Source organism: Dermacentor silvarum, chromosome 1, assembly GCF_013339745.2.
Source record: "Dermacentor silvarum isolate Dsil-2018 chromosome 1, BIME_Dsil_1.4, whole genome shotgun sequence".
In the NCBI taxonomy this organism is placed as follows: Eukaryota; Metazoa; Arthropoda; class Arachnida; order Ixodida; family Ixodidae; genus Dermacentor; species Dermacentor silvarum.
The window spans coordinates 121,476,282-121,547,296 of record NC_051154.1 but is presented as its reverse complement, the minus strand read 5'-3'; the positions used below and the strand labels follow the sequence as shown (position 1 = coordinate 121,547,296).

Here is a 71,015-nt window from a genome sequence, read left to right as displayed (position 1 = left end):
GCGGTGGACGCGAGCCGCTCACTGAGCGCACAGCAATGCGACGGGCGGGAGCCAAAGCTGAGGACGGCATACGGTTCCGCTTCAAGCAGCAGTACACGCCAGGTGAGAGCGCGCACCCCGGGCGCCGACCGTGAACGTGCGAAGCAGTGCTCGCCAGCGCCGCTTCGCAACGTCGCAGGCTCGGGATTTCGCATTCCCATGCTGTTTTGGGCGTGCGCCAAATTGTCGCACTACCGGATCTGCTCTTCGGATACGCATACTGGTTGTCGATGGAACTAGAGGTTCATGTCATCCTTAGCTCTGCAACATGATACAACACTGGCGTGCTTTCTGTAGTACATAGCCTCAGCTCGGATTCTGCGTTGCCACGGTGTTTAGCCGCAGCTGCTTTCTTCCTCGAGCGAGAGAGCCGTGCTTTGCGTCGTTTTCATCCAGCTCGGAAAGTGCAACAGGTTACGTCTGTCCTTCCGGAATAGCACGCGCAATCTACCCTCTCGTATACTACATCGTGGCGTAGCCCTTCAGAGCGCCTATTTGATCACGCCTCCTACAACGTTACCAGAAGGGGCTAAATGAATTGTTTGTGTTGGAGCGGCGGGCCGTAAAGTGGTCTGTTGCAAGCACATATCTAATACCAGCTGTCTAATGCTACCGGCGGCTTTTAAAAAAAATGTGGCCTTTAGTCGCGTCATCCAGACGATTCCTGGATAAGTGGTGCGGCGCGAAGGCGCTGCCAAGCCCAGTAACCGCCCACGCCCCATAGTCACGTCCTGTCTAGAAAGCTTTGAACGGTCCACTGCGAAGCAACGAACGCGATATTCTGCTGCTTGGCACGAGGGAGAATGTTTGTAAGCAGCGGAAGTCTACATAGGAACCTCATAGTATTCATTTTCCGGTGCCTTGAACTGCGCATATGCTGTGTTATTACCCTTACTGTGCACGCAGCGCAGCGCTCGGGGGCTCTGACAGAAGCATACGAACTCGAGCATTAACGAATTTGTCGCCGGAGCGTAGCGGACGTGGTTACATTCGAACACACCGCTAGGGAACAGCTTCGCTCCAAAGATGAAAAATAATCTCGCGGGAGTACGTGCGAGACAAGGGACGAAGATATCTTTGTTTGCTTCTGTCCGTGTCGTTCTCGCTCCTTCACATAATCCGCTTGGTCATTTTCACAGTACTACACACGGCCTGTTTCAAACGAGCTCGTGGTCCCATATCGATTAGCGCTTTTCTTTCTCCAAGTGTTGCGCTCTACTCTGTCAAGAAACCAGACGTATATAAGCCGAAAGAGCAGTTCGTAAAAGAAAGCTATAATATGCCGATTGTCTCCGCAGAGAGTGCCAAAAATTTCAAACGTCACTGCTCTAGAGAAAATTTCTTCTGAGGTATGTTATTCCCGCCGGCAGGAATAAGTAAGTACCTTATCACTGATAGCATAACTAATTACGTGACATTCACTGACTTTTTACTTTCGGGTTCACGTTGCACCCTGTGGATCAGTGGTTATGGCGCTCTGCTGCTGCAGCACGCCTGTGCTGCTGCAGAAGATATCTGCCCAGCGGTCGATTTCGGCACCTCTGGCCTCCTTGAAGCCCTTGGGTTGAGCGAGGGGAAAGTAAACATGTTCGCAATAGAGATTAGCAAGAGGCGATTGGAATATTGGTGGAAGAAAAGTAGGGAAACAACGAAAGCGTACAAAACTAGTGCCCAATGGGGGTTCAAGTTTGGTGATGAGCATTCTTCGTGGCTTTTTTTTTATTATTATTATGACAGGTAGGACATTAGGCAATATAATAAGAGCTTGGTGGCGCAACCCACCACCCCGTTCCAAAGGGGACGCTCATAGCATCTATCCATCCATTCACGAGGTTGCAGGTTCAATATCCGGCCGTGGTGGCCACATATCGGTGCAGGTGGAATCCCTCATTACCCATTGTGCAGTTTCGGGGCGTTATAAACTGAGCAGTTTGAATTTTTTTACACATCTGCTCTCAAACTCTGCGGCAATATGCATTGGCGTTTCACGTTGCATTGTGACGAGCCACAGAACAGTGTTTTCGAGAAACTACTATAGGTTACCAATGCCTTGGCCGCGCGTTACGGGAACAGACATATAATGACAAGTGCCTATAGTTTATCGATACGTTTTCTCATGAATGTATCCAATTCAGCGGACGTGTCCTCCAAACATTTTCATTGGTGAACTAACGTAGTTCATCACTTGAGGAACAGCGAATTTCTTTTGTCCGCAGGCGTAAATGGCGTGTTGCAGAAGAGGTTATCTCTACTCCACACTCCTTAGGAAATTTTCGGCAGTCTTCGGGAAAACCTCCGGCGTTTGCTGAAAGGCGGGGAGGTCGGCCTCAGCTAGCGTGCTAGGTTTGTACAGGGCAAGGGAGAAGAGAATTCGTGGTCAGAGACGATGACGACATCATTGACAGTAAAATTTTGCAAGGCAAGTGATTCATCGGTAAGGGCTATATATATATATATATATATATAGCGACTACTCGATTTTCTTTTCGCGGACTGCTCGACGCGGCAGCCTCGAAATCAATGCCCATCGTGGTGGTTTAACAGTGACTGGCCGGCAGCACTCGCGCGCGGGAGAAAAATGTGGAAATGGCTTATGCGCGGTCACTTGAAGGGCACGCTACGTGCCCGTGCGCTTTAAGTGAAGTGCTTCGCTCTACTGTGCTCCTCGCAGCCCAGCCGTTGCTTTAGTTCGTGAAACTGCTCATTCAGATACTGCTAGCGCTGTCTTTCCCGAGGTGAGCAGCGGAAGGTTGCTGTCAAGGTTACTGACCGATTCGATTATTGCGCCGTGACCTACAAACCAAGATATTGGAGTTGTTCAACGGAGAACATTACAAAATACCACCAATCTGTTTTTTTTCAACCTTGCATATTTTATCCCGTGTCTCGACCGACGATTAATATGGCTGATATGTCATCACACGTTTGCAATGCATGTCATCGGCAGCTCAGAGTTCGTTGCACCGAGGTTGCCTGGAAGACTAAGCGCAGCTCAACCTCGTGCGCATTTGGCGAGTGTCTTGAAGGGTTTGCATATTGTCGGAACACGACACACATACACCAGCAGCTTGCCAGGAAAATTTGGCGCTTAAAAGAAAAGGTGGTGATACTGCAAAACTTCTTGCGCTATGACTAATGTTTTTCCTACGCGCTGTCTTCACGGCTGTACGTGGATGATCGAGGGGGAACTCTTTGAATTCCCAGTCTTTCAGGTCACTACATTTAAATGGCGCATTACGGTTACTGATACATCCTCTTAGCCTACAAAACCGTTAATTCGGGCTCAAGTAGTGGTTTATACTGACACCGAAAGTGTTTTAACGAAACATAACTGCCAAGGGTAATACTATCGCTGCAGCAGTTCGTGAACGGAGCTATTCTCGAAGTGAAAGTAGTGTGATAACACGTGCAGAAAACGTATACAGAGCAAGAGCATGCAGAGGACGAAAATTCAAGTGCAAATTTGCTTCATTCTTCCGTGCCTTCTGGCTGTGCACGGAACGGATTTTTTTTTTTTTCTTCTCCCTTGTGTAGCTCTTGCTCTGCGACATCACCAACGTCGCTGTGTAGCACGAATCAACCAAATTTAGAAACTGCTGCACAGTATGGCTACATGTCAGCGATGTCGCACCTCCGAATCCGTGTCTTCGTAGCGTTTTCTACAAAATGATGACGACGCTCACTGGGCTTTCTTTGACTCGTTTGGAGAGCTTTTGCACTCAAAGGCGTCACTTAGGCCTCGTTTGTGCAGCTCACGTATGTGTGTTGCGGAAACGGGTGATTTCTCATCGCACAAACCACACCGTAGACAAGTGTGAAACTTGAGTTTTTTTTTTTTTTTTTTTTTTTTTTCAACATAATCTACGTAAGTCGCTTAGCTCAGCGTCAAGTTGACGTATTTGAACGGAGGGAAAGAAAGAGAAAGAAAGGTTATAGTCCGTAAACACCGACTGGCTGAAACTGAAATAAGACGGTAAAGGAGAGGAAAATGTGATTCGGTTGAAAGCTTCTATGCCTTTGGGCCTTCTTTCGACCTTCGATCTATAGTCATTCGGAACAGCGGTATACACGCCGCTGCTACGAAAAAAGGCCGGCCGTCCATCTGGAAATTTCTTGTTATGCTTTTTGATAGCGCAGCAATCGGAATTCTTGCGCATTTCTTCACACGGAGTTTACAACGCAGCCATTTCAACTACGTACCGTGTGTACGCACATACGCGCGCACAGGAATATAAACCTGCAGTACGCCGCGTAATATGTAGTGCGCATGCCGAAACAGGTATCTCTATATTAAACGTGCCCATCGAGTGTGCTTCAATATAATCAGCTTTGCAAAACGTCGTGATCATATCGAGGCCTGTTAGGCTAAACTCTGGTATCTGCTACGGCGCCGTCGATAGTATACGTTCGCACATATTCGCGCCGATGTAGCTGAGCAACGTATGCAGCTGCTCAGAGCGTGGATACGCGTGCCGTCCTCTTGATATTGAGAATACCGATAAGGCCGATAAAGCGTACTATGCAGCGCGCTAGTAGTATATTGGAACGCGACGTCGAGCGTACGGTGGGAGCTTCTCGTCAGCTGGAAACGGACCACTTCTTCTTAGGTAATTATTTTCTCAGTGATCGTTGCGTGCCGTTCTTACCCCGGTGCGCTCGTTAGTTAAAGGAGTAGGCCGCACAACGTGAGCGGACGTTGAACGGCAACAGTTACGCATCCCGGCGATAGTTCGTGGCCTCGCCCTTGTGTCGACTCCTGCAGTCGTCACTGCTCCGATAGCGGGCGCGGCCCATTCGCATATGCGTGGAGGTCAAGAGCCCTTCAGGCAAGCATGCACAGCAACAACTATACGTGCCGCGCTGGCTTTGTTCCTCGCTGTTTCGTGCCTTCCTTTAAAGGCTATGATGTGTCTTACTTTTAAAGCTCCAACAAAATATGGGTAGCCAGGCAAGAGCCGCCATTTCGGTTAAAAGGGATGTCTAAAAAATAAGCCTCCGAAAAACGAGAGAGAGAATGAAAGCAAAGGGAGGTTAACTAGAGGCGAAAAACCAACTTTCGGCATACTAAGGGATGAAATCGGACTGCTTCTTCAACAATTTTATCCATTTTTAGTCAAAAGTGCGCTGCGTAACTGCTTCGTGTCGCTATCCACTAACCTTGCTCGTGGTTATCCCGTTCATGCATCTTGTAATAGTGATACTGACACAATCTCTGCTCTTATTTTTCACCTTTTTTAGAGCAGAGGAAGCAAGAGGCGGACGCTATCCTCCAGAAGTACCCGCAACGTATTCCTGTAAGTACCGCCTCAATTAAACATAGTTCCTTGCGGCTCTGAACACAGCGCATTTGAGAAAGCGCATGACCACTGCTGCTACTGAGCTGCGGCACGCAAGTGCCGTGTATTATAGGGTCAGTGTGGCACTGCTGGCGTTTCGCAATAGACATAGAGGGTGCGGAAGAGTAGTCTGCTTGTTCTTGGCATGTTCAACTGCTCGGATTCAGCTGTGGCCAGACCCAGAAACATCTGAAATGAACGGTTTACGCTTGTGCAACGTCTTGGGCAGCGAACTTCATTTAAGCAAATGTTCCCATTCCAGCTGTTCGGAATTCGTACGTATACCGTTGTTGGCGTGACTTAAAGTGCGACGTATTGCGACTTCTCTGTGTAGAGGCATGAAGACTACAACATCAACAACAGAAAGAGTACAACGGAAAATGTGTAAGCTGACCTTTAGTGACGTCCCGCGCTTTTAGGCCCGAACGTTATTATTGCCGGGGGGAAAATACGGACATGCCTCTCATCGTGCGGCATCTTCGTCGACTTGGTGGCTCTATCATCCGAACTTCTCTTCAGCTAATCGCGTGCTTGAAATCGCAATCATGCACGGGCTTGCCCAGAACTTCGTTTCGAAAGCGTTTCGGAAGGCTGATCGCGTCGTCTGCATATGTCTAAAGCGAGAAAACTCTACGTCCCCGTTTTTTTTTTTTTTTTTTTTTTTTTTTCTTGTCTCGGAACATCCCAATGATTTGGCAAGCTTTTTGTGAATACGTCGCACGGCGGCTGGTCATTTCTTTGTTTAAACTGCAGCGCTCAGCATGTTTCTAGCGTAAGGAAGTTCTGAAATTTCTGGACCTTTGGTGAGTGCCTGGTTATCCATCTGGGGCACAAAATTTGTCCCGTAAAGTATATAATTGTGATATGTATACTATAGTTTTCGCTAGTCTATATGTAGTCACCCAGTTACCACGTCCATTTATACTTGTATATCACTGCGAAACGGCCAGCTGAATGTCTTTAGCTGAGGGTAAGCTTCGTTTTGGCAGGAACCGAGCACGGTTAAGCAGTATCCTGCCAGCTGATTTTTTTTTTTTTTCAGGTTTAGATGGTGCTGTCGCTGTGTCGCGTTTCTCCGCCAGCTGGGTTGAAGCCCAAACCGCATTCACGCGATTTTGTGCGCGACGGCGACGAGCGACGGCTTCGAGCGACGAAACGGGCCGTCGCGCGAACAGATCGCTTGGTCTTTTCGCTCAATCGCTCGGTTCTAGAAATCTAGAATTCGTCGCTCGTCGCCCGGAAGTGCTATAAGCGACTAGCCAATAGCGTGAAGCCGGAACTGGATATACATCAGTCAAGTACTACCGATTGTCGCACGGAATGAGCAAACGACTAGATTTTGATACGTGCAAGGATAATAACGTAGTGCAAGACCTTTAGAAATATTTATGCTGCTCTTTACTCTAAAACACATCAACTTAAATTAATAAAGCAAGCGTCACGCCAGTTTCGGCGAGTATTTGCTGCCCTCATACCGGCAACACCGGGGAGACGTCGCTCAAAGTCGTCGCTCGCATGCGGTGCGACTTGTAGGCGACGAGCGACCGCGACAGCCATCTCCATCGCGCCGCTTGTCGCGGTCGCGCGCAAGATCGCGTGAATGCGGTTTATACTTGATGGTTGCGAGTCGCATTTTTCGCCGTAGTCAGCTGCGCGTCTCTTGTCCAGATGCGCCGTTTTGCCTACGATACGCTGCAAAGGGTACCGAAAAAAGACATCGTCTACAGCGAATGAGTGTGGTGAACGCCCATCTATGACAGACCTGGCTGTTTGCTTACTTAAATAATCGTATAATATTCGACGGTTTCTGCAGGAATTTTCTTCACGAAGCCAGGAGGATGCCAGACATAAGCTGCCTTCTAATTTCTTTTTTTTTTTTAATATAGCCTTATATGCAGGACACCAAGTTGCTACTTCGGGGCTTTTTTCTTTTGTGGTGCGCCAAAAGCGAAGCTAAACTTGGCCTTGTCTCATGGAGAAGGGGTACCATCAGCGCCCCGGCTTTCCAAACAGTTGTCAGCCCAAGGGCTTGTGGGTTTGGCAATATCATATGGTATCGCGAACTTGTGGTATTGCGCAAGTCTTTGGGGCAGATCTATTGTCTCGTGATTTGGTAATACTGTACAGTTTGGTAGATTTTGCGGCTGTAAACAACCCGCATATGGATCGCGAATCGGCCAAGTCCACGGCTACGACCTGTGCGCGAAAGCGGGCCGATCCTCCTCCTCTCTCGCTCAGGTGATCGTCGAGCGGGCGCCCAACTCGCACGTTCCTTCCATCGACAAGCAGAAGTTCCTGGTGCCCAATGACATCACGGTGGCGCAGTTTATGTGGATCGTGCGCAAGCGCATCCATCTCTCGCCGGAGAAGGCACTCTTCGTCTTCGTTGGCCGGCTTATGCCCCAATCCAGGTGAGCAGCTTATTCTTTCGTCTCAAGCTTCGGTTGCGGACGGTCCGCGGTGTTGCTTGGCAGCAGAGCGCGGTTTCACAGCGGCGTGACCGCAAGTGACAGCGATGAAGCTGTCGATAGGCCATAAGTATGTTATTTACATGGTCGCAGCGAACGAGTTGCTACACACGTGTTAAATGCAAGTTCATTCATCTGTGTGCTTCACTGTGAACAGCTATAAGTTGCATAATATCGACTCCGGGCGGATGCGGGGCCTCCATCAGATGTGATGTTCGGCTTCAAATAAAGCTTTTGTACATCATTCTCTGCGTGTGTGGTTATAAGTACTGGCAGTGAGGTTAGAAACATTTAGTACAGCGTTATCACTTATAGCTACAGCAACTGTAAGGACAAAACTGTACACGCGCCGGCTGATTTGCTGTGCAGGAGTGTAGCCACTGCACCTGGCCGGAATCGTAACAATAGGAGCTATTCTAAAACAATTCAAGGGTTGAAATTAATTCTGTAGATTAATTTTGCACACGCATTAATTCGTTCTAGTTCATCTCTTTAGACGGCCTTCGTCTAACGAGAAGCATAGCTCTCGCCAGTTCTTTACACATCGCAAATGGCTTCTCAAAAACACAAATGAGTACTGAGCAAGCTTATATGAAAATCTAACTTTCAGGTGAAGCAATTCTGAAGGTTATAAGATGAATTTAAAGCAACTTACATACTCAATCTGGAATCTGCGCTTAATCGGTGGCCGTCCTGAAACCGACATGAGCAACTATTATGAACTGAAGCGTAACTGCGAGTCGGCCTAGTTGGAACATATTCATTAAAAAATAAAAATAAAAACAGCAACAAATGAGGACAAGGACGAGCGCTCGTCCTTGTGTTGCTCCTTCGTTCTTGTTTGTTTTGCGCACAAAAAGTTTTTTAACTACTATGTATACAGTTCGTGACCACTTGTTCGAAGCGCACTGCTAGCCTGTGAGTATTATCCGGAGGATTACGTTCCGCATTCCCACGCAAGCTCGTAACTCGCAAGATTTCCTACGCGCGGATTACCGCTTGAACCCGCGAGGTTTGTACGCATATGGGCGTGCTTCAAACAGCATAAACGCGCGTGCTATATTGGCGCGCATGGCCACAGGAATAGGAGCAAAACCTGAGTCTACAAATGACATTTTGCAAGCTACTTCGAGAAAGAACATTGCACGAAATATAGGTCCTTTCTCTCCTATGTCAACGCACGATTTGCATTTGTAGCGTATACATCCACTATAGCCGGACAGTGCAACAATTCTGACTCACGCCGCACTGCCTCCACCCCCTACTTAGCGCATAGTCTGTAGGCCTAATCTGATTCTGCAGAGTCTGTCCGCAAGTGTTTCCGGCAAAGTGTGCTCGTCGTTGAGTGCAGTTCTCGTTGCTCGCAGCCTCAGCATGGGAGACCTATACGCCACGTACCACGACGAAGACGGCTTCCTCTACCTCGCCTACAGCGGCGAAAACACGTTCGGCGGCCTACGCTCCGGAGCAAGTGTGCCCCTACAGACTTGAACTGTCGTGCCTGCGTGCCTCGTAGCGCGCGCTGCTCGTCCCTATGGTTCGCGGTGCACACTCAGCGGCCGCCTCAATTTTAAAACAATACTCCCGCGTACTCTTCTGTGGCGGCGTTTTTCTCTTTTTTAACTCTTGTGTCGTCGGAACCCCTTGTGCATCCCCTATAAAACGACGTCAAAGTATAGCAGCTTCCCGCAAATAAAATCAGCTCTTAAAGAATGTATGTGCTCGCGGGTTTCGATCGCTGCGTGTCGCGCAAGCAAGAGGCAGTGACCATGAAGTGTTTAGAACCGCGCCTACCGGGCTCGTACCTCGGTGCTCTCAGTGCTGTATTTAAACTTTGACCAGCCATGTCAGTTTGCAAGCTTGAACATGCTGTCGGCTGGCTCCAGATTGCACCAGGCGAAACAACGTGTCGCGGTTCCAGGCTTTCGGTCACCATTCCTTTCAAAGCATCCGTGGCTTCGCAATTCTTTTTTTTTTTTCGCCCACATGGAAGAGTGCGCGCGCCATATTCAGTGTTATGTGCTCATTTGAAGCTTACGTCGCGTACGCAGCGTCTCAGATTTATTGACACCGTTTCCGTTCTGCCTTTGCGAACAATTGAAGTGCGCTATAGATTCAAGTGTGCTATACATACCATGTGTCCCGTCTGCCACTTTTTCCGCAACGCCACTAAAATCAGTATTAAAACACTCGCTAAACACTGGTGACAAGTGTTCAATGAATCTTGGCTAAAAATGTTCTCACAAATGACAGAAAAGATCTGGGCTAGATGTGTAGGTTTTTCAACTATACATGAACAGAAGTGCAGGGTTCGATTCCGTCTACTCATTTCCCTTATTTCGAACGCGTAGTCATTTATGCAATGGTTTTAATGTGAATACTCGACAAGGATTCAACTTTTGTTCATTTTTATTTGTTTCGGATGTGAATGGTGCTTGAGAAATAAAGAGTGCGACCCAGTGGCGTAGCCAGAAATTTTGTTCGGGGGGGCTCACGTTCCAGCAAGGCCTCCTCCTTATAGAATTTGTCGATGGATCAAATACATGAATAATAACTACATTGCCATTGCCAATGCCATTGTATATTAGATGCTGCAAACGCATTACTGTCAAGTAAAATGTGTATTTTTTCGTAAAATAATATATTCGTATGTCCAAAAAAGTCTGGCAGAAATAATTGGTATCAATGTTTCCGCGTTTCACACGAAGTTTAGAACTATATCAGTTCGAAACCAGCAAAGCCGTGCATGCAGCTGACATGAAAAACGTAAAGGCCATGAAATGAACAAGTTGAGGACAAATATTTTGATGAATCTTTGTCATTCAAGAACCTTGTTTACATTTTTGTACATATGCAACGGCTAGGCAAAAACCTCAATGACGCTGTCCTTCATTGCAATAGATTGCGCTGGAGCAGCTGTTACCGGTCGTGTATTGTAATTACACCGAGATTATAGTCGCAACTGTGAGTACATATAAGAAGCAGCTGTTCTGAAAAATATACATTAGAAATGCGAAGATAGAATAGAATATACAAATGCGAACATACAACTTGATAGAGGGCAAAAAATTGTCGCTGGAAACAAAGTTCACTGCTTGTATACAGAAAACCTCGCAATAAGATATTTAAATATACGTATAAGTCGCCAATAAATCAACGTATTTAAGCAGACGTCACTGTATATAATGCGTCAAACAAGACAAACATGTTGCGCAGTCACAGATAGTAAACTTTACGCATAGAAAGACAGACGATCCAGGCAAGAACAAAACTGATTGCAGAAATCGTGGTACTTACTTGGGACATGCAGCGGTCGCGACAGCACCATATGGGTAGAATAATAGAGGAATAATGCAGAAATCAGTACGAAAATGTGTAATTCAACTGCCTGCAGAGCAGCAACAAATATTCTGTACCCAAAATTAAAGAAGGGTATTGCTTCGGTTCAAAAAAGAAGTAAAAGCAGGTAGCTAAATAGGAAAGAAAAGGCCACACGAAAGCCACCGATGATGCGGCAAGTTAAACTACCCAATATCCGAGTGTGTTTGTTGGGAAACGCCGCGTGGGCCGGGCTTTCAATGAGCAAGGTCGGTGAAGATTGGTTATTGATGTCCTCGTAATTTTCGTATTCACATGATAATTTTGATCTTGATGCTAACTGTTAAAATAAACGGCGAAAATTTCTGTGGTTTTAAAAGCTAATGAATGCAGTCATACGTTTTCCTAATTACGAGTTTATGGACCTGAAGGAACAGAGCTGCATGCATTGATTTTTGCTGCTGCGCTATCTAAAGGACAAACTTCACTTGGCGGGGAAGTTGAGCGAAGTGGTTAATGACTTCAGACACGTTGATGCTGGCGTCTCTGTGGGCGTATAGAAGCGCCAGCCTAACCATGCGTTCCTCAGACATTGTAGAGCGCAAGTAGTTTTTTAGTAATCATGTTAAAAAATCTTCTCCCTGCGCTGGCAGTGGTCAGTGGAAGGGTGACTAGAATCTGCAGCAGTTTGTACACAATTACATAGAACCTGCAGTCGGAATGAGAGAGGGCATCTATTACGGTGCTAAAAACACTCCTTCGATGTCGTTGGCATCCTTGTTTAGGCACCTTGCACAAACAATAAGCTGTTCGATTACAGTAATATCCGTCGTTTCGTCAGCAATTATGGAGAAGCAGCCTGCAGCGTTTACTTTTGCATCTAGGCTTTCTTTGATAACTTCACCACAAATTTCTATAATTTGGTTTTGTACATCTGGCCTTAAATACGAGGCATTACTGGGGCAACTTTCCAAATGGTTCTTCAGATATTTATCTCCATAATCAGCTCGCATGCGAAGAAGCGCTCTGAAAATGCCAGTATCTTCAGCGGGGGCTTTGCTTGAATCCATAGGATCACTGTCCTTATGGGGAGAGCCAGACCTTGTCGCCTGCAAAAAAGAACTGCCTCAATAATAGGCCGTTAAGTTTCTTCTGTTTTCTCTTATTTTACTTTCCCTGCCCTGGTCCAGCTGATCGATAACATAGGGCGCGCTTCCTGAAAATGTTTGGAGAAAATTATCAGCTGACAGTCACGGTGATATTGAGTATTTTCGTCTGTGTGGAAGATTGCGAGCGCGTGCTTCCATTTCTGGAATGGCTTGGACACGAGGGCTCCAGTGCGCGCATGTTGGCCCAAGTTTATAAGAACTTTAAACCCATAAAGTTCCAGAATTGAAAATCTAAAGCACGCCTTTGGAAATGTCGGTGCACCATTCGCGTCAAAAGATGAGAACTTTACATCCATAAAGTTTCGGAATTGAAATCCATACGCCCCGTAGATCCGCGACCGCTGCGAGATGCCGCAACGCGCCCGGTCGCTATCGAAAAGCCCTTGAAAGTTTGTGCTCGGATGGGACTCCTTGCATTATGTGACTCCAGGTGCAAAGGCGTTGCCACGAAATCCAGCCCTAGTTCGCAATGTTCATGCCGAAATGTCTTTTCGAGCGTGAAAAAGACATTGTAGACAAAATCTAGAATGATTACCGGAGCCGGTGGTTGTTTTGGTCGGCGGTGCATGCCAGCACGAAAAAATTTCGGGGGGGGGGGGGGGGGGCTGAAGCTTCATCAGCCCCCCCGCCCTGGCTACGCCCCTGGTGCGACCAGGCCAAAAAGTTCACAGGAGAAACAAATCATTCACTGCGATTTTGTTGTCTTATTTACTTAACGCTGATCCTATTTCGCCTTTCAGGACTGCCAATGCGTGTACAGCGTAGGGCCAGTAACGTGCCATGGAAAGACTGAGTACTTGTCTTCGGCATGAAAGCTGAATTCCTAATTACTTGCGAAAAAGCGCGCGGAATCGCACTGTCCCAGACATTGGACTCGACTTCGTAAACCTTTAGTTTCTAGGAAACCTACAAAGCGTGCCGATTAGTATCCTAGGATCAGAAAGGTCGATACTCCCATCGAGAGCAATGCTTCGGAGAACGACGCTATAAGTCGCCACTGGGAGCGACAGATAAAAAAAATTGGCCGATTCAACTGTAGTTGGCGTCTATATATATACGTAATGCGAAGCATTCATGATTGGCATAGAACGGTTGTTCGATTAATGTAACTTCTGTAGGGAAAGCTTGTGAATAGATTGTATGCTGTAGTGTTTATATTTATAACAAGAAAGCATGTTTGTAATGACAACATTTTAGATTGAAAGCAAGCAAAAACCCTGTAGCACATTTTAGACTGCACTATCCCCGGGATCGGCCCACGGAAACCGCGAGAGGCTCGCCTGCCAAGGAGTAGCTGGACTGCTGGAAGAATGCTTCGCATTAAAATCGAAGGAAAACCCCTGTTACCCGCCCCGGTAGCTTAGTGGCTATGACGTTTTGCCTGTGAGCATCAGATTATAGGTTCGATTCCACGCAGCAGAGGCTTCAATCTTTTCCACTTTTAATGTTTCCAGTGAAGTGAAAATTTCGTTACGCGCATTTGAAAGACAAGATAGGCCGAAAATTAAACTTTCACTGAAGTTCTTGAGAATGAATCGAAGGTTTTTTTTTCTCGTGCTGCTCGAGGTGTTGTGAGCAGCATGTATACTTCAATCATAATGATGCAAAGTATGAACTCCAATTATTTGCAGACCATTTTTCTGCACCCAAATCAGGTGACATGCATTAGCCAATTAGTTCCAAAGAATCGGTAGAGAAGCCGAACCTCGGCGTGATGCGACACAAGAACGTTTCTAAAATTTCAGGGAGAGTCCATATTTATCTACATGCGGTACAAACTCGACAAACTGTATTAGCATTGCTATAATATTGGCCTTTGTTATTCTTGATGTCGGTTATTTCCTGCTAAACATGATCCCCACAGGAATCATTAGCACAGAAAGGACAAAACTTAATTTAAACTTCGTCACGCACTTCGTCACGTGGCGTTTTCGTATGTAGCAGCGGGGCTGCCTTTTCTGCGCTACTGGAGCACTCGGTTGTCGACATTGCCTGGGTTGAGCGTTGAAATATGATGAATATCTCGAATTAGGTGCGATAGTAACGATTAAAAAGGGGGGTCCATTAAAATCTGACTGCCTCCAAGTTTACCATTAAACTGCCTAAAAGGACCTACTAAAGTCAAGTTTTCGTTACTTTATGTTCTGAAACTCGCGTCGTTAGCGGCAAAGTATGCCCGCTTCGCCTACGAACTCCTGCAAAAACGCGACGTTGGCTACGCTCATAGTCTTTATTTTAAAAATACGTCCGCAAGATGAACACACAGATGTTTCTTTTTATAGGGGACACTTTTTAAAAAGCAGTCATGCCGTTTTCGAAGATAGGCTAGGTGGAGATTAGCAGCAAGAAAAATTTGTGCGACAATTTTGCTAACTAAAATATGCTGATTAACTTCTAATTATCAAGTTTAGGGCTCATGTTGTAATGGTGAAATTGAAGCAGATGAGTAGTGGTCTAGTAGTACTTGTCGGGCTAGTTGTTGCATGTCAAGTAGTGAAGTCATGTCTGCTTAGCAGAAATTCTAGACTAGCACCACTTTCGAGATATCCGTTCCTCAAATCTGTTAAAATAAAGTGTTTCGGCGTTCCAGTTAAGATCGTCCCGAACTACTGGAGACACAGGCCAGTGTATTTCGTAGCACATTTTAAGGTCGAATTCACGAAAGTTCTGCTATAGGTCTCGTTGTGAGGCACGATTTAGCAGCACAGTAGACGACCAAGGGAACTCCTGACCGGAGCGATAGTCAAAACGTCACTATGTCCTGCTCCCACATGACCACTTTCTGCGCCATGACGTCACGACAGTCAGCTCCTTCGAAACAAAAGCAAAGCTGGCTGTATAAAAGCTATTCTATTACATTATTTAGGGCGTTCTGAGGCTTGCCAGTATATATTTCTAGACTACAGAGGTCTAGGGCATTCATTTAACGCCAAATAATGAGTCTAAATTGTCATGTCAGTACTCAACTAAGTTGAGTCTACTCTTATGCATGGCGTGTACAGTCTTCTTGGGTTAGCAGCGCGACGATCTACATGGGAAGCGAGAGAAGTGACAGGAAAGAGCACTTTAACTTACAATTTTTATTCCGCACATAACCAAGGCTTATATACCACGCTATAGGGCACAATTAAGTACAGATGGGCAGCACGTGTTCGGGACCCTGCTTCCAACACACGATATGCAAATCATGTGATATTGCACTTCTTTATCGCACAGTGATAATGAAGGGGCACTTGCACAGAGCTCTCCAGACTTGTGAATTTCAAGCGCTTCAATAATTTCTCTAGTTTGTTTGCTTTTGTGGCGACTGATAATTTGTGTGCTATTGAATAAGGGTTTGCAATGATGGTCTCGGCAATGGATGCCGAGATGACCAGAAACGTAGTTAAAACATGATTATTGTGCTCCTTTAATCGTTCATTGAGACAGCGTCCCGTTTGACCAATGTATTCGCGGCCGCAGGAAAGAGGAATGTTGTAAACACCTACTGCGCACGCGACAAAGCTGTTATTATGGTTGGTTCTGCAGCTATTTTTTTTCTTTGGATTGCAGTTAACCTGCCTGCATAAGCGTGACAGCTTATCTGGTGCCGAGAACACATCGACGCCAGCACGCCGACCAACTTTCTTGAGATTATGGGAGAATGTGAATGTAAGGGATGGCGGTGACTCTCTTTCTGGGAGTGGCAGAATCAGGGTTGCTAGTTCTCTCTTGCTTTTGCAAGCTTCCCGCTACTGACGTCAGTAGACTGCCCAGGTACCCCGATTGCGCAATTAATTTTTCAGGGCAGCTGGGCCCTCGGACTGTGGCGCCGCTGCACGGGAGAACGTGAACCACGGCGGCGCGCCGACGCGAAGCGGCGGTCGTTGGGGTGTTGCGGAGCGCAGCGTAGCAACACCCCAAATAAATACTGCTCCAGTCAGGTAGACTGCTCCCTCCCTGATCGTGAGATTATATTTGGATCATCAAAACAGTGATGCGTTTATTTAGGAACAGCATCGATCCCTTAACAGCAGTCACAGTTGTGCCTACAAGTCTGGCCTTTTCCCGTCCTTCGGCTATTGGGGTGTCGGGGTGTTGCGGAGCGCAGCGTAGCAACACCCCAACGACCACCGCTTCGCGTCGGCGCCCGGCACCACGGCTTCCACCGCGGCACCGGGGCTCAAACAGATTCGAGGCGCCGCCGTGGTTCACGTTCTCCCGTGCAGCGGCGCCGCAGTGCGAGGGCCCAGCTGCCCTGGAAAATGAATTACGCACCCCGATTGCTCAAGCCTCCGGGCCTGTTTTCCGAAACTAGTTTCCATAAAGTGGTGACATGACTTTGAAAGGGAATTATTGAATCATAGGTTAAAGATTCCTCGCTTAATGAGCTTAGATTGGGTTGAGCTAAATGGTAAAATAGCTTTGCTAGCGCTGGGTTCATACATCCATACTTCTCTCGCTTCCCATGTAGATCGTCGCTCTGCTAACCAAAGATACAACTTTACCAACACGCCCGGTCAGCCACCCAATTATGTACAGTCTTCTTGCCGAGCGCATGCAGTGTCTGCGAAGTCGATGGAATGAAGCATTTGCGACAAACTTGGGCGCAGACGTCAACTGAACGCTTCATATTGTGGACGGGGAAAAGTGGTGTGAAGTCATTAAGAGCTCCACAGGATACCACGTTGATGTTCCGGAAAAGTGAAGCCGTACCGGGCGGCGAAGCATTGCTCGCGAGTCAATCTGGTACCGCGCTCAGACTGTGAAACCAAACATGAAGACAGAAGTGCGCGTTCGACGCGTTGGACCTTGCTGCCAAGCGAGTTCTCAGAATATCAGGCGTATGCTGTTGAAGAAATCGCGGAGCCCCTCCCCAGCGTTCTCGAGGATGCACTCCTTTCACGTACTGCGCAGGATCTGCATGGCCTTTCGTGTATCTATAGTGCGACCGTTGAACGGGCGTTCTCGATTTTTCGTTCTGTAAAACGGAAAGAGCTTCTGCTTTCCTCTAGGTCACGTGATCGATAATAAATAGCGGTAGTGTAAGCAGACTCTAGACATGTATATCAAAGACATGGGACCGCCCCTACCTCCCCCCCCCCCCCCTCGCGTGTGCGTGTGCTTGTGAAGATATTAAGTAAAAACTAAAGTAAGCTCATTAAATACAGTAAGTACGACAGGTACAGTGGGCGTTTGGAGCAACGGTCTCTCATCGCGCCACTGAATGGACCAGTCTTCGAAAACGCATCATTGACACCGTGCGATCGGAGAAGACATCATTAATTGTTAATGTCCGTTAAGCGTAGATGGCGTCGTCCTCGTCGGGGCGAAGTGCGTTTCACAAGTCAAGGACGGCTATACGCGTGAAAATGTACGTGTGACCAGGCTATACGTACTCCCATAGCAATAACTTGTTCGCTGCTGTCTTTGCGCTAGAAAACTTAAATACGCGCAAAAACGCGTAAGGCTTTATTTTTTTTTCGAAGCTTTCGTCGCCTCGCTCCCTCATACGAGAGGGTTGCATTTCCTGCGGCAAGTGCATGGGCCGCTGTGTCTTGCGCTGTGTGCGAGCGTGCAGCCGTCATTTGCCTTTACGTCAACAGATTCAGAATTGTACAGAATATTTCACCGCACAGCATAGATATGGCATGTGTACGCATTTAAGTAGTGCATGCAAGTCATTTCTGCTTCACTTACGCCGGTGCAAACAGGAAGCGGCCTTGTACCTCACAGAATCTCGACTGATTGGTGTACTATAGTGATGCAGGAATGAACTCCGGTATTATTCAGTGCATAGTGCACATAAACAATTTCTCAGGACGCGTGAACTCCGACGAGAACTGTCAGCGTTTTAAACAAGAGTTTACTTACGCTGCACTGCGCACAACAGTAATTCATGCTTGTCGGCTGTCTGTTTCGTGCGTTCTATTGCGAGTCGGTGGAATTTCACTGCTGTCATCAACCCCTTCGTGTGTACATTCCTGGTTTGGGATTCCACAACAAAACAGCAACTACTAGCCTTCCGTAATTGCTGGTTTGGGATTCAACAACACAACAGTAATTACCAGCCTTCCGTAGGGGCGCAATCGCAAACAAGAGACGTTTCTCGCACAGACTAAGCCTACGTTCACACTTGGAAAGCGGCAAGCGGGCGGAAAGGCCAAAGCGGCCGGAAAATTTTTTCCGCGCCTGTCCAAGTTGTTAACATTTGTTTTGCTACCGCCGCGGCCGCCGCTGCCGTTTTCGTCCAGATCCATCTAGTCTGCGTACGTTTGTCGGCGTAGTGGCGCTCATTATCGCATTATTTCGAGCGGTATGTTCATTCTTTGACCCACGTACCGTCATGAAAAGTGATCATTTTACGCAACTTCGCGTGTCATCTGCGACCTTCGGTAAATTCCTCGTTGGCGTTCCGTAATTCTCCGCACACGGGCGCGGTAGCGCTGAGTCACAGGTTGGTGCCTAGGCGTGATATTTCTTTAATAGCTTTTATTTACAAGTTGTAATAACATTTCATCATTTCGTATTGTCGGCGCCTCCAGGACACCAAAGGGGCAACGGGAACACCACAGCTAAAACCTGGGCTGGCCCTTGTGTTGGGGCTCGCCAAAGCCTGTGCGTCCTACGTGAGACCTACGCTCCCAATCTATCGTCGCGACGAGAAAAGCACCCCGCGACTTCTGCAACATACCGTACACGTGCGAGGAGAATTATGGAGCGCCAACGAGGAATCTGCCTAACTATTGTCTGCCATGGAAGTGGAAGAAGAAATGGCTTTTATACTTCTACCTACTTGTTTTCTAGAAATGGACAATAAATAAACGGAAGACGCGGACACCTCGGAAACGGCGGTGGTGGGTTCGCCTGGCTTTGCAAAAGCGCGAGAAGTTGGGTCACGCCAAGGCTTCGTTGCCGCACCTCCGGTCGCGCGACGTTGAATACTATCGCGAGTATTGCTGACAGTACGTTTTAGTGCTACTCTTGTCGTAGAGCAAGGGCTGGTTCTTGATCGCGTCAATCAGCATTACAGCCTACACTTTTGGTGCCATGGTTTTGGTGCCCGGTGCCATTTTACGACCGGGTCCGGTTGTTTACATGCTAGTGTAGCTTCCAGTGAAGCAGAACGACTTTCCGCCGCGTTTCCGTTTCGCCATGGCGAAAAAATCGGCCCGAGACCGATTTGGCTCGCAGCCTGTTTTTCTGCCTGTTTTGCCGCCTAGGCGAGATTTTGCCGCTTCCTACAGCTTCGAGACCAAGTGTGAACGTAGCCTAAAATCCTGCGCGAGCGCGGCCTAACCGGCACCTGAAGGGAAGCGGCGGAAATGTATACCGGAGATTTCGACCACCTGGGGTCTTTAACGTGCAGCCTAAATCTAAGTAAACGGGCGTCGAGCGTTTTCGCCATCATCTAAAATGCGGCTGCCGCATTTGTTGCTTCATTTGTTGCGCATTTGTTGCTTCAGAATGCGGCCGCCACATTCTCGCCCAAAACTTCACAGAGTGTGCAAGCCTTGACAAACACCGTGACAGTTTTTTCCATATGCAGACATGATTCGCTGTAAATTACCAACCCAAACGGAAGCGCCCAGGAATTAAATTGTGATAGTAGCACCGGTTTCATGAATTATGTCGGCGCGAAGCGACGAAAACAAAGGGTGGGTTAGTAGGGGGGGGGGGGGGGGGGTTGCTGAAAAAATTTCGGGGGGGTTTGAACCCCCCCAACCCCCCCCCCCCCTGGCTACGCCACTGCGGGGAAGTGCCCCGCACTGTGAGGAAAATTCCTCTGACATTTTCCACATGGTGTGGGCGTACGAAAACACCCCAAACCTACCCCCTCTACCCAACCCTTCCCGGGAGGACTTGGAGGCAGCCCTGATTGGCTGTTCTGACCTGACGGCCCAAAGGGCCTTGGTCGAGCGGGCCCGGGCCGCGGTCGACGCCAATGGGCTCCAGCAAGGGGGAGCCCACCTAGTGTTTTGTACGAGGCGGCCCCTTAAGGACCACTCCCCACCCTCGCTATAAAAAAAATCTGTAAATAAATGATTTTCAGTCAGTCTTACCCGACTGGGCACCGGGCACCGGCTAGAACGTAGGAGCATATGCGCTCCTCGAAATTGACGCTAATGGCTATGGACGCATCAGGTTAAAGCATATGTTGAAACAGGCGTGTATTTGTTATCGTTAAAAATGTCGTGCCATTTTCGTGGCCTTCCTTCCCGGACGACGTCAGCCTATTTTTGTAGCACGCTCAAGTTTCCGTAGCGCCTCCTGGCCAGCGCAGGTACCCGATTGCAAATGCTGAACTGTAAAATAATCGTTCCTGATTTTTCTTTTTGTAATCAATGCTACCTTTGAGGCATGACCTACGGGGAAGTTGAAAAGCGAATAACTCTAAAAGGCCGAAAAACCCCTAATTTCATTGCGCCGAAAAGAGAGAGAGAGAGAGCTCCGTTAAACTCTTTTTCTTTCTAAAAAACGGTAAACTCCGATTAACATCGTCCGATTTTTCAACAAAATAAACATGGAAAATGCAGAACCCTAAGCTATGTGATATTTGCCTGCTGTCGGTATAGAAAGCTTGAGCCATAAGTGAAGCAAGACTCAACTGCAGCGACGATAGTTTTCACGACCGCCACTCGGTGCCGGAGTTGCGAAGTGGATCCCGCCATTCCACGAACAAAACGAACACAACGGTATATTTTTGGTTATGCAGAAGAGGGGGGGGGGGGGGGGGGGGATGACACGAATAATGGCAAATGATCGCTTGGTATGGCCCTCAGATGCCTATCTGACAAAAGGAATAAAACGCGCCGCAGATTCAAAACCACGATTGTTCGGAGTATTTTTGCACGATGTCAGGATTTCTCGGTATTTATCATCACTACGACAGAGGACGTCGCCTCCAGGTAGATGTTGAAAGAGATGTATTAAGTAAAAATTGAGAAATGTTATAAATTCTCCGAGTATATAGTTTAGTCTAAAGGGCAAACTTACCCGTTTTGTAGTCTCGCTCAAAACCAACATTTAGCGCCCCAGGACTACGCGCTCATCGCCATTAGGAAAATTTAGAAATGGTGGCCCCAAGGCGGCTTTGCGAACCCAAAAACCCACCGTTCGCTTGCGTAGCCTTTGTGCTCCTTTTGTATTCCTTTGTATACCTCTGACCCGTCGTGGTGGCTACGGCGCTGCGCTGCTGAGCCCGACGGCGCGGGATCAAATTCCATCCACGGCCGCCGCATTTTGACGGGGGCGAAATGAAGAAAAAAAAAAACGCCCCTGTACCGTGCATCGGGTGCACGTTAAAGAACTCCAGGAGGTCAAAATTATTCCGGAGTCCCCCATTACGACGTGCCTCATAATCATATCGTGGTTTTGGCCCGTAAAACCCTTGAATTAATTTGCACATCTCTTGTATTCTTTTGTGGGCCCGGCCAATAGTGTCCCCTAACTTTGGGTCTCCTATTTCTAAAACGCCCTGTTTGCTCGAACACCGCCTTGCCACTGGGCACGACGGATGACAAGAATGGAAAGTGAAGTGGATCGCTACAAAATACGTCCCCTGGTTCTAGGGACGTTATTAGACGCAGTTGCGCTCGTGTGCATGCGCGCACACGGTTCAGAGTAAGCAGCAGAAAGTTCTTTTTAATAGGATTTTTCCTGCACCGCACATGATCAGCGTCGTCGCACGCCACTGCGGGTCACACATTTTCTGCGATTGTGAAGTTTTGCAAGTCTGGAGATTTGTCAGTCCATCCAGGCAGGCGGGCGTGAAAGTCTACCTTCCTGTTCTGATAGACTTTAGCAGCCTGCTTGAACTGGGCGTAAGTTCGCAGGTCGTCTTCCCTGTAAGAGAAAAGGCACCGGTAAGTTGCGTCACTATCACGACTTCCGCACACGGCTGCGAAAGCGCGTACAAGACGCAGCAGCACAGCCTTTTTGCCTAAGACTAGCGATTTGGGCGAGTTGGTGATGGTTGGTTCATGGGGTGATTTTCAGTTGGTTGGTTCATGGGGTGATTTTCAGCGCGAAGCACCAAAGTGCGGAAAGAGAATAACGAAGGGTTGGCGAAAGAGGGACAAGCACGAGCGCTGGGAGCCTTTTGCTAACCTCTCAGCGTTGCGCTTCGCATACGTCAAACGATGCAAGGAAATTGGTTCTCTCTAGCAGTGTTCGAATGACGAAATGTTAAATTCAAATTAGATACATATATATTCGAGAAAAACGACTTCCGAATATCGAATAGTTTATTTGGTAACAAGAGAGGTTTATTGACATTATTTACATGGCTTCTATGTACATGCATATTTACATGCACGTAATGCCATGCGCATACAGACGTCCGGGCAGGTGCCCCCCCCCCCCCCTCTAAATGTTTGGGTTACTATGCGGGCTCTCCAGGACCAGGCCAAGAGGTTGCCGACCCCCGACCCAACCCCCCACCCCACGAAAAAATTTTCTGGCTGCGCCACCGCCCTCATCGGTCATTACGCGAAGCACACGTGTTCCGAAACTCTCAGTTTACTTCATACCAATCATTCTCATTACGTTCTCCCCAACCCGACTAGGAAGGACCACGAAAACAGGATCTAGAACGAAACCTAGATACACTGATCTAAAACCGCGGACAGGGATTCAGCATTAATAAAGTTGCTGCCCTTCACTGTGCTTGCAGTTGAAAGAGGGGACGTAATACCATAATAAAACGACTCTCTGTATTACACTCAGCAGGCTTTATTTTGAATGAAATAAGTCATCACGACCAAGAACTGACGCAATTAAGGTTAAACGCCGCCGAGCGGGGTCGTAAGAATGAAAGTTTACAACCGAGCAAAATCGCGTTTCAAGTAGTTTTTGGCGTTATTTGGCACCGCAAGCGCAATAACACGTGAGCCCTGGAAACTGAAAGCGTAAGCTGACTGCATATCCCGAATGTCAAGAGAGAGAGAGATAATTTATTTGAAGGAAGGCAGAGAGGTCGGCCTGAGCTAGCATGCTCTAGCCTGCTACTCTGCATGCTGAAACGCCTGCTAGAATCAATGCGCGTGATTCTCTGTGGTCTCCAGACACCGGCCGCTAAAAGCGCCGTGCATGTCCTCGCCGTACTGGAGCAGCTGATCGCTGCTCTTTACATAATTTAATTACCTTGCTTGGCACCTGTGCTGCTCACGCAGGAGAAGCCCATACACAAGCTTCTTCGCGGCGAGTTTTTGTGAACTTTCAATTGTATTCGTGACTCCGTCCATGCTCTGGAAGGTTGATGACACTTTTGAAGGACCTTTTTGGACTTTGTTGATAGCCATGAGGATGCTGAAGTTGCCTTTACCGTTGTACATCCTTCTTCAATGTCATCATCACCCCTCATCCTGCCTTTATGTCCCCGTTCCCCTCTCCCCCCGAATGTCAAGTCTCTCATTTGTCCAAGGAGGACGCGATTCGCTGCGGATGCTGCGGCGTACAGTACGGTGCTTTCTCGCCAGAAAAACGGGAACGGCGGCGACCGGTAAACGGAGCAAGCCGATCACTCGCCGCGTCACGTACGACGGCACTTATCTCCGGATGGCAAGTCCGCCACCGTGTTGACGGGGTGGGGACTTGCCCGAGATAATTATTTATCCTGAGAAGCTGAGATAATTATTATATACAATGTCAACGCCCTCATGTAACCGATGCAAACATCTCGCCTTGACCCTCGACTGCAGTTTTTCTTACCTCGCTATGTCATATGTATTGCTATTTTTTCAAAATTTTCCAAAGTGTTTCCGGAAGAAAAACACATAATTTTTTGTGTGTGTGTTTTGTAAACGAAATCATATTTTCCGGAAGTTTTATGCATCTAGCCTCCCCATGGCCAAAGAAGAAGTATGAGGGCAGGCGCTCCCACAGAGCATGCACAGCTAATATAATGCCTGATAATCAGAGGAAATGCAGTTCAGACAAATACATGTTCCAGAGCGTAAGAAAAATGAGAAGAGGTGCAGAGACAAAAGGGCGACAGAAAAGGCAGAGCACTCCTTTTCAACTGTATTGACTTTGAAAGAAATGACGGCAAGCCACGTGGTTACAGAAAAGACCACACCTATAGGCGCATGCCTACAGAAGAGGGCCAACAACTTCCCACAACTTGACAAACGCCACTATCAATTCCGCAAAGCCCAAGCCGCGTGTCTCTGCACCACTTTTCAGCATGTCTTTGTTTAAATTCCAACTAGCTGAACTCGCTGCCTGAAATTTACCAAATAAGATATCTTGAAATCAGACATGTGTATTTTATTAAAATGTTGTTTAAACTATTTTCTGGATCAAAAAAGAAAAACAATACGTAGAAGACATGCAGAAAAAATGGAGCTCGAGAAACGGAATGTTTAGCCATTCGAAACCATGTATGTACACCCGGCGACAAAATAAGCCGGGACATGAAATCTAAGAAAAAGCTGAATATCTCCACAGCCTGTAGCAGTTAACCAGTAAAACTCTATACAACAATGTTGTTAGCATATTCTAGTCGAAGCCCGAAATGCAAATACGAGGCTGCGTTATGAGGCTGCGGAGATTTCAGCTTTTTCTCCCATTTCATGCCCCGGCTTATTTTTTCGCCGGGTGTACGTTTGGGAATACTGAGTACGGGAGTAATAAGGCATATGGGTTTATATAGCGTTAGGCGTTAAATTGCAAAAAAAAAACTGTACCCCTATATTATTTTTTTTCTTCTAAAAAGCAGGATTACTCGACAACAACAGTTACCAAGACTTCATATCATGGGAAGCCAACAAACAATGACACCAAGGTTGTCCTTGGTGTCATTGTTTGTTGGCTTCTTATGATTAATAAAAATCGGGCCCCTCGGTTCCCTTTCTTCTCGTTTATTACCAAGACTTCGGAATATGTGCAACTCCTTTCCGGAGCGGCCACTCTACCATCGTAGCTAAACAGGAGGCTAGCAGATTGCAGTGCGCCAGGGACAGTGACTCGTCCCTGCGCTTCGAGTCGGGTAGAGCGACCACCCCGGAAATCCGCTACATAGTCCCGGGTTCGATCCCCGCACCAGGGCATTTTTAAATGCGTAAGCATTGTTAAGTGCGCAAGCATTTCTATGCTTACCCAACGAGAAAACCGTCCGTCCGTCACGTAAAGGTACGTACAGCGGTGAGCACTGTTAGGGTGAACACGCGAGCGCGTGGCCGACGGCACTGTCAGCGCCCCGTTAGGGTCATCACTGGAAACATTGCGCATGCGCATCACGTCTTCCGCGAAATAATTGTTCCACCGCGCGCATGACGTCATGAATGCACTTGTTCGTCGTCTGCTAGCCGCATTTTTGTTTTCTAAGCCCATGCATCCTGCATTTTAAGATTTCTTTAAACATCTGTGCTTGAACAGAACAAGACAAAAAAATTGTATATCTATGGGGGCGTGTCTATTCGTTCCCTTCAAAGTTGTTGTGCATGCAACGCCGTATATAAAACAACCAAACATCTTTCGCAGCCGTTCATTCTGTCACCAGATCGTATTATGGCTAGGGTTCCCGATGATGAACGGCGCTCAATTGTCGATCTTTCCCTGAAAGGTTATTCCCAGCGGTATATTGGCGCTTTAGTTAATAGGCCCCTGAAGACTGTGAACAGGATAATTCAAGCCTACAAGTATGAAGGTCGCATTCAGGATGCACCCCGCGCGCCCCGCCCTAAAGCTACCACAGACGATGAAGACGCCCTCATAGTTGCAGCTGCTGTTCGTAACCCTTTCTTGCCAGCCCCAGCAATACGCGAGGACTTGGATTTGGACGTTTCGGACACCACTGTTCGACGTCACCTGCGTACTGTGGGCCTTCGCAGTCGCGTCGCAGCGCAGAAGCCACTACTAACGGCGGCAAACAAGGACGCACGACGGCAGTTCGCTGAGCTGCACGAAGCATGGACATCAGAAGAGTGGGGTCGCGTCATCTTTTCGGATGAGTCGACGTTTTCGACGCGACAAGATCAAAGATTGCGTGTTTGGAGACTACCAGGCACACGGTGAGGCAAACTTCCTGCTTTGAAAAGCAATTGTTTTAGTTAACGTCACAATGCCACGCAGGAACGACCCGGACAATGTGCAAGGTGTTTCTGCCAGTGGGAGATCGAGTGTGAACGTGTGGGGTGCTGTTTCAAGATATGGTTTAGGGCCCCTGCAACGTATACGTGGACACTTATCGTCGGAACAATACTGCAACATTTTGAACAATGTGCTGTTGCCATATGCGAGCAGTTTATTCCCAGACGGTGATTACCTGTTCCAACAGGACCGGTCACCGATACACACGGCGCGGGCTGTCAAGGAGTTCCAGGCGGAGCAGCACATGCAGCTACTGGAATGGCCTCCGAAAGGAGCGGACCTGAATGTGATAGAAAACGTGTGGGGCCGTCTGAAAGCTTCTTTGGCAAGGAAGCCCCTTTATTCCGCGACTTCGGACCAGTTGTGGGCGCAAGTCAGCAACGAGTGGGAAAGGCTGAAAGCCGATCGGGAATATGTTCGATCACTTTACGACTCGTTACCATCCAGAATAGCTGCAGTCGTTGCTGTAAGTGGTCACATGACTCGCTATTAGATTTGCTCATGTTTTTATATTTGTTCTCATGGTCTTGTTTAACTTGAATTGCAAAAGTGCAATTTTCTTGAATAAAAAGTTTAATAATTATCCCTCTTACACTCACTTTTTTCCTTCACGCGCCAATCTTCAATCCAGATGGACCTTGAAATGCAGAAGGTATCAGCTCAGCGAACAAAAAATGCGGCTAGCAGACGACGAACAAGCGTATCGATGACGTGATGCGCGCGGTGGAAAGAGTGTTTCGCAAAGCACATGCTGCGCATGTGCAATGTTTCCAACGATGGCTGTTACGCGGCGCTGATAGTGCCGTCGGCCACGCGCTCGCGTGTTCACCCTAACAGTGCTCACCGCTGTACATACTAGCGACAAAAACGCGTTGCGAAGGTCACACTGACCCGCGTTTTGTGAGACGCGGCAGTCACATAACACCACCTGACGTCCCGTTTCGCCTCGTTCCGTTCCGAGACTTCTCGTGAAAGCACGCGCTCCGTTCTCCGTTGCAGTTGCTTTGTTGTCGGCGTTTCACTGGGAGTCGCTCAAGCTCAGAGAGGTCAGATCTGAGCAGGGGCGTAGCCAGAAATTTTTTTCAGGGGGAGGGGGTCAAGCGTGAGCTTTCCTCTATGTGACGTGATCGATAATAAATATTGATAGTTTCAGCAGACTCTTTACATGTATATCAAAGATATGGGACCTCCCCCGCCCCCTCACGTGCGTGTGTGCTTGTGAAGAAATTAGGTAAAAAGTAATGTAAGCGCAGTAAAATACAGTAAGTACGACAGGTACAGTGGGCGTTTGGAGCAACGGCCTCTCATCGCGCCACTGAATGGACCAGTCTTCGAAAACGCATCATTGAGACGACCCGCCCGATCGGAGAAGACATCGTTAATCGCTAAACTCCCTTAAGCGTAGATGGCATCGCCCTCGTCGGGGCGAAGTGGTTTTTCACAAGTCAAGGACGGCTATACACGTGAAAATGCACGTGTGACCAGGCTATACCTACTCCCGTAGCAATAGCTTGTTCGCTGCGTCTTTGCGCTAGAAAACTTAAATATGTGCAAAAACGCGTAAGGCTTTTTTTTTTTTTTTTTTTTTTTCTCGAAGCTTTCGTCGCCCTGCTCCCTCATACGAGAGGGTTGCATTTCCTGCAGCAAGTGCATGGGCCGCTGTGTCTTCCGCTGTGTGCGAGCGTGCAGCCGTCATTTGCCTTTACGTCAACAGATTCAGAATTGTACAGAATATTTCACTGCACAGCATAGATATGGCATGTGTACGCAGTTTTAAGTAGTACGTGCAACTCATTTCTGCTTCACATATGCCGGCGCGAACAGGAAGCGGCCTCGACCTCACAGAATCTCAACCTGATCGGTGCACTAGTGATGCAGGAATGAACTCCGGTCTTGTTCAGTGCATAGTGCACATAATCAATTTCTCAGGACGCGTGAACTCCGACGAGAACTGTCAGCGCATGCAACAAGAATTTACTTACGCTGTACAGCGCACAGCAGTAATCCATGCTTGTCGGCTGTCTGTTTCGTGCATTCTGTGGCGAGTCGGTGGAATTTCACTGCTGGCATCAACCCCTTCGTGTGTACATTGCTGGTTTGGGATTCAACAACACAACAGCGACTACCAGCCTTCCGTAGGGACGCAATCGCTAACAAGAGACGTTTCACGCGCAGACTATTGCGCGAGCGCGACCCCTGAAGGGAAGTGGCGGAAATGTATACTCGCGAACCTTTCCGCCAGGGGAGAAACGAACGCTTGTGTTTAAGACGAAACTTTACCAGCGGACATGTGTAGTCGGTAAAGTTCTCTTTTCTCGCATCCAGTGTCACCGCCCGAACTCTGTCGAGTGCGTCGCTTCCTCGCAATGCGAAGTCGCCCCCTTGAAATATGCTGCCTGCACGTACTGCTGGGTAGTTCGTGCTCTGTGTTCATCAGCCCCCTTTTATAAGAAAAAGCAAGAAAGTTAAGTGAAATTATTCCGGGATTGAGATTTTTCGAACAGTCTTAGAAACACAGTTCTTAATTGTGTATTGTTGCTGTTTAACATCCCAAAACCACAATATGATTATGAGAGACGCCGTAGTGGAGGGCTCCGGAAATTTAGACCACCTAGGGTCTTTAACGTGCGCCTAAATCTAAGTAAACGGGCCTCGAGCATTTTCGCCCCCATCTAAAATGCGGCCGCCGCATTTGTTGCTTCATTTGTTGCGCATTCTCGCCCAAAACCTCACAGAGTGCCAAAGCCTTGACAAACACCGAGAGACACATGAAAGACACACAAGCGAGAGACACATGAAAAGCGCTCCTGATGTGTTCGTCCGAATGCACTGCACCAACAGCTGCGGCAGTAAAATAAAATGGCCCCACCCTGTTAAAGAGCGCGCAAAACATAACTTTGTTCTTTTACCCTCATCACTTACCAAAAAAAAAAAAATGTTATGTCGTTTATGTGCTGACAAGCTTGTTTCTGTTTATGCATATTGACGAAGCAGGCTGTTCACAAACTGTAGACAAAAGCAGCCGGGAAATGCTTCATTTAGTGAAACGCGCTTTTCCTCGACGCCGCCGCCTCGGGTGCTCGGTCACCTGCGTTTAGTCAAGTGTATTTCACAGCAAAGCAAGAGCGGCGCGCTCCCGCGCTGTAGAAGACGACGCGAAACACCTCCCCTAGGCCCCAGTGCGCCTGCGCCGCTTCGCTGGATGGATGGATGGATGAGGATGAACCCTTTAAACCGGGCGGTGGCATACGCCACCTAGCCATGACTATTAACATATTTTGTACTTTGTGGTGGGTGAAATTTCACCCCTGCCTTGATTTTATCCACCAATCAGATAACCTCTGTTCGGTTATTTCTACCCGCTTAAAGTCTATTTTGCCTTCACTGTCCCTAAACCCCAATGCTTTGAAAAAATCAGCCCGTTGCCTTGCACTGTAGGGTTAAGCCCTTTACAGAAAAGTATGAGGTGTTCAGCCGTTTCCTCTTCTTCTCCACACGCACAGCACAACGTGTCTATACCTTGGTACTTGACTCGGTACATCTTAGTCCGCAATACTCCCGTCCTGGCTTCAAACAACAAAGAGCTTCCCCTAGAATTATCGTAGATATTTTCTTTGGCAATTTCTTGCTTGAAAGTTCGGTATGTTCCCAGTGCTGATTTCGTCTGCATCCCCGTTTTCCACAGACCCCTCTCTGTTTCCTTAACCTTTTTCTTAACCGTTTTTTCCTGGTTTGCACCCCTCCTGCAGTCCAAATATTTGATTGACAGTTTTCTGGTCAGCTTCCTCCATTTTGTATCAACATTCCTCATGTACAAATAACTGAAAACTCTCCTTGCCCACCGCTTTTCTGCCATTTCTCTCAATCGCTCCTCAAATTCTATCTTGCTGCTGGCTTCTCTGCCCTCGAATGACGTCCATCCCATGTCACCCTGTACCCCCTGATTTGGTGTATTTCCGTGTGCTCCCAGAGCCAGTCTACCTACCCCTCGCTGCTTAACTTCCAACCTTGCTCGAACCTCTGATCTCATGCACAGGACCGCATTGCCGAAAGTCAAACTAGGGACCATCACCCCTTTCCAAATCCCTCTCACCACTTCGTACCTATTGTAATTACACAGTGCCCTATTTTTCATCACAGCTGCATTTCTGCTACCTTTAGCCGTCACATATTTTTCATGTTCCGTTAGGTACTCAGCCCCATTGTTTATCCACACTCGCTTCGATGCGCGGCCGCGCCGGACGGACTGGAGCCCCGCAGTGCGCGGCCACGCTGAGCCGCGTTCACCCTAGGAGTGGACGACCCTGTACCTTAAGACGATCGCTTTCAAGAGAGAGCCCACAGCAGCGAGCGACTTTACCTTCGTGCTGCCTGTCGCTTCAACGCGAACGAAGCGGCGAAAACACAGCGCTCAGGGAGACGCGCCGCACTCTGCCCGTTTCGCAGATCGCTTTCCAGATACGAACCCGCGAGTCTCTTCAACGCTAAAGTAAGCGGGGAGAACCCGGCGCCCTAAGCTGTCAGCATCGCAGATCGCTTTCAAGACACGGTCCGCGCAGCCGTGCCATATGCAGCCGCCGGCGGAGTACGTTTGGTCGCGGTTCATAATGATTCGACGCGGATGGATAATGCGCTAAAGAGCGATAACGGCTTATAGTGATCGGAACGTCATCAGCGCACCTGGCGCCACCACCTGCAGTACTTTGCGTTTTCAATGCACCTTGCGCCGCCGTGCGCATCAGTTCGTGTCGCCGCAGCGCTGTCGTTTGTACCGGCCGGATCAAGTTTCATATCACCGATGACGACACCGGGCTGCGTGGAGATCAGCAAGTGGCACAATGCTTACGCATACTTAGCCAACTCCCAGAAGAGTTTCTGTGTGATTTATTTTTCTGTAAAAAACCCACGCGGGTTTGAAGCTTCATGCTACTATCGGGTGGATGACCCCCTTTCATCAGACAATCGCAGCAGCCACGCGGTTTCCTTCTAGCCCTAACGCTCGCTCTGCCGTGGGGCGATGGAAATTGTGTCACGGCATTTGTTTGGAAATATCTAGTTCGAATGCATCCAACACTTGATTAAATTCTGGAGTTTTACGTACCAAAACCACAATTTGATTATGAGGCACGCTATAGTTAGGGGCTCCGGATTAATTTTGACCACCTGGAGTTCTTTAACGTGCCTCCAATGCACTACTACGGTACACGGGCGTCTTTGCATTTCGCCCCCATCGAAATGCGGCCGCCGCGGCCGCGACGTCATCACGCGATCTTGTGCTTGATTGAGTCGTCAGTTCCCCTTGCGCCCGGTCGCAAGATACGCATTTGGTGCCGCAGCTAAATGTCGCCTCCCCTCCCTCCAGTCCCCCCACGGCCTTTCGCGCGACGGAAGAAGTGGCGTTCGCTCCCCGTGAAATCGCGCGTCCCTCGCGCGCTTTCACTCGCACATACAGCATACGGCCAATGAGAGTTTTTTTTCTACACGCGGTCACGACCATCGGAGACTGGGCCCTTAACAGCTCCGCTGTAAAACTTAAATTCTGGGGTTTTACGTGCCAAAACCACGATTTTATTAATGAGGCACGCCGTAGTGTGGGACTCCGGGGTAATTTTGACCACCAGGGATTCTTTAACGTGCACGGGCGTTTCTGCATTTCACCCCCATCGGAATGCGGCCGCCGTGGCCGGTATTCGAACCCACGCCCTCGGGCTTAGTATAGCCATAGTCCCTTAATAGCTTCCCTTAATAGCTTTTTCTGGTCACGAAACTCCCGCCTCAGTTTGATATAGAGCCAGCGACTGCCGCTAAGGGGCGCCATAGTAAAAGAAAGGCCAAAGAGAAAGGAGGTTAAGGCGCCCATAGAGAAACGTCAGGAAGCATCCAGGGAACACAGATAGTCAAAGCAGAAGGGTGAACCAGAGGCTGATGTAGACAGAAAATGGGATAACTTCTTAAACTGTAGAAGGGAAGCATCCCATTTGATCAATGAGAAGATTAGAAGAAAGGGGACCCAATGGTTGTCAGAAGTAAACAAAAAGGATAGAAAAGCAGCGAAGAAATTTTGGAAACATTTGAACTAGAGCAGGAGGTTTATAGTTACAGCTCAAGGTGTTCGGTTAGAAGGATATGAGGCAATGGAACATATAAGAACAGTGATGACAGAAAAATTTAAAGAAAGAAACGTAGCATGTGCTCAATCTGGTGAGGATAGACTGGTTAGTGCAGTGGCTCCACTTGAACAAAGCGAGTGGGAAAGGGTAGAGAAGAGGGTTCCTAGTAGCACGTCGACAGGTCCTGATGGCATCCCAATTATGTTAATAAAGACATTGGGCCCAAAATCTAAGAAAACATTAAGAGAGGCAGTGAGCAAAACGATAATGGAAGGTAAAGCCCCCGACGGGTGGAGACTGAGCAGGATGAGCGTGATATACAAGGGAAGGGGAGACAAAGCCGACATAAACAACTACCGTCCCATAACAGTGACGTCAGTGGTTTACAGGGTGGTGATGCAGATTATAAAGGACAGACTGCAGGCATGGGTGGAGGGTGAGGAGGTGCTGGGGGAACTACAAAATGGGTTCCGGAAACAAAGAAGGTTAGAAGATAATCTGTTCTCATTGACGCAGTGTATTGAAATAGCAGAAAAGGAACACAGGCCCCTGGGATGGACTTCTTTTGAGGGCAGGGAAGCTAGTAGCAAGATAGAATTTGAGGAGTGATTGAGAAAAAGGGCAGAAAAGCGGTGGGCAAGGAGAGTTTTCAGTTATATGTACATGAGGAATGTTGACAGAAAATGGAGGAAGCGGACCAGAAAATTGTCAATAAAATATTTGGACTGCAGGAGGGTGCAAACCAGGAAACAGCGGTTAAGAAAAAGGTTAAAGAAACAGAGAGGGGTCTATAGAAAGCAGGGATGCAGACGAAATCAGCACTGGAAACATACAGAAGTTTCAAGCACGAAATTGCCAAAGAAAATATCGATGATAATTCTAGGGGAAGCTCTTTGTTGTTTGAAGCCAGGATGGGAGTATTGCGGACTAAGATGTACCAAGTCAAGTACCAAGGTATAGACACGTTGTGCGGTGCATGTGGAGAGGAAGAGGATACGGCTGAACACCTCATACTTTCCTGTAAAGGGCTTAACCCTACAGTGCAAAATAACAGGGCTGATTTTTTCAAAGCATTGGGGTTTAGGGACAGTAGATGCAAAATAGACTTTAAGCGGGTAGAAATAACCAAACGGAGGTTATCCGATTGGTGGCTAAAATCAAGGCAGGGGTGAAATTTCACCCACCACAAAGTACAAAATATGTTAATAGTCATGGCTAGGTGGCGTGTGCCACCGCCCGATTTAAAGGGTTCAGCCTCATCCATCCATCCATCCATCCATCCATCCATCCATCCATCCATCCATCCATCCATCCGTCCATCCATCCACCTAGCCGAGCAGCCGCCGCGGTGTTGTTTCTACTCTGGCCGCGTTGCGGCCGAAAGCCCAGCTTCTTTTCGATTTTATTTACATTCTATTTTGACGTAGCAGTTATAGTATCCAAACTTGAACATCGGAGAGCGTTTTCTAACCGAAATAAAGGCGCGTACAAAAAGTAAACAATCTCAAAGTCAGCTGGCAGCTCCGTGTGTCAGTAGACGACGCGCATAGAATTCTTCTTACTGAGAAATCTGTCATTAGTTGGCCCAACCGGCTTCGATTAAAAACTTTTAAGCGACTTTTATGCGCTGTACAAAGAATAAGACATTAGCGGCGTGACGTTGCCAGTAAACGACAACCTGAGCTCAAGGTCGTGTGCATTACTGAATTCCGATTGCACTCGAGCCATTCAGGCGATGGTGACAGATTATAATCGCACATAACATAAAATGGTCTATGACATCAGAATTAGTTTGGAACAGGTACATCGGCAGATCATAGCCGTGAATGAAACGCTTGCTTGAAGGGAAGTATTGTCATTTTCATGCATCGCAAGCTTTAATAGTTTTCGTGCGTAATATTCCAAATGTGCGACAAAGTTAACAAACACGATTTTCATTGTCAATATACCCTATGCAAACACAAACGGATTATTATGCCCGACTGACTCAGCACTGCGCTTATTAATCTCTAACTCGCACAAGCAGAGTGATGAGGATCGACGGCCCGTTGCACTCAGTACCATACCTCCTTGGCGAACTGCGACGTATAATAGTATTTGAATCGCGAGCTTTCTTTGAAGCAAATGTAGCCATTCTAACTCGCGAAAATTCTCATGAGAAATAACATTTAACTTTCGCTTTCACTCAGCACTGCTGTAGTGTAGAGCTCAAAAACGATCTCAAAGTTGTATTGACACAGAAAACTAACGTCTTGTTTTTTCCTGTTTCACTAAGTTCCACTTATCACGGCTGGAAGCCTACTTTGCTACAGGAAACAAAATTACTTCTGTGGCATGGCCCTTTTGTAAGCCACGCAGCGCTGAGGTAGCAACCTTAAGCAAATGTTAGAATTGTGAATAGCTGTTGATATCAGCCTGCGAAATCCATGGGCAAGAACTCAAACTAAGTGGTTATGCAAATAATTTGCCGTCTATAAATATCAACACACAGACAGTGCAATCATGGTTACAGGTCATATATATTTTATTGTTTAAACCAGAACAAAGTGTTTTTATATGTGCTTATGTTCTCATGGAGGTACTAATAGGCACCGATTTTATTTGCAATATATAAATGAAACAAATCTTGTAAACAGAACAGGCTACTGAGAATCGCACGCACATGCACACACGCGCACACACACACAAACAGGCCGTCGAAAACACGAGGAATGGCAGTAGGCCTGAGGCGCGGTTTGTCCCTCGGCAACAATACGGCGTCACCGTTTATCGTGAAATCGTCCGCACGGAGATGGATGATGGATCAAAGTGCTTCGCGCACACATGCACATGCTTGGACTCGAAGCGAAAATTGTCCGTTTCTTGCCGTGGTATGGCTCGCTTCCAATTCTCGAAGTGCTCACGAACTCTCAGCATGCAAAATAACAATAACTTTTCGGTAGTGCCTTTGTAGCCAGAATGGCCCCCCGGCACACATTTGGCACGTTCAGGAGAACGTGCCACTTCAATTATAGAATGCCAGAATTCGGATCTTGCCTAAAAATCAATCACAAATATAAAGTACACGACCAAACTTTCAGCCCACGCCAGCTGCATCTGCAGTTTCTCCGGGTTGAACACGAAGAAAGGTGGCCTCTCATAGAGTTACTGTATAGGCGCCCTTTAGGGAGCCAGAGTTGCCCCACTGTTTTCTGCGCGCCGCTCGCTCCGCCTCCAGTGATTCCAGTGCCGCTATTCGCCGAGCGCCATCACGTGGTCAAAAGTGGGAAGTTCCGCTGCACTGCGGAGGAGCCAACACTTCGCAGGCGACGCCAACACTTCGCAGGTTCCGGCAGGCCAAGCGCACTTGACATCAGCACTGTTATTATTCTTGCTGCTGTTTCTTCGATGCTGCTGGTCGCGAGACGTGTGATCGCAAGTGTATTCTCGGGTGAATTGTAGAATCAGTGTCATACAACACACCCACGGCTCTTTCAGTATGACAGGGTGTTGCGTGCCGAACTGTCGCAACCGCACTGAAAATAGTAAGGCATGTTTCGCAGTGCCACGAGCGAAATCTGCTATACGCCGCTGACTCCAGCTGCTGCTGCCTATAGGCACCGGGCGGCCGTTGTAAGGCGCCAGCGGCGCGCCGGCGATATGTTGGCGAACAGCGCCGCGAACGGCAGCTGTCAGAGCACTGGCATGTGAAGCAGACGACGGGACGAAGGCGCTCGGTGCTTCCAGTGATTTGGCACTGCGGGTTTTAAGGGCTGACGCACCGGAAAACGCACTTTCGTGTGTCTGATTTTGAGAAAGGTCGTCACTTGTACGAGGCAGATCACATTCGTGCCATGAAGTAGCATATAAAGCAGAAAACGAGCGCAAATTGCGATGCAAATGCACCACGCGAGCGGAGCTCACCGCGGCAAGCTAAGACGTAGAACTCCAGCAGTTATATTCCATATTCCAGATGTTACTTTGCTGTGCGCGTTAACATTCTCGCGTATTTAATCATGTAAATAGACGAAGAACACAGAAATTATGGACAGAAAGAAAAGGAGACATACGTCTTCCTTATTCTGTTTCTTGAGCTGCTTCGCCGATCGCACATGTGTCAGTCGTTCTCTGTCCGTTGTAGTTCTTTTATCTTTGCAATGCTTCCCCATTCTTAATTGCTTATAAACTAGCCCAATCTTCAGTCACGGCCCATTTTATATAGCTTAGCGCGAAGGGAGCCGTCGGTGGCGGCGAGTGTGAACACACCACTGCGTTGGCGTTCGCCGTCGATGGACAGCACAGTCATGTGCCGAACTCAACCAGAGTTGGGAATTGCTAGGAAGGAAAATGTACATTAAAAGGAAGACTGATACACTGATAAGACGGCAAAATGACTACAAATGTGAGTGTTCGCCTTCGGTGCCCAAGCTCCGGAGCCGTTACACTGCGGAGGCGAAAACAGGCAAGTGGGACACGAAGCTCTTGCGTATGAACGATTCTTTTATTAACGTTAGAACAACTAGACCATAGCAAATCAGCGTCGGAAACGTACAGTGCCCAGCGATTGAAGTGCTGGCAGCGCGCGGCTGCCGCCGTTTTTTTTTGTTTTTTTTTGCGCCACAGGTGAGCGCCGTCGGACCAAATACAGTCATAATGCGTTACGAAGGTTCTCGCTTTCACTCTACACCACAATGTATCAGTTTGGCGTCCGCAGCGCTTACAGTCAGTGCAAAAAGCGCTGGCGACCATGCAATTCGAGTATCGCGTTTCAATTGCTGAGCACTGTACGCGCTAGCTGTTGCCTACAGACCGCAGATATACAGACTTTCTGCCTGAAAAACGCGATGCCGCGATGAACAACGATTAAATTGAATGGCCTAACCAGCTTCAGTCATGTTTCAGTAACTGTTGGTGCACCCAAAAACGCAACATGTTTGATCAGACTTGGTTTCACGGCAGCACCTGCTGCGCGCGGCCCGGCCGCCACATGCCATTACATTCACGGCGCAGCCGCATGAAGGCGCCACCGGTCCAAATTCATCCCGCGCCCGGTGCCTATGGGCCACGACAGGCAGACTCCCAAAAGACATTATAGTACATGCGATGTAACTGTCATTCGCTCCATAAGAATGTCGTTCTTGTATTCATATGGATATTACCACCTGTATCAAGGCTCAATCTGTGCGCGTCTAGGACAAGTGTTTTTTTTTTTTCATGTTTGTACCATTTCCCCATTCGGGTGAAGTGCGAAAATTGCTTTGTTTTCTGCCACGGGACTGGAAGTTTATTAAAATAATTACAGGGTGACGGTAACAGTTAGCAACGTTGTATTATCAAGTGTTGCCGTTTGGCCGGTCTCGTTCACTTCTCATCGTGATAGGGATGGTTATCGCTTCATTGCTTGTCAACTGTTAGTTGGCTTTTGAACAATGCAATTCCTTAGTCTGCTTTTGTTTTTGTTCAATTGACGTCGCTGCATTGGGAACCAGAAATTGCAATAAAATGCACTTTATTGCCTGGCTCGTTGGCAATTTCCAATAGCGGCATAGCATTAAGAAAAATTGGTGGTCATTCTAATTCGCATTATCAGCTTGAATCTGAGCATTTGTATAAAATTCTTAGAAACCACCTGTACTGTGACATTTAACTTTGCATTGGAACATGGCTATGGCATCGTTTCAGCAAACCAGCTATTCGCATGCTCATGTCAAAACGATATAGAGATTGTAGTGTGTTCAACAAGCAAAAAATAAAAGCATGGTTTGTTTTTATCTAACCACGGCACTGCAGAAGTTGCAGAATTTACTGTACCCAGAAGAACTTTACGCGTACAATAAATATGTAATACATGCAGCCTTAGTCAGCGCGTGTGTCGGCTAGATGAGACCCATAACACATATAAATTTGTCCGTGACGTGCAAAACGCGACAAGGATGCTCTACTGGAATGATTAAAATCAGCATAGTGGTGCAGCGTAATGCAAAGAATTTCAGACTGCATTGATGCGAGCAATTTACGAATTGCTCACGTCATTCTCCTGAATTCAGCTTTTATACCTTGAACACAAGGAATGTTGGACGCGACAGCGCTGTTGAATCACGCATTCAAATTTTCAGCTGTCGCGGACCGTGATCGCATGCATGCACGCCTATTTGTAATACTGGTGTCACACGGCCACTTTCGATCGCTATCGAGCCCGATCTGGGTGAAAATACTCGACTGTGATTGGCTTCCATCCACATTCAGCACAAAGGAGCCAATCGTGACTGAGAAATTTTATCTCGATCTGGCTCGATTGCGATAGAAAGTGTGAAGATGGGAAGTGCGACTATAAGAATTATAGCACCGGTGTGCATGTTTCGTCACACGCTGTATTTTAAGCAATGATGACATACGAAGGCACGTAAGCATAAAATCCAGGCTCATAAAAGTGAGGTGAGCAATCGAGTTTTACTCGCAACATGATAAAGAATATAAAGAAAGCAAAAAAAAAGCTTTACTGGCAGTGCCGCGCGAGCGTGGCTCCTACGCGTACGGAGAGTGGCTTTCCCGCACAACTTTGGAACCCAAGATGGCGTACCTTGGCGCAACTCTGGCTCCCTAAAGGGAACCTATACAGTGACTCTAGCCTCTCAGCTGTGGTGGCGCCGCAGCGCGGCGGCTTCATGCGACATATCAAGCTCTCCCATAGAGAATGCTTAACAAAAATCAATAATTAAGTATTAAATTATCTACTTTACGGTACATGTATTATTATAATTTACGAATTGTGCATGGCTATGAGGATTACACCAGTTTCGAGATATGCGCCGAAGTTGCAGTAAAAATCGAGCTCGAAATCGAGAAACGAAATTGAACTGATGGGCGACGCCGGAATATGATTAGGGTGGCTAGGGTGGCTATTAGAGTGGCTAGCCACCCTAATATGATGCATCCAATGCCGCCAGAGCAAAACATGACGATCACTTCACGCCTCCAGCAGCAGGAAACGGCGGTGCTCTTGGGTTATCGCCTATTAGAAGCGTGCAGTACGCTTCCAACAGCACTATGCCACACGCGCTGTGAAATTACCAGATAGGTGAACATTCTTATCGCAAGAGGGTTGGCGGCGATAGTTGTGAATGCGACGTGCTACGACCCGCGAGGTGATTCGCTGGTACCGGAAGAGGAAACTGAAAGCGTGCCGTGCCAGCATTTTCGCGTGACACGAGCAGGCAAGTACTGTGGGGAAGCTGCCATGACGGGCGCCTACTGCTCTCGATTGCGCGCCTCTGGCGCCTTTTCTTGTTCACATGCAATCTAGCAGCCGGAAAACGTATCATGCGATCGCAGTATGGTGGTGATGTACAGAAGGTTGGTATTGAAAGTTCGTGTTTTCCGAGAACGTATTAACCTGTAAAAAATAAACGTAACTGTACTAGGCCATTTCTTGTGTTCTCGATCGCGAACGTTTGCGCAGGGAAATCGTACAAAACGGGATCGGGATCGTATGAACGAGGTTCTACAACCGAGTGTCTCAGCGACGACAATCTCTAATTATTAAAAATATGGAGAATTTGAAACTCAATAATAACTTTTACAAAACAGGATTCGCAACTACGGCGAACAAAAAAGAAAACTCCCTGTCGGATAATTAAGCAGCCTAAATAACTAATATTTGCTAATTAACTTTTAATTATCAATTAAGGCCAATTCCAGTTGGACATTTGCTGCTAATGGCGAGCTCATAACAAATTTTAAAATGGACCAAAAGCTTATTTAAAGCATGCTGGCCACGAAGAGTTCCTACTCATTTTCAGGGCCAAACCGAAACCAAACGCATAAAGAGCACGAATAACCACATCTCCAGGGTGCCGCATTACTACGCAGGCATATCAGTAATACACTCATGAGCGCTTATAATTGGTGAACGTCAAATAGTTCACTAGTGGCGGGAGACCTATATACTATAATTGCTGAAATGAAGCACTTTCTAGCTGGGCAGTCACTTTTGACCACTCTGGTATGTGAACTGAAGTAGGTGCAAAAGAAATCACGCATTGCACCCGACATATTGCTTCCGAGCTGTTTTATTTATTTAATAATAAATAAAACACCTCCCACAATGTGTTTCATGTATAAAACATTGATATACAATAAAACACTTTTCCACGATGCGATTTTTTTTTAAATTTTTTTGTACTACTTGCGGCCTGAACAGCATGTGCACCGTCCTGTATTTCTTTTTCATTATATTTTTCATGCAGCTCGGGAGCACAGAGTTTTTGTACAAAACAAATTGATGCTGTTTTCCTGTAATTATTCTTATGTTATGCAAATGAACACAAACTGTTTCAAATCGGTTTGAACCATTATTTTTTTGCTCCACAGTTGAACCAGAACTGAACCATTTTTGCTGAACTGAAACGAAAACCGGAATGAAAAAAGTTCCGATTCGACACTCTGATTCTAGACATATCATGTTTTCCTAATGCTTCTGAAACGTATATATACAACCAAGTTTTGTGTATTAGGCACCAAAATGTGAAATTCTGAAGACTATATATGTTATCTGAACTCCACACAGCTCCAAGAAGCTGTGAATGTCATCATGTTTAGTCACTTTAGTGCAACAACAGTACAGTACAGTTCACCCAATGTTTTTAGACTTCTTCATGCAGCACAAGTGCTATCACCTCTCTCCACCCCATCGCACACACTTCAGAACATGTGGCCACTCTCCTCCTCCCTCACTGTGTGTGCCTTGAACAGGTGGGCATTCTAAGCACTTGGTGGTGTGATCTATATAAACCAGGTCTTGCAATAGCATTACTCTCACTTTAGCAAGGTGGACAGCTGGACAAATAGGTAAAGATTTATTTTGCTTGCAGTGCAAAAAGGGTATGTCTGCCAACTGTATGTCAAATGGCTGCAAACCTATCTGTGAGTGCACATGTGTGATAATGAGACACAGGGATCAGAATACACGTGAGATTGTGGAGGTGTTCTATATCAGATAAAATATTTATGTATAACCTCTAATTCTTTTTTACGTATAACCTCTAATTATTTTTTGGCATGTGAGAGTGGTTTCTTTGTAAAGAGTTCTAAATTAGTGTATATATGTGCAGGTTGGCTTATTTGTATTTATTGTTTGTTCTCAATAAAATTTTCAGTAGTTAGCCTACTTTCAGTTTTCATTAGTTGTCTTGCGGGCTTCTCTACTTATGTTTACGTCCCCCCCCCCCCCCCCTTTCTGCACTGTACGCAAAATGAACCTCTCCCTGTGTACTAGTAAAATGGCAAATGCTTATAAGATCTTGCCTACCAAAGAGATTCAGGGCCCTCAACAGCACAGGGCTGCTGCTGCATGTCTGCTGCTGCAAGCTAACATGTCCCTTAAAGAATGTGAACATATAGCTACAGCTTGTTGGGCCTGGTATGCTGCCATATCACAACAGCAGAAGACAGAACATGTCACATCACCACTTTACAAGAGTGATATGCAGCCAGCACCACGACAAAATGGTGAGCCCATCACACCGCTGCTGAACGAGTGTGGCAGGCGGGAAACCAAGCCTGTACAAGAAAAGTATGCTGCATGGAAGTGTCAGGGGAGCTCTACACTGAGGGACCAGTGACATAGCATAGACAGGCACTTCTCAGTGTTCCTGGAGGACTTTTTCAGCTAACACTGTGATGTGTGTGATGACTGTCTGTGGTTCTCTGCTGCCACAGACAGTTTCATATGTGAGTCGCACAGGAACCGGGTGCATGCATAGGACTGCATATTTTCTACCTAATTGGATCTTGTGGCTGAACCAACAAAGCATGCATCGCACAAACTTTTAAATCTCAGATATATCTGCGAAATGGGCAACCGTGTCTAAACAAATGTACTTTTACTTCATTGTTATCTGAAGCAAGAAACTTACTGTTGCATATATGCAACATTAGGCAACAGTGTACCTGAGGAAAACTTCGAGCTGTAACAAAGGAAAAACATCTGGGGCTGCACACCTTGTGGTCTCATAACTAAATAGTTTTTCACAATAGTGCAGTCATTTCCTTCTGTGTGGTTCTTTAAGGTGCAGTTAGCACACTTCAAGGTTTACTTAGTATGCTTAAGCTGCAACAGTTTTCCTGTTCCAGCTTATGAGTGCCCCAAAGCACAGCAATCAGAACTTGCCTGAGAATCTTGGGCAGCCTGTCTGGTGAGATTTCATGCATCAGCTTGTGGAACAGCCCAAACAGTTCTCTTCTACAAACTGGCAGCCTGTATAATGAACATACAGGATGAATGCTTAGGAGTAAATGCGGATGTGGCTGAACTTTCAAAGTTTCACTTTGCAGCTTCTTTCATTCCCTCATAAATTGCACTCCCCATGATCACACACCATATTTTTTCTCCACGCACGCAAACAGCATGCATAGAAAGAGTGGAGAAAAAGTGGAGAAAATACTGTAATTTGAAACTGCATCTAGAGAAGGCACAGTTAATATACATACAAAAACCAAAGCAGCATCTAAAGGTATCAAACAATTATTGCTTAGGCTGCTTTTATTGCTCGGAATGCAGAATGATGAGTATCAGGTCCTGTACCTAGCCACTGGTTTGCAGAGGTTCTTGCGAGTAATTCCTTGCTTGTAGCCATTCACTCCTACATAAACCGCCTTGTCTGATCCCAGCCACCATATGATACCTGAAAAACACAACCACGTGACACCCAGTTACAGAAATACTACATATTGTGACAATAAAAGCAAATTTATAGTCACAAGTTATATTCTCTAACATTTACAGACTTTGTACAACATCATTTGAAATTACTGTAATCAACTATAATTTTTCATGCTTGTTCACAGAAGAGGGTCACAGGCACAATTTGTTTTTGCAATGATTAAGCATTATCAATTGTACAGGCCAAGCAAAGTGACCTTGAGATAATGAAATATGCAACAAAAAGGTGTTATAATAGGTATATTTTGAAAAAAAGCTGCTAAAAGGTGCAAACTCTACTAAATAAGCTGATGGCATGAATCACAAACATTTTGACGTAAAAGAGAAAATAGTGAGATCTCCCAATGAACAGAAACTCACTTGAAGCACATGGCACAGCAGAATCAGCGTTGTTTTCAACAGCTTTAAGGCGGGAATGGCCAAACATTTTCGTGCTGTAGTGAAACTCAATGGGTGGAACATCGTCTGAAACTGAGAGCCTCTCATGAAGTGCTCGCCTCATGGCATCTTCGCTGTATGGACACCTAAAGGAAAACATCCAAGTGCAGCCTATCACAAACAAAGAGAGCTGACACAATAACGCTGAAAAGCATGCTTCTGAATTTGGTAAAAACAACTACCACAGTTAACTAAAACTCCTCTCCGACCTAGTTGGCGCATACTAGACAGTAGGAATCGCTGCACAAAAGGCACAGCACAAGCGCATGACAATGTGTACTTTAATATTTGCAGTAGTAAATGGCAGTGATTAAATTTAGTTGACAGACTGTACTTGTCCTGTTTGTACAGGACAAGTATCTTTTGTCTTGTGTCTTTAAAACAATAACTCCTAAACTATAAAATAAAGTAAGATGATTGAAGTTTCAATGCTGAGGTCCAAAAGACCATGTTATGCTGAATTACGCACATGTAAAAATGTTAGTTGAAAAAATGAAGCTGCAGGTTTCTTTGAAAGGCTTGCTTTTCAAGTTTGAAAACATTGCACAGCCTAAAATTGTCACTAAACGAAACTAGAACTCTTTTCCAAATAAATATAGCAGAGCAAAGCGAAAAGAGCCTATTAAGAGCTTCCGCACCCTGCAACAATCACCGAGGACAAACGCAGTGGTTCTTTGCCTGCAAAAAAATGAGAGAGCAGTGCGCCCTCAAGGCCACAGCTGTGCCATTTGGCCATTTTATCACTACATGACATGGAGAGAGATGTAGCGCCCCTGCCGGGCTTGGTCCGGGCCACACCCAGTTGGTGGTAGTCTGCACCAGGCAGCTTCTTGTCCTGGGCTGTACCTGGCACACACTTCGCACCAGTCCTGCACAGACAAGCAACTCTTCTACCTAAGACATGCAAATGTGGGTACAAGTTATGCACCGGTACAGTTGCACATGCCACCCTTGCATCAGCTTACCAATCTCATGATGCAAACTTCCTAGTATTATCTGGGAACATTTTTCCCCTAAATCAACATGGCTTCTGGAAATTATGCCAAACGCAGTAGTTTCTCATGACAGTATTCATTTAAACATTGTCTGCAATATTCCAACTGATGCCCTATTTTTAGACTAGGAAATGGCATTTGACACAATACTATGCCCTTGTCTCGTGCTAAAATTGTCCATACCTAAACGTTTACCCTCATGCTTTCAGTTGAATTTAGTGTTTCCTAACTTATAGTAAGCAGTTTGTATGCACTAACTACTCATCCATACTTTCCTGCGTTCTGTCTGGTGTGCTCCAAAGCAGTGTCCTGTCCTCTAGCCCCTCCCATTTTTAATATATATTTAGCATTTGTGTGCCACACAGCTCATTTCCCTGAATTCTGGTAAAACTACATATTTCTTTTAAAGCATTATCCTGGCAGACTGACGTAACCGATGTCATCGATTCGGTAAACAATGTCCTTGGATATTTGCACTGTAACTTCTTAACAGCACTGTCATCTGTAAAATTACTTACCTATAAAGCTCCCATACAGCCAAAACTTGAATATGCATGCACTATATTTTGCCCATGTCATTTAGTCTAACCTCACTAAATGCCTCAAATCCATTGAGAAAAAGGCTGCTATATTTACTCTATTGGACTAGTACTTGTATCACACTAGAATCTCCTCTTTAAAATCCAAGCTCCAGCTCCCTCTTTTAACCTCTCATTGAATTTCACATTATTGTTGGTATCATCTGTTTTTTCATTCCTTACTGAATGAGAGCCAGCTTATTCAATAGGCACGTCATCCACAAAGCACAGGCCATCTGAACTATGAACACAGTGACCTTGCCACAATCCTGCACCCCAACAATCACAGAATTGTTTTTCCTGCTATCTGCATGACTGGAATGGACTTTCTCAGCCACACTGCACTAATCAATGATCCATAGAGCTTCATATTTCCCTTTGAAGATGCTGACTCATCCCTGCAACATCCACTTAACCATCGACCGTTAGTGCCCTGTGTGACACCAGAATAACAAATGGCTATATATGAATGTTTGTACTTAGGAATAGAAAATAGCTGGGCTATTAGGTGCAACATTTGGGTAAAGTTAAGTGCTAAGATCCAGGCGCAAGTTGGAATCAGCTAGCGCAAGACAAGGGGTAATTGGAGATCGCAGGGAGATGCCTTCGTCCAGCAGTGGACATAAATATAGGATGATGATGAAGACGATGATGAAGTGCTAAGATTATACAGAAAAGCAGAAAAGTTCACAAGAAATATGCTTCTTTCCTGTCAACTCTGATTTTACATATAATTTTATTGCTCGCCTTTAACCAAAAGAATGCAATGACATGCAAAAATGAGACAATGTATACCAGTAACATTGTGGTTTAGGTGAGTTAGTAGTTGTAATCCATTTCTTCATTTAGCACCAAGCAAAATATGAACAAGATTATAGAAGAAGAGGTGCACACTAACACTGTGCTGATCATCCCTTTATATCACGTCATTTCTCTTGCTTGGTGCTAAACAAATTTAGGAATGAAGACAATGTACAAACAAAACAATCAGTAACACAAGGTCACGTTGTAAGCCTGCCAGTGCTGTCATATATGATTAAACAACTGGACGCAAATATATCACTAACTCCAACAATGATAAATTAAGTACAGTAGCCGTCCATTAGATCTGTGTAGGGCTGTATTCACATTGCCTCCATTATCAGTGAAGAAAAAAAGATGGTTGTATTGTACAACATTCAGGAACAAATGGAATAAGTAAAAAAGAAGTTATCAGATGCCTTGCCTTTATAGAGTATGCTCACAAAGCTGGTGCCCTAAGCTGTCCAAGTGGAATGAAAATACAGAAGGTTACAATTCTGCAACATGGAAACAACTAGTCTGTCTAGTACTAGTCTGTCCAGTGCAGCTTTTATATCTCTGAATTCAAATAATATGATGTGTACTCCACATGAAGTTCAGTGCTTTCAAGCCACAACACACACACACAAAACAAACAAGTGGTCAAGGCCAATGCTTCAACAGCAGCACGTCCACGCTTTCATTCACGGCAGTTTAGCTTCATGCACCTTGCAAGTCCTTCAAATCATGCCATGCGAGAGGCCTCGGACGCACAACTTCGTTTGGGTGCTGCTACATTCTTCAGCCTTTGTAACATAGCATCATGCAAAAAAAGCTGCACCGCCTACAACATAAGCAGCTGGGTAACTTGCATAAAACATGCTGCCCACATTGCCATGTACAGCACAGTGTAGTGCTGTACAAATGACTGTCATGGCACCAACGCAACAAAAAACATGAAGCATGGAAAATAAGACACATGTTTTTTTTTTCCCAGGAAAATACAGGAAATTAGAAAGTGAGAGCAACTGTGAGACTTCGCTCAACCAATGCAAAGGTGTAGACTTCCCCTCCTGCCCTTGCTCACCTTACCAGGCAACAAAGTAACGAAATGGTGCTATCTTTAGCTTAGTCAGGGAGCTTAGTGTTGTCGCCAGGTCAACATTGAGCGGTGGCTCTTCTGCTTACCTATATATGTCCTCAGGGTCAAATCTGGGTCGTTTTGAAGCTGTTGCACCATTTTCCGTATCTTCAACTGCAGCTACAGATGACACATCCCCATTTTTTGGGAAGATGGAGGCATCACCACCTAAAAGAAGCCATAGTTTCATCAAAAGGCAAAGCATTGATAGCTATAGCAAAGTATTACAGAACTGCACAAAGTAAGGTTCGTAGTTTTATCTGCCCTATATCTGCATTAAACATTCACTTACAAATTAAATTAGCAAACATGGTGTCACACGTGCACAGGCAAATATGAACCATCTCACGCAATGACCACAAACACACGCTGCCGCAACACTGGTGTGATGAAGACAGCAATCCGACGAGAGCGAACATGTCTGCTGCCTCTCCAGCTTAAACGCATCTACGAAGCTTGAAATTATGCGACCACTAGCACTAGGCACATGTGAAGTCAATGCACATACAGTTACCAGCCATCTCAGTTCGCCTTTGCTCCAGCCGGAGATTACTTCCAAGATAGAGCGCAGTCGCGCACAGCTGGGCTAGAGGAGCAGACGCACGCCCACCTGCAGCTACCCCCCCCCCCCCCCTGTGCACACAAAAAAAACGGCAGCATCAAGCCACCATCTTTCTCGGCTCATCCCTGCACCCTTCCCCTCTCACCCACAGCATACAATGTGCAGGGCACGATAGGATCTTATCGCACTTGGACTTTGTACGGAACATCACGGCAACGATGATGGCGAAAATTTACCTGGAATATCCATATAAATCCTATCACAATAAAACAAGGAGGCCCAATTGGTAAGAACAAACAGATATTATCATTTCAATAAAAAAAAAGAAGATACAATGAAGCTACTCTGCCGCATGAATCACTTCATTATTTGCCATGCATGCGTTGCACAAAACGAAAGCACTGCTCACATGGGGTATGACTGGAGAAGAGGTGAATCCTCAGGCCTGGTTTCAGCTGACATTCAAATACAGAGGAGCTCGTGGTTTCAAAAACAGATGAATCTTCACCACGTGCCAACTTCAGAAGTTCAGAGTAAACAAACCTGTTAAATGACAAGGACACATCACCAAAGAAAGGTAAGAAGCTATCTGAACAAAAAAAAAAAGACAAACAACCACATATTTCTTGCATTCCTCTAGCCCACGGTTTCCCTAAATGGATCCCATGAATGGCCAGATCACATGTGCACATTGGTAAGGCTCCAAGGGGATAGATATAGCGGGTTTTTCAGAATAGTTTTGGGGATTAAAGAACACGCTACATCATAAACATTGGCAGACTTGTGCCACAGCAACACTGCTCTGGTTATCCTTGTCTCGCACACACAACATTTCCTCAGCACTTAATGAAGGTCAATAGGGTTCCCTAGAGCCAGGAAGTTTGGAGACAACTGTCTTAGCATCCTATTTTTGCAACAGCCAGTTAACACTTCAGTTTTCAATACAAGTATGTATATTTTTCTTCATAAATATATATATTCTGCCTTGCAGTCTTGAATGTTTGTGCCTCCTGTGTACAGCAGGAAGTTGAGCAGTCATGGTATGTATGTGTTCATCTTCCGGATGTTAGGCTAGGTGGACAAAAATATAAAATAAGGAATGCAGGACAACGACGACAGTGCAGTCCTGTATCCCTTTCTTCTTATCTGCCTTGATCACGTTTCCAAGCATTCCCAAAATTTTTTTCACCAGTTACAAAATCAAGTGGTGGCATATATCATAGCTACCAAGAAAACAACTCTCAACTTTGAAAAGGCTTCTTCTAATTGGTGCTGAATGAAATCAATAACACTTTTTAGCCAGCTAAAGCCAGTGGCACCGCCGTGGTGGCTCAGTCAGCTAAGGTGTTGCGCTGCTGAGCACGAGATCGCAGGATCGAATCCCGGCCGCAGCGGCCACATTTCAATGGAGGCGAAATGCAAAAACGCCCGTGTGCTTGCGTTGTAGTGCACGTTAAAGAACCCCAGGTGGTCAAAATTAATTTGGAGTCCTCCACTATGGTGTGCCTCATAATCGGAACTGGTTTTGGCACGTAAAACCCCAGAAAGAACCTTTGGATTAGACGTTCAAACGCCCAGACAGTACAATTGTGCTGCCTTCGAAATGAAGGCTGGTTGGAAATTCTGAATATGCATTAGCACTATGCTTCACATTATAACTCTTCATGTATCATATAAAGAAAAAGTGTATAATCATAAATTAACATGTAGCCATTAGTAACCATCAGTCCAAGCAGTGGCGCACCGACGGGGAGGGGGGGGTTCCGGGGTTCTAACCCCCCCCCCTGAGGCCGAGTTACCCACGCTATTACTGACATTCCTGGGTTCTCCCAATCGTTCAGTCATAAGTGACTTTCTCAGACACTGCCACCACTCACTGCTGCCATGACCGTTTAGGTAAGAGCTTCAACGGATGACCACGTGCACTGCTCTGCAGGCCGGCTTCTTGGCCCTATCAAGCTCTTTCAAGACTGAGTAAAACGCTGAAGAAATCGTCATCATCCTTAGTGTCATTATTATTATAATTATGAGGCATTTTATTTGCTGTTGGATTCCTCTGGCAAAAGCAAGGAAATTGCATATTATGCAAAGTGCTTTCTCCCCCCCACACACAAAAATTCAACCGCCCCCTTGGCAGAGATCCTGGGGGCACTACTGAGTCCAAGTGTAACTACTTGCACTGGCAAGTGCAAAACGATTAGTTGTATCCAACGTTGGTGGGGATGGGGGCACCAGAAAGTTGGGGAGGAGTCGCCCTACCCCATCAGCAGAATGATTTCCCTTGCAGGTGCTATCACTAAGCCGCTGCCCCTCCACTTGGCCGCTAGTATACTAAGCATTTCCAATAACCCTGAAAAAGTGCATGGCCAAGAAAAGTAAGGTACACAAAAGGGACCACATCATACAAAATGCCTGCATAACTAAAAATTTACACCTTCAGAGTTAGCGATTCACATTTTTCTCTTACAAATTTTACTTGTAGGATCTTGACACTTTGCACATGAGATCCATGGCTACACTGGCACAACAATAAAGCAATAAAGAAAAGATACTACTTGTGGCACTGTAATATGAAATGAATTGACCATGATAAAAGCATAAAAAAGGGGACATGCTCATAAGAAACACCTCACTTGAGGCTACTGCAAGTGTTCCAACGTGAAAAGTAGAGAAAGAAACTACAATGGGTGCTGTCACTCTACTACTGAACCCATGAATGATAGGAAAATGGCCCTCTTTACCTGTAGCTTTTAATGTGAAGCCATATGAGAAATGTAATACACATCCCACAAATTTTACAGCCAGGCTACACTTAAAGTTTATGAAAAAAGGGGGGGAAGGGGTGGGGGAGGCGGGGGTGTCAGCACAAAGATACGCCAGGCCCTTAAATATTTGTATGTAATCATGGAGGTAACTACTGATGCATATAGTATGAAGAAAAGAAATTGAGCAAATACACTGAAGAGGTGCGCCTGCAGTCAATGTTACTGCAGTCTGTTTTCGTTGGCATAAAATACCTGAGAAAGCACCTTCGGGCTAACACTTCTGCATGGTTGTCAATCACCTGGTTGCCTAGAATAAAATAAGAAAAACTATATATATTCTGTAAAATTACACCCTGCCATCGACCAAACTGCATTTTGGCTTAACTAAACATTTTTTACACCCCCGCCCCCCTCCCTTTAACCCCCAAAGTATTTCCGGAAAAACATATCAAATTTTCCAACTTTGTTTTATGTATCCATGAATTTTTCTACGTCATTCCGATTATGAAAATATATTGCTTGATTCTTGATACTTGATTGCATGTTTTTTCTGGACTTCTACCGCCCTCTAATGTTGAAAATTAAACCTTAAGCCAATTACCGACTGTAACTCGTCTTTGGCTGTGGGAGCAGCACAACATAGGGCTGAACAAGTGTGACTCGTCATTGGAGATATTGGTCCACCCTCCCAATGACAAGTACTGCTCAGGATTGGGGGTTAAAGGGTTAACAGTACAACTTTGATGAACTTATCCCTTGAGGAAATGGTGGGCTTTCCTTTTTACAGATATAAACAGTCTTGATTCTCCTGCCCTTCTTTTTTAGATGAACATCAAAGAAAAACATAAAGTTAAGCACTACTACCAGGTTACACTTCCTCAAGTTAAGCACTACTGGCAGGTTACACTTCTCAATAACAAATAGGTGACTCTTGCTAAGACAGGAGCCTTCACTTACTAGAAAATGACATAAAAGCAAAGGACAGAAGCAAAGAATAGGTGGCAGCACCACATTAAAATTGCTGCACCACTTTTATATCATGTCGGATTCTGGAAGCATCTCATTGAGACAAATTGATTGTTATGTTAAAAATAATTACACTGCATTATAAAATTAACAATAACTCAATCCTTGAAACCTTTGTAGACTTTCTTTTGAAGCCCAGCACATCATAATAAATTGAGCTTCAACATGAAAACAAGGACAGGACTCAACAACAACCAAAAAATCCGAGGACGCCTAAGCACTTCTTATAAGTTGTGAATGCGAAAACATTAATGTCCACTTGAACGCTGCTGAGCGGTCCTTTGACTTTTGCGCTGCGAGTAATGTTTTCGAGTTTTGCTGCAGGCTATGTTTTGAATTTTGCGATTAAATTGGTGATTAATTTTTTTTGTACAGTTTCTACGATAGCACGTTTGGCTGTAGACTGGAATCATATGGACGATACTGCTGAGGAATCAAGGACGCCGCATGCCACCGACGTCATGCGCAATGAGACACCGAGGAAGCAGCAGTGGCCACCAAGGCATGTAGGCGCGCACAGCAGCTAAGCCTAGTGGGGGTGAGAGAGAGAGATACAGACCGAGCACCAGCTTCAGAGAGCAAGACGGCAGCACCCGCGTGCACGTCAAGCAAATGCCTCGCCGATGACAACCTGTCTCGCCCCGTGGCGATGCCCTCTCCCCTCATGCAACTTCTGGCGCTCTATCGCAGCAGCAGGTGTTCCGTTTCGCTCGCTCTGCTTTGCCGAGGCGCGCACGTGACGTGGCGTCACAGCCAATGAGAATTTAGGTGCCGTTTCACTGCTACAGATGCCAGCTTTTTCACTCAATGAGCCATTTGATGCTTTCGCATCAAATTAAAGACACAGGACGCAGTAGAATCAAAGAGTGCCAACTACGTTCAATGGCAAAGAGTATGAATGACCAAGCAAAGCAATATCACATGGTTTTTCTTTTTGAGGTTAGGTGTGAGTGCTTGACCTTTCTTAAATAATCTCTTGCTCCATTTTCTTCATATGTTAAATTTATTTATCACACTGCAGCTGGCAATGACATACATGTCATGTGATTGCAATGCCATTTGAAAAAACAACAACTTTTCAATAGAGAGTTTTGGCGTGTCCGGTATTCGGGTGAATGCAAGAGGACTGGGCATTGTGGAGGCACAATCGTGAACAGCCTCCACAGAGCTCTGCTCCACCTGGTGGAGCTCAACTACACAAACGCAGCTAACATTGTAGTAACCAAGTATATTTTACATGGTTGCTAGTGTAAATTTTCAGCAGTAACACGATTATGCTTCTGTCGAAAATTAGGCAGTAACATAACTACGCTGCTGCCGAAAATTTACACCAGCAGCAAAGTAGAGTACACTTGGTTACTGCAATATTAGCTCTGTGCTTGTATGATTGAGCTCTGCATCACCAGGTGGTTGCACCGGGCAGGCCGTTCACGTTTTCGCCTCCACTCATTCGATAAAATGCCCAGTCCTCTTGCATTTACCCGAATACCGGACACGCTAAAACTAATTTCTTTGCTTGTCATGTTGCTCGTTCTGTTGTGCTTGCTAAGTCCTGTGTTTTTGTTTTTCAAGCTGTCTTTAGTCTCATGTCATAGCACAGTGTTTTAATGTGTCCTCAAACCAAGTGACCCACTACAACACCTTACTGGACCCAAATACACAAGAATACTGTATATGTCATCATACAATGATGGGCCCCTGCAATTCACAATGCAAACCTCACCTTTTATTATCTCCACTGAAATGCATTGTTCTTTACCAAGCAAATACCAAATGCAGAGTAATGAACAAATAACTGACCTGCTTCAGTGTTTACCTTTAATGTCTGTTTTGTAACATGTACAAAACAAAATTCTACTATATCGAATGTATGCTGAAATGTTAGACACAAGGTAAACAACTGTGACTTCTCATTCTAAATAGTAAGGCTTTAAGCAACATACCACAAAGCTGCCTTCTTTACAACGATGCCTGGTGCCCTAAAAATTGCATTTCAGTTGCTGATAAATGATATACGTAGAACCATAACTAAGTTTGGTATAGGTCATTCATGCTCCATCTTAAGTAATTCAACAAATAGTTGAAATTGCATATCAAATGCAAATTACTGAGTTCATAATCAATGGTGATGTTTTTTCATAAATGCTCACTATTAATATATCTGAAGTACTGCAGCACATCACTAAAGTTGCCACTGAAACATTTCTTACCCATACTCCATACCACTAACTCCATTCACTACAGTGAAAGCTGTGGGTCACCATCAAGCAATTAAGAACTTTGTGGAAAAGGCCTTTGCCATTGTGCACTACGAATCCTTCTATGATCCTTTAAGTCAACTGGTACCACAAACAGGAGGATTAGTGGTGGACAAGAAACAGGCTTTGCCAGTTCTCACTCCTGAATGGCTTATGTGTCTCATGGCTTTTTCTGTACTGCGTGCATCTGGTGAGATCCTATATAAATATTGAGGCTTGATACTATCCTAAATACTCCAATGTACCACTAAAATAACATGCCAAACAAAAGAAATTTTCAGAATATTCATAATCAGTATTCCCACTTTCTATCAACTCAAGGTAACATATAGTCGTCGTTAATATGTCTAGAACACCTGGACCACATGCCTCAAAACGTGATGGTGGTGCATACAGGTAGCTCAAGACTTATCAGCATGTGTTGCTGCATGAAGAATGACTCACTGCTCAAATTACCGAGGGCTATTTTGAGACAAGCAGATAAGTAGCAGTTAATGTTGCTAGCATATTCCATCTGGACACTCTAGACAAACATGACAAGCAATGTAGTCAATGACCATGATGCACTTTGGTCAACTGAAGTCCTTTTATAAAAGAGTGATTTGACATAGGTCCATACCCAGTCTGCAAGCAAGGCCTGTGGGTATGCTTTTTGTACCAGTTGCAAATGATACAATCTGTAATGTAGCTGCAAAACAACACAAACAGGCATATATATTTCATGACTCTTTCATCAGAATGAGTGAATGCTATGCCAAGGCACTGGAGACATTTTTGTAATCAATTTCTTTACGTAAAGGAGCTACTGCCCTGTTCAAGAAGCCAACATACTTAAAGTGAAATATTATACATAGAATGCCGTGAACCCAAGGAGCACGTTTATCTTGCTGCAGTTCATTTTATTTATTTCTCCTACATGGCTTATTCAAGTTGCAAGCACATTGCTCCAGAGGATACCAATAATAATTCTTCACTGTTGTGGTTTATTTTACAAAATAAACCGTGGAAGGGTAAGCATAAGGTGTTACTCAAACCTCACTAAGGCCCACACACCAATAAGAAGTAGAAAACAAACATTGGCATCTGATCAGATGTTTGCAGTTATACATTAGCGCAAAATGCAAACCACAGTAAATACAGAGTTTCAGTACATAGAGCAAAATACATAGGTGCATAAAATTTAACAATGCAAAAAGGAACAAATATATTGTATAGAAAAATCCAAGAAAGAGAAAGCAATGATGCAGCTAACATCTGTGATGTAGCTAGAAATTTTTTTCGGAGGGGGCCCACACTTGACTGAGGAAGGGGGGTGGGGGTCAGGCGGGTTTTCTCGCACATTGTTTTATGCCAGGTTTCCTGGTACACCAAAAAGAAAGGGGGGGGGGGTGCCTAGTGCCCCCCCCCCCCCGGCTACGCCCCTGGCAGATTGATGTTGTTGTTTAATTACGTGGTTAGCAGTGTGCAAATGGCATGCTTAAATGCTTAAACTGCACTTCCAACTCGTTTTTTAGAGTGAGGACAAGTAAGTTGGAGTGCAAGTTTAACAATTTAGGTATTTATAACCTAACCCCTGAAAGCCGTAGTTAGTGAGGGTTTTATAAACTTGATAGTGATAAAGAGGTGTGTGTGTGTGTGTGCATGTGTGAAAGCGTAGTTCGTCACATCTAAAAGGTTGCGGATGTGCATAGCCAACTTCTTTTCACATAGCTGTTCCACTTCAGTAAATCAAACTGGGGAAGAAGAGCAAGAGCACTGACCCATAAGCGTAAACTTTTACTCAGACAGCTTTCTTTTGCATAGCTAGCAACTTTGCCAGGATAGCATAGCTTGTAGTTCCCCAAATCAACAAGCCATAATGTATATAAGAATGCACAAGGGCTGCAAATTCAGCAAGCAGTTAGTTGAAGGGTGCACAAATAGAAAGAAATGTCAAATAAAGTTTTTCCATTGTATGCTACTCCCGAACTGTGCAAATAAATCGCTAAATTAAATGCCTAATGTTACCAGTATTTAGCTATTTGTTATTATTTTATTTGAGTTTACTAAAAAGCATAGGAGGTGGCATAGGAGGGAAATCGAGATGTGAGTGAAAAGATTAAAATGAAGCTTTGATTTATGAAGCTAGGGAACAGCAATGTTGTGGGGGATACATATACATCATTGAAAGTTTGATGAATGGTTAAGACCCATGCAGCATGCCCTGGAGTAAAGCGAAATATTATTCAGTATGAAAACACATATACAATAGACAGAGACAAAAACAGAAAACAATCATCAATCACCACTTAAAGCACTTATATGGATTTCACCAATGCAATGCCACTAAATCACATTTATGTTCATTGCAACTTTGGATAACCGAGTACTATATTTGTAAGGAACCAAACAAAGACAAATAAGTTGGCTGTGGTAGTGGAAGAAGATGGGTTACGGTCGGATAAAAATGGTGTCAGCTCCGTGAGTGTTACTGTATTTGTGTGAACATAACAATACTCACAGAATGAAACACAACAAGAAAACTTTCAATCAGAACGCTTCTTACGTGTAATTACTCGTTAGTGCAATGTCACATTGTTACGCATCTGGTTGCTAAAGGTGGTAAGGACTATGACTTAAGCATGAGAGCCAAAATTACGCCAATGTCACACGAATTGGAGACAGTGGAAACAAAAGTACTATGTGTATTAATCAGCCCTAAGTTGATGCACTTCAGTTCGTGGCTGCTCTACATCTCACGTCACACTTTACAGTTTTTTATATTTTAAGGACATTATAAAAACATGCAAGACGTCTCACATAGCGTAAAAATTAATTTATAACACTTTTCTCTTTCCCTTCTGACATGTATATGGATACTGTAACCGTATGCATGTGCATAATGCTGTTACACACACAGAACCTGCAGATGGACAAATCCAGACTTACACAGGCATGAACATCGTGCAGACAAAATGCAATAGGGACCATCTATAAACTAAAGCAATCACTACGTCATAATAAAAAGCCTTCATCTCCACTATGAATATTTAAGAGTGACTGACATGGTACAATGCAAACAGGAACCAATACAAGGAGCCCACAGACATTTCACACAAGTAGAGCTAAATTTAGGTGCTTGTGTAAAGAAAAAGTTTGGTGTTTTTAACTAAAAGTGGTTTATGTGTTTACACACGTAAGGGTTCTACAAAAAGGGAGGCAAACAACAAACTGGAAGGTTATATGACTCATTTTCTGCTGAAACCTGCAGAAGGAGAGCTCATACTAGTGGGGATCGAGTACAGATGAATTTGAATAGCGGACAAGGATGCATGATGTTTTTGTCTGCTTATTTTTGTTGTTGTTGTTGTAAACAGTATAATGAGCATAAGTGTTAAATAAATAAGGGCACAGATCAAAAGTACGAAGAGTGCCCGTGCACACTGCTCGAGATAACTGGCCTTCATCCTGACTAAAACTAAATTACTACGCAATTTTACGTCCCAAATTCTCAACCTGGATGAGACGCTTGACGTTATTTAACGTCCACCTGAAGCTCAGTACACGAGTATTTTTGCATGCTGCCCAGCACAGCAGAGAGGCGAAACCGCGAATCGGAACGCTAGGTGACCCGCGCTATCGGCCGGGAGTACGAAAGAACACAAAAAGTACAAAATAACGCAAAAGGAGTACAAATAGACGAATTACGTGCTTGTGTACGCTAATCTGCTTACGGACGCCAATTCTAACACGTGAACAAAATAACCACAACTGTCACCACTGACATTTCAAAATTTGTCGTTACATTACTAAATCCAGCATGTTTCTTCTGAAAAAAAAAAAAAAACGAAAAAAAGAAAAGGGAGAGAGAGAGAGAGAGAGAAAAGAAAACTCGCAGCATTTCCACAAACTGACACTTTGAAAATGGCGCTCAGCCGTGCTCCTTCAAGGCCTGCAGAAGACAGCGCCAACCTTTCCTTTTCTCATCACAAATCACTTAGTAGTTTGAAGAGACCGCTACGTGCCTTGGTTGACATCCTGCAATAATACCGCAGACAGTAACGTCCACTCGCAATCTCTGGAAGGCTTTCCTGTTTTTGGAAGGTCATCGTATCTTAGGTAACAAATTGAAGCGACTGTTTCTGCAAAGTCGTCTATGTGGGCCATGGCGTTTGCATCAACGTATTAAAATTGCTTTACATTGGATGATAACGAAGTTCATATGCGTTTCAGGCAGCACGCCATTCACATGACCATAGCCTCATGATGTGATGATGATGATAATGATAGGAAGGAAAAAAAAAACATTTTAAAGACGTTTTTCCGTCCTCCATCATACGCGAACAGCGCGGCATTGCAGTCATCGATGCGCGTTCAGCTGCGTAGTATTTTGGAAGAATGAGTTATGGCTAGTGACATTATCTATGGTGACACCAAGGTTGGTTGGTTGGTTGACACCACCGTGGGTGACACTGACCTTGGTGACACAGTGACAAAAACAGTAAAACCTAGGCCGTCGGCACAAATTCTGAACTTGATAAAAGCGCTAAAAAAGTTATTACAAATTATAACGAAAGTAACAAAACGTTGCGTGCATTTAACACCGACAGCGATTTTCTTTAGCAAAAAAAAGAAAAAACACTAAAAGTTTTGTCAGTTTTTGCAAAAAAAGTAATTGTTTGTGATGTTAGTAAAAAGAGTAGATAAATTGGCAACAGTGCCATGTACTTTACGTACGTACAGTACTGTCTGTACTACAAGTTAGATCTTTATTCTATGGTACTACTGTAATGCTACTGTGCATGACTGTGCCATTAGCAACCAACGCTGTTTGACCGTGGGTTAAACGCGCAATCACATTTTCCTGTGTTAGTGATTTTCAGCATGCTCGTTGCGACTCTAACATGTTACTAGAGAGCCTGTTACTGTGCTTTCGTAACTTCTGTGGCTTTAACTCGTCGGTGTAGTCATTTCATTTGTCCTGTGGTTATGCCGAGTCTCCGAGAATCTACCTGGTGCTCATAACTTTTGTGTTTATCCTAAAGTTCCGTAAATACGGTAACAAATATGGGCAAACGTTACCATTGTGACTACTGCGATAAGACATTCCCTGACAGTGCGAACAACCGCAAGAAACATCTGCAGGGCACTTTTCACACGCGGATGAAGAGACTTCACTACGACGCATTTCGTGACGCTGAAACTGTCTTCAAGGTTTGTGGTTATCTTCTCAAGTGTTATGGGTTAAAAGTGTCGCTACGACAGTGTAGCGTGCGGAAGAATGTGATCCCTCATGTTGTATAATTTTATTGACATCTATGTAGTACACCACTCACCCCAATGCCGCAGTGTATGTGGCGTAGAAAGTTAGAAACCCAGGCAGTTGAAATTGATCCGGAGCTTTCCCTCACAGCAGAGATGGATCTGGCGCGGGTTATCGTTGGGACGTAGACGTTATGTTCGTCACTTGCACTTTACAATATTAGAAGAGGTCGGGAAGCTGCTTAAAGTTGCGTCTCCCCCTCCCCCCTCTTTTTGTAGGCATGCGTTCGAGAATTCTGGGCCTTCTTTGTTATTTTTAGCATATTAGGAAGCGCTGATAATCTTCCAGGCATAGTGTGCCCGATTTTCACAAATGATTCGCGAAAGGTTTCTCCTTGGAAACTTTCCTATTGTACACTTTTCTCTTAGTCATTCAATATTGCTTGTGTGTTTGACTGTTTAGATTCACAGAATTTCTGTATGAGACTGCACCTGAAGAATTCTCTTATTTGGTAAAACTTGATCTGTGTTTCTTTTATGCAGGGTAGCGTGGTTATATGGGTCAAGTATTCTAGAGGCTACTGTCTGATACTTTACAGAGAAAGGTTGAAGTGAACTGTTTGGGGAGCACCATTTGAAGAAATGGTCGTGGAGATTTTTTGAAATAGGTGCCAGAAGACTGAATTTCTTCAGCAATTTTCTTCTCTTTGTTGCAGACATTCTAGTAGCCTCAAAATTAACTTTATGGGCTCGTGTTGTCTGCAGCATTCATCCAGTGCATTTCCTGAACACAGCTTTAGCGCAAAGATACAAGTGCTGGTTCGTGCATATCTTTGAGGCTGAAATAACAGTACAGCTCTGGCAAGCCACAGGGCGGCAGGTGCATGTGAGCCTCGGGAATGTTTCTTCTCCCCACCAAGATAACCCATTGCTTCACAACATATCTTTCTAAAGGAAGGCATCACAATTCATGTGAAAGCATTCCTTTCACGTCCCTTCGGCAGCCTTCGCCACTGCGCTGTTGTTAACCTTTTAATTCTTTTTCATGCCATCCCTTCCTCAATGTAGCCCACAGGTCTTCTAGAAATCCCAGATTTTTGAAATAATTCCTTTATTCCAGTCCTCTCCTCAAATATGCATACAAATGCACAAGTGTAGACAACAGCTGGCCGCAGAATGTCTTCCTTCTCAGGTCAACGTGCGCCACTGCTTTGAAGAAGTGTTGCATTTTTTTACAGGCAGGCAAATTACTATGTACCCATATACTATTAAAGAGATTAGTGCAATAGCATGCTTCTTAAAGTATTGCTGATGACATCACATGGGAAACTAATGAGATCACTTGCCCAAGCGACATCAGTTGTCCATTCTTCACAGAATGGATAAGGGTGAAAATAAGCACATGGAGAGGCATCACTTTGATCAGTAGAGACACTAGATCTTCAAAATATATTTATTAATAACAGGACTTACACAGAGCACTTGAAGGGCCTCCTCTACTAAGTTAATGTGTCCATGCAAAACTTTCAAGATCATTTCATGGTCCTTGTAAGCTGTGCAACAACAGGGTAGGTGGCATTTTGGAAGCACGAGGGGCTGGGCAGAGGGGGGGGGGGGGGGGGGGAGCAGTTGGGGGCAGACACAATAACAGTGTTGAAAAGGCTCAATAACATCTGCCACACAACAACCCAAGCCCGGATAAAGACATTGTTTGAACTGCATACTCGAAGGTAACTTATTTTGAAAACACTAAAAAATCAACCTTCAGAAGTGCTCCACAGTAGGTGTACGAATATACCATCAAACTAGTCCGGTAATGCTGGGTTATATAGAATCCACTTGTACCGCAAAAATTATGTATAGTGAAGTTTTACTTGAAAATGAAGGACTCTAATTATATGTTAACCGTATGACAGCACAGCTTAATTGTTGCATAGCTTAAGATACTCATGTTACAAGGCACTGCAAGATAGCATGCAGATTTTTTTTTTTCTGTGCTATCGTTCGGAAGGCCCTTGGGTTCTGATGTGCCTTTGGAGTTCTTGTCTTGAAATTAATTTTTTTTTTTGGTGCAGGTTGAGTCAGTCAAGAAGCCATGCCGGAGGTTTCAGCAAGTGGGAGAATGCGATTATGGCACCGCATGCAAGTTTTCACACCTGAGTCCTGGCGAATTAGCAGAGTTGGCAGCGCGTGCAGAGGCTGAAAAGCATGCTGCTAAACTACGTCTTTCAAAGCCCCTTCCTGCAGATGTAACTGTGATAGAGTGGACTCATACACACCTCAAAACTCAGGAGAAGCTTCCAGAGCCATTTGCATACCAAGATATGATTGCCAAACAATTTTCATCTTTGAACAACAGTTTAAGCAGATCTATGCAAGCACCTACCCTTGATGATTTCTTGGCATGTAGGCCAAACCATTGGGGCTGAACATGATTTTTGTAGACTTTTGGTGATGTTTTGGCTGCTTAAGTTCCCTGAACATTACTATGTTGTAAAGTTTAAGAAAGAGGCTAACTATTTAGGGGAACTTCCATGTACACTCTGTGTGTAGCAGTGGCATCTGAAGATTTGAACATTTCTTTCTACTGAATGTGTCTCCAAAGTTTGCACCTCTGCTTTGTACACAAACTGCCCCTGTCCACCATGTTCTCATTTGCTAAAGTTAACCACATATGTACATTGAACATTCATTGAAAATAAACATTCCCTTGGTAACAAATGGTGTGACCTTTGTCTCCTACTTTTTAATGAGATGTGTTCTGTCATGGCTTTATTTAGTCATTGCATATAGTTGCCAAAAATACTTTGTGTCATCGTCATTCTCATTGCTCATGATTGAATATAGCCAACTGCATGGCAGAATGAGCTTATTGTACTGAATAAATTAATGAAATTATGGGCCTCTTCATGCAGTGTTTCGAGGCTATCAGCAAACCGCTGATACTTGAGAGGTCCACTGATAGCATCGTTTTTCTGCATGCGACAATATCAGCTGTGGCTGTGGTGGTGTTGATGCGAAAGCTTTGCATTGTACCGCCAATGTGAAGATTTGTCGACACTGCATGAAACCATATTTTTGGTTACCAGCTCTCAAATTGAACGAAATGTTATATATATATATTTTTGTTTTTTTTTTTTTGTCATTAGTTATTTCCAATTGCCCCATAATTCGGAAAAAATTGCGGCCCCTTCCATGTGAGAAAAATTCGTCAGTAACTGTTCTTATAGTGCCAATTTTACAAACTTCATTATATCGAGGTTTAACTGTATGTGTTCTCTAGTGCAGCTAGCTTGTGTTAATTCATTGGATTTTTGTATATTCAGCAACGTGCTCCCAGCTGAGCAAGTCTACCTACCCCTCGAGGTTCGAGCAAGGTTGGAAGTTAAGCAGCGAGAGGTAGGTAGACTTGCTCAGCTGGGAGCACACGGAAATACACCAAATCAGGGGGTACAGGGTGACATGGGATGGATGCATTTGAGGGCAGGGAAGCCAGCAGCAAGATAGAATTTGAGGAGCGATTGAGAGAAATGGCAGAAAAGCGGTGGGCAAGGAGAGTTCAGTTATTTGTACATGAGGAATGTGGACACAAAATGGAGGAAGCTGACCAGAAAATTGTCAATCAAATATTTGGACTGCAGGAGGGGTGCAAACCAGGAAACAGCGGTTAAGAAAAAGGTTAAAAGAAACAGAGAGGGGTCTGTGGAAAACGGATGCAGACGAAATCAGCACTGGGAACATACAGAACTTTCAAGCAAGAAATTGCGAAAGAAAATATAATTCTAGGGGAAGCTCTTTGTTGTTTGAAGCCAGGACGGGAGTATTGCGGACGAAGATGTACCGAGTCAAGTACCAAGGTATGGGGCTCTTGCGTTGCCCAGGGGGCGCTGCAAAAATGTTGCTAAACAAAATGGAGTGTATTGAAATAGCAGAAAAGGAACACAGGCCCCTATGGCTTGCCTTTCTGGATATCAAGGGAGCCTATGACAGTGTAATCCAAAAGGATTTGTGGGACATACTGGGCACTCTAGAGGTGGAAGATGGAGTAAGAAATCTTTTAAAAGATATCTATAAAAGTAACAAGGTGCTTATAAAATGGGAAAACAAGGTATCTGGGCCTATAGAGATACAGCAGGGGCTTAGGCAGGGGTGCCCTCTGTCACCTCTGTTGTTCATGCTGTATTTGCAAGGATTAGAGAAAAAATTAGAGAGGAGCGGACTTGACTTCAACCTTTCCTATTTCAAGCAAGGAGAATGGATTAAACAGTCATTACCAGGACTGATGTATGCGGATGACATTGTACTTATGGCTGACAGCAAGGAAGACTTGCAGAGATTAATGGACATCTGTGGTAAAGAGGGAGATAGCTTAGGTTTGAAGTTTAGTAAAGAAAAATCGGCAGTCATGACTTTTAATGATAATCATGGGCAGCGAGCATAGGATACAGGAGGTTACGCTGGAGGTGGTGGATAAGTACAAATATCTTGGAGTGTGGATAAACAATGATGGGGCTGAGTACCTAACGGAACATGAAAAATATGTGACGGCTAAAGGTAGCAGAAATGCAGCTGTGATGAAAAATAGGGCACTGTGGAATTACAATAGGTACGAAGTGGTGAGAGGGATTTGGAAAGGGGTGATGGTCCCTAGTTTGACTTTCGGCAATGCGGTCCTGTGCATGAGATCAGAGGTTCGAGCAAGGTTGGAAGCTAAGCAGCGAGGGGTAGGTAGACTGGCTCTGGCAGCACACGGAAATACACCAAATCAGGGGGTACAGGGTGACATGGGATGGACGTCATTCGAGGGCAGGGAAGCCAGCAGCAAGATAGAATTTGAGGAGCGATTGAGAGAAATGGCAGAAAAGCGGTGGGCAAGGAGAGTTTTCAGTTATTTGTACATGAGGAATGTTGATACAAAATGGAGGAAGCTGACCAGAAAACTGTCAATCAAATATTTGGACTGCAGGAGGGGTGCAAACCAGGAAACAGCGGTTAAGAAAAAGGTTAAGGAAACAGAGAGGGGTCTGTGGAAAACGGGGATGCAGACGAAATCAGCACTGGGAACATACCGAACTTTCAAGCAAGAAATTGCCAAAGAAAATATCTATGATAATTCTAGGGGAAGCTCTTTGTTGTTTGAAGCCAGGACGGGAGTATTGCGGACTAAGATGTACCGAGTCAAGTACCAAGGTATAGACACGTTGTGCTGTGCGTGTGGAGAAGAAGAGGAAACGGCTGAACACATACTTTTCTGTAAAGGGCTTAACCCTACAGCGCAAAGCAACGGGGCTGATTTTTTCAAAGCATTGGGGTTTAGGGACAGTGAAGGCAAAATAGACTTTAAGCGGGTAGAAATAACCAAACGGAGGTTATCTGATTGGTGGCTAAAATCAAGGCAGCGGTGAAATTTCACCCACCACAAAGTGCAAAATATGTTAATAGTCATGGCTAGGTGGCGTATGCCACCGCCCGATTTAAAGGGTTCAGCCCACGGAGTAAGATAAACAGGAGCGCCGACTCCGCCGCCGCGCAACGCATTCGCACGGGACAAACCGTGCAACGCAAATTATACATCGCGTAGCGCCATCTGTCGAGGCGCGTGGAAAACACTCAACAGCTTGCTTCCATGTGCGCATGCGCTGAGTGGCGGAGACCGGCGGCGACGGCGGCGCAGAACGGGCAGCGCGGCACCCCGAGAGCGTGTCGTCTGCTACAAACGTGGACCCTCGGCCGTCTAAATTTGACAGCAATCAAACACAAAAAATATATGCGCACAAATAATAAAAGCGCAAATAAACACGCGGTAGCGCTTTTATGCACGCATACGAAACATTTTTAGATGTCTTTAGAGGAATCAGGCGATGAATGATGCTGTACAAAAAGACACAACAGAAGTACTTGTTTTTCACTCCTCTACGTCTGCACGGAAGCGAAGGTGCGAAATTTTCGTCTTCCTCGCTTTGTTTACCATGTCTGCAGTATGCTTATTCATGCCTCACGGAACAAGGTATCTTGATACTTGTGCGTGAGGAGACTGGGCAACAGGACAGTGTTTTGTTCCCGGCTGTAAATCTGGTTATGGCAAAGGACGCGAAACGTTCTCGCTCTTCGCTTCGCCATCTGATCTTCTACTGCACCAGTGGCGTCAAAAAATTCCTGAAAGTAAGCGAGCGCTTAAAGCAATGGACAAAATATGTGCGCGACACTTCGAGAAGCAGCTTATTTTTGATAGTTACTTCAGCAAAGACAAAGGCGATGTCCTACTAGATGTAAAGAAAGTGTCTCGACTTCGAAGCGGAGCCGTTCCTTCAATTTGTTTAGGGAAGCCTGGCGTACGTAGCTCAATGATGCTGAATGCCAGGAGGAACCAGAAGACGCCAGTGCGGAAGGACGGGAGGAGCTCAATTTAAATTTGTCTACAACTACGCACAGTGCAGGTGCCTTTCCTTGTCCAGAGACATGCCGTGATGTAGAGAGGGAGAAAGAAAGGGAACGAAAGACAAGGAGGTTAGCCAGTGTAAATACCGGCTGGATATCCTGTAAATTCTCAGCTTTGCCTTCGAGATGATTCCCCCAGTTATGCAGACACACAATCAGAGCTCCTCTTGTGAAATAATAAGCAGGAAACACTGGCATGAATTCCCAATTATTATGTTTATAGAGAATGTGGCGATTCTGCTCGCAAGAGAACCTGGCGACACAAAAACACCGCGAGAAACAAAGAAGCAAGCGAAGCATCTCAGCACTTGATGCGTGCTCAGATAAAAAAGAGTCATAAACGTCAGCTTTTGCGTAAAAACTTCTTTTCGCTGTCGTCTGTCATTGCTTGAGAGCACCCGAACTGCCGTTATATCGCCTTACCGTTTGCTATAGTTTTTCTTTTCATCTTTGTTTGTTTTCTGTTCCTGTGCCTTGTGAAGTTGTAGACCACCTGACAAGTGCCCTGCATTTGGTCTGTATAAATAAAAAATAAAATGATACATGACTTGTTTCTCCTGCTAATGTCACTCCGTGAACCGCAAGAGCTATGTGCGCTACAGGCGTCAGGGCGTGCGCAGAGCAGACGACAAAACGGATAGGCAAGAAGGCGCCGCGAGAGACCCCGCGCCTTTGCTCCTCTCCGCTGCAGAGTTTTTCTTCATTCATAGCGCCGTCTGGCGAACACGCTGTGAAGCAGGAGCCGGCGTTGCAGAATGTGTCCCTTCCAGTCGAGCGGAGTCGGCGCTCCTGTCTTATCTTACTCCGTGGTTCAGCCTCATCCATCCTTCCACCCATCCAGCGCAAGACGGTTGTCATGCCATATTATTCGACATCAGTGATTCCACTCCTGCGCCAACTGCGCCAAAGTGCGCCAAATGGGATTTACTGCGCCATCCTGATACAATCGACGAAAATTGCGCCTAACTGCGCCAAACAGTCTCGGATTTGGCGGCGTCTATCGCCGACAATTGCAGCAACGGGGAATTAAAACGTGCAACGCGATGATAGGGCTAGCCTTAGTTGCGAACAGGAGACTAAACAGCACTAGCGCGTGCGTCCCGATTAAGGGGGGCCGCGGCTTTCGCATCGCGAAAAATGGCTAAAAAATCGATTTTTTGAAAACACATTTTCAATTTCTGTAACTCTTATTTTATCGGATTCCGAAATATCATCGCTGAAAACCAAGTAGAAGTGCTCTAAAAAAATTGTTGTATCAGCCAAGGTGCCGAAAAATTTCGCGGAAATCGCGAAAAAACGGCGTTTTTCAAGCCACGATATCTCCGGAACGGCGCAGCCGAGCGCCACCATCTTGGACTCGTTGGAAAGCGCATTTCTCCGTCTTCAAATTTGCCCCTTCAGCTATCTCCTCCATACAGAAACAAGCACACAAAAAGCAAATGATTGAAGGTCGTGCCGGAGCCACCGATTGCCCGCGCCCGCCACGTGACTCCAGCGCGGTTCGCCATTGGCCCGGTGCTCGCTTCGCGATGGCGTCGTCTGCACCGCTTGTTGCGGTCTCTTCGCGAGCTCTGGGCGGTTTCCGTAATGTCGACTAGTATTAGAGCGGGCGCTACGTGCATGGACACCGCAGTAGCGTGGCCGATCCCGCTTTTTGTAGATGTCTCAGACCCGCGGCTAAGCATTCGGAGCATCGGTGACGCGGATTCGCGACCTCGCTTCGGGCACGGAATCCTCGGTCACGCGGAAGCCTTTCGCGCGTAGGCGTCTCCGACTCGGCGATCAAGCACATCGCGCGCGGGCTTCTCGGATCCTTGCCTAAGCATTTCGTGCATCGGCCCCTCCGTCTGCGCGACTAAGCACCTCGAGCATCGACTCCTCGAGCCCGCGGCTACGCATTTCGCGCGTCGGCACATCGCTCAACGAGTCTCGACTCCTCGGACCCGCGGCTAGGCACTTCGCGCGTCGGCACCTCGGAAGGCGCGACTAAGCTAATCGAGCGTCGCCTCCTCAAGCCCGTGGCTAGGCATTTCGCACGTCGGCACATCGCTCATCGAGTGTCGACTCGTCGGACCCGCGGCTAGGCACTTCGCGCGTCGGCACCTCGAGCGTCGACTCCTCGAGCCCGCGGCTAGGCATTTCGCGCGTCGGCACCTCGGAAGGCGCGACTAAGCTAATCGAGCGTCGCCTCCTCAAGCCCGTGGCTAGGCATTTCGCACGTCGGCACATCGCTCATCGAGTGTCGACTCGTCGGACCCGCGGCTAGGCACTTCGCGCGTCGGCACCTCGAGCGTCGACTCCTCGAGCCCGCGGCTAGGCATTTCGCGCGTCGGCACATCGCTCATCGAGTGTCGACACCTTGAGCGTTTATTCCTCGGACCCGCGGCTAGGCATTTCGCGCGTCGGCCCCTCGTACCCGCGACTTAGCACATCGTGTGCCGACTCTATTATCGTAATGCCACGATATCTCGTAACAATACCCATCTACCACCCCTTCATAAAGAGAACCTCATCATGAGCTCTGCTCACTAGACCACTTGGGCTGGCACGTACAGACACCTGGCTGCAGAAGTGAGGCATCATACAAAAGTGCAGGCTGGAAAGCACCTAGCAGCTGCATTGCTGCCTATCTATCAGTGACTCTCCTAACCTCCATGTCAATGGAAGATGATTCAGAAGGCTGCTGGGAGCCTTCATTCAGTAACATGGTCGATTCTACAAAAAAAAAAAAAAAAAAAAAAAAAAAATTCCTCACTGACTGCACTAGAGACTGCTATCAATGAGGCAGTCTGCAGGTACAACGCTAGAACTACTGTATATTTATGCCCACATAGTTCTGCACCTCACTTGGTTTGAAACCCAGGCACCATGCTCTTTGTAGAGCAGCAGTAAAGAATGCCATACAAACTTGAAAAACGCAGAACAAAGGCACAGCAGCCCAGAGGCCACATGATGCGGGAACGGTCTCACATTTGCGACGCAACAGTGGTGCTACCAATGCATTGGGTACTATGGGAGCTTAACAGCCGGGAAGACGCAGCGCCCGGGAACGTAACAGCGGGGTTCTACTGTCGCTTGTTTGAAGCGCAGCATGACATGCGATTATAATAACTGCATGCCGCCAATGTGTCCATCATTTCTGTTTATGGATATACGGAATGACATCTGGGAAAACTAGCAATATATGAAACGATATCAATTTGTGTGTCGTATGTACACTTTTTGAAATACTTCAGGATGTGAAAAATCAGCTGCTCCAAGCTGCTCCCAAATGCCAAATTGCCTGCTCCAAAGTGCTCCAAAATGAAATTTCTGATGCTCCAAAAATTGCTCCAAATCCGAATTCGCGACCAGGCATTTCGCGCGTCGGCACCTCGTACCCGCGACTTAGCACATCGTGTGCCGACTCTATTATCGTAATGCCACGATATCTCGTAACAATACCTACCGTATCTACCACCCCTTCATAAAGAGAACCTCATCATGAGCTCTGCTCACTAGACCACTTGGGCTGGCACTACTGCCAGCAGTAGCATCACTGCGACATACGTATCCTGATTAAATCCATTTAAAAAAACGATCACGACGGCGTAAGAGGCTATATAGATTAAAAGTGCATAAAGTAGGCAAAGAATGCTTCGCATAAAAATTCATATTATTGTTCCAGCAGCAATGCAATGGCAATGTTTTGTGTTAACAGAAACCATGGCCAAAAGCTACGCCATAAAGAACAAGCAGAACAAGCGCTTGCTACGGTGGCTAAAACGCTCGCACTGTACCACGGTGATTGAACCAACTTCGGTGATCGTGCACTGTAGCGTTGGCTCCGATGATGATGATGATGATGATGATGATGATAATAATAATTTAATGGCCTCTTCTTTGAAACGAGGCAGTAACAAATGGTAGTAGTGGTTCGTGGGAAAGGTTGGCGCTATCTTCTGCAGCCCTTGAGGGAGCACTGCTCAGCGCCAACAAATGGTCACCTAGCAGGCGTGCTACACAGAACACCCATGGTTTTTATCGAGCCGACTGGTCCGAGCAGCGCCTCCTCTCATGCTCTTCTGCTTCTCTGACAAACAACTCCCGCCACCTAGGACAAGTTGTTGCTCCAAGCGTCTTGGCGTATGGAGCCGTGAGGATTTGATGAGTGGTATACTTTAGAGGCTGTCCATGCGGCTTTTGATGGGAAAAGAAAATGTAATAAGTTTAGTGCATTTGACTTGCGCGTACGTTATTAAAGCTGGCTGGCGTATGACGACAGACGCTACCGTCTACATACCTGTGCGCGTGACCGTGCTCGTGATGTTTCTAACCACGATGGAAAACTTTCTGTGTTCAATCGGCTCAGGAGGCGCTGGTTCAGTCCCATGCTAGCATAACATCTCAGCATCTTGGCATGGTTGTGAAACCAGATAATACCTATAAGCAACTGATGAAACCATGAAAATCCTTATGTGATAGAACTATTTCCATAACGGCGAAAGCAAAGTGCACGCGCACGGCAGTTTAGCGCGTGGTGTGGGTGCATTTTAGTAGGTCTCGTGGTGGTGTGTTTTGCGTTGATGTTGACTTGCCTGCGCATTTTCTTGCGGCGCCGAAGTTCAATTCGCGCAAATCCTGCACTTCCCTGCGGCCATGGCTTTATTTTATCTCGAATAACCATTACTTCTAAAGTTGGTGATCCAAGGATGCGAGTCTTAAATGTGGCCGAAAAAAATGATGCTGCGAAGAATATTGCAGAACTCTTGTCGCAAGGGCGGCATCAGCGACGCGAAGGACTGTCGAAGTACAACAAGATATACGAGTTTGATTACAGGATTTTCAACAACACTTGTAGAATGGTCATGACGTCTGTGTCGGGACATTTGTTGAACCTGGATTTTGTGAGTGGCTACAGAAAATGGTGGGTTGCTGTCAATTGATCGCCTGTAACGTTGCATGTGACATCGCAGCAGAGTTGCGCTGAATATGCCGTTTCCATTCTCAGTTGCCGATGGCAGGTCGAGTTTAATAGAGGCAACTGCTTCTAACGATGTTTCGGTTTGACGTGATGGGAAATTTTCATGCTTGCAAGCTTTCCTGTGTTGCCCATCCAATCTATTTAGAGAATCTCAATTTTCCAGTGATTACCCCATTCTGCAATTCGGTGCAGTAAATATCAACCAGCGTGGGGTGATGCGTTTTGTACACCGTCAGTATTGGAATCTTCATGAATGCATCTCAGAAACCAACATTTCAAGCTCCCACGGACGATATGACTGTGTATATTTGCACTGCGCTACAGTGTTCTGTTCTACCTTACCTATGTACAGGAAGGCTGTACTTTGGCTGTATTCTGGAAGTCCACAGCAGTCAAGTTTATTATTGTTTTCAAAATCACTTGTTCAGAGTAAGAAAATTGAAGTCAGTAAGCATACAAAGACTGTGGAAAAAGGGACAAAACAATGTTGTTTGTTCCACCTGTGTGCTATGTAGTCATATTTCTGATATTGAGCCTTTCTGTTCCTATTCAGCTTTTTTTCTTGTTAGTGCTAAAGAAATGGTATAGCTTATGCATCTTGTTGTACATGGTTGGCAT

At 45.8% G+C, this 71,015-nt stretch overlaps 4 protein-coding genes across 13 annotated transcripts in view; 3 read left to right on the top strand and 1 right to left on the bottom strand.

The window, feature by feature from the left end:
* Positions 1 to 10,300, top strand: part of LOC119435951 (gamma-aminobutyric acid receptor-associated protein-like 2) — a 10,642-nt gene extending 342 nt beyond the window's left edge. The window contains exons 1-4 of one of the 2 annotated variants that reach the window (XM_037702658.2): positions 1 to 102; positions 5,278 to 5,333; positions 7,614 to 7,786; positions 9,211 to 10,300. The exon at positions 1 to 102 is cut by the window's left edge and continues 342 nt beyond it. In XM_037702658.2, coding sequence (XP_037558586.1) covers positions 36 to 102; positions 5,278 to 5,333; positions 7,614 to 7,786; positions 9,211 to 9,334 — 420 coding nt within the window. In that variant the 5' untranslated portion in view covers positions 1 to 35 and the 3' untranslated portion in view covers positions 9,335 to 10,300. Of the gene's footprint in view, positions 103 to 4,543; positions 4,647 to 5,277; positions 5,334 to 7,613; positions 7,787 to 9,210 lie in introns of those variants that run through there. The other variant, XM_049672962.1, reaches the window with a different exon arrangement.
* Positions 10,301 to 21,952: 11,652 nt separating this feature from the next.
* On the bottom strand, positions 21,953 to 57,989 carry LOC119435950 (tRNA-specific adenosine deaminase 1-like). Of its 4 annotated transcripts, XM_049660904.1 has the most exons (11): positions 57,760 to 57,989; positions 54,375 to 54,443; positions 50,724 to 50,778; positions 48,116 to 48,249; positions 47,192 to 47,312; positions 44,398 to 44,519; positions 44,289 to 44,328; positions 43,573 to 43,736; positions 43,075 to 43,174; positions 42,654 to 42,747; positions 21,953 to 22,148 (listed from the first exon to the last, which is right to left on the bottom strand). In XM_049660904.1, exons 1-11 carry the CDS (start codon positions 57,899 to 57,901, stop codon positions 22,011 to 22,013), a joined length of 1,179 nt encoding a protein of 392 aa, XP_049516861.1. In that variant the 5' UTR covers positions 57,902 to 57,989; the 3' UTR covers positions 21,953 to 22,010. The 4 variants fall into 4 exon arrangements, with proteins under 4 accessions (XP_049516861.1, XP_049516860.1, XP_049516863.1 ...); XM_049660903.1 differs by having other exon boundaries at positions 44,289 to 44,519; XM_049660906.1 differs by lacking the exon at positions 57,760 to 57,989 and adding an exon at positions 55,516 to 57,505 and having other exon boundaries at positions 44,289 to 44,519.
* A 538-nt stretch (positions 57,990 to 58,527) lies between these two features.
* On the top strand, positions 58,528 to 61,717 carry LOC119435949 (zinc finger matrin-type protein 5-like). Its single transcript, XM_037702653.2, has 2 exons — positions 58,528 to 58,948; positions 61,072 to 61,717. Exons 1-2 carry the CDS (start codon positions 58,802 to 58,804, stop codon positions 61,423 to 61,425), a joined length of 501 nt encoding a protein of 166 aa, XP_037558581.1. The 5' UTR covers positions 58,528 to 58,801; the 3' UTR covers positions 61,426 to 61,717.
* A 7,819-nt stretch (positions 61,718 to 69,536) lies between these two features.
* LOC119455262 (DNA topoisomerase 3-alpha-like) overlaps positions 69,537 to 71,015 on the top strand; it is a 136,673-nt gene continuing 135,194 nt past the window's right edge. For 4 of the 6 annotated variants that reach the window (XM_049660891.1, XM_049660890.1, XM_049660889.1 and 1 more), the window contains exon 1: positions 69,537 to 70,340. In XM_049660891.1, coding sequence (XP_049516848.1) covers positions 70,000 to 70,340 — 341 coding nt within the window. In that variant the 5' untranslated portion in view covers positions 69,537 to 69,999. The remainder of the gene's footprint in view (positions 70,341 to 71,015) is intronic. The other 2 variants (XM_049660892.1, XM_049660888.1) reach the window with 1 other exon arrangement.

Excerpts from the sequence above, each read along its gene's own strand:
- LOC119435950 (XM_049660903.1), bottom strand. The coding sequence starts at position 57,901 with ATGGCCCACATAGACGACTTTGCAGAAACAGTCGCTTCAATTTGTTAC. Across the intron at positions 54,444-57,759 it reads ATTGCAGGATGTCAACCAAG|CTACATTACAGATTGTATCA; the intron begins GCACGTAGCGGT and ends GTTGTTTTGCAG. Across the intron at positions 47,313-48,115 it reads CTTCTCCAGTCATACCCCAT|GTGGTGATGCCTCCATCTTC; the intron begins GTGAGCAGTGCT and ends GGCTTCTTTTAG.
- LOC119435949 (XM_037702653.2), top strand. The coding sequence starts at position 58,802 with ATGGGCAAACGTTACCATTGTGACTACTGCGATAAGACATTCCCTGAC. Across the intron at positions 58,949-61,071 it reads ACGCTGAAACTGTCTTCAAG|GTTGAGTCAGTCAAGAAGCC; the intron begins GTTTGTGGTTAT and ends TTTTTGGTGCAG.